The sequence below is a fragment of the Lissotriton helveticus genome, chromosome 4_1, assembly GCF_964261635.1.
Source record: "Lissotriton helveticus chromosome 4_1, aLisHel1.1, whole genome shotgun sequence".
NCBI classification, from domain to species: Eukaryota; Metazoa; Chordata; class Amphibia; order Caudata; family Salamandridae; genus Lissotriton; species Lissotriton helveticus.
In genome coordinates this window covers 1685108506-1685179255 of record NC_136063.1, presented here as the reverse complement: position 1 = coordinate 1685179255, position 70750 = coordinate 1685108506, and positions in this window count along the sequence as shown.

Genomic DNA, 70750 nt, shown 5'->3' with positions numbered 1-70750 from the left:
AGAGACTCAGAGAGAGGACCAGAAGAGACTCCGAGAGAGGACCAGAAGAGACTCAGAGAGAGGTCCAGAAGAGAGTCATAGAGAGGACTAGAAGAGACCCAGAGAGAGGACCAGAAGAGACTCCCAGAGAGGACCAGAAGAGACTCCCAGAGAGGACCAGAAGAGACTCCTAGAGAGGACCAGAAGAGACTCCGAGAGAGGGCCAGAAGAGACTCCGAGAGAGGACCAGAAGAGACTCAGAGAGAGGACCAGAAGAGACGCAGAGAGAGGACCAAAAGAGACGCAGTCAGAGGACCAGAAGAGACTCAGAGAGAGGGCCAGAAGAGACTCGAGGACCAGAAGAGACTCATAGAGAGGACCAGAAGAGACTCATAGAGAGGACCAGAAGAGACTGATAGAGAGGACCAGAAGAAACTCAGAGAGAGGACCAGAAGAGGCTCAGAGAGAGGACCAGAAGAGACTCAGAGAGAGGATCAGAAGAGACTCCGAGAGAGGACCAGAAGAGAGTCAAAGAGAGGACCAGAAGAGACTCCTAGAGAGGACCAGAAGAGAGTCAGAGAGAGGACCAGAAGAGACTCAGAGAGAGGACCAGAAGAGACTCAGAGAGAGGACCAGAAGAGACCCAGAGAGAGGACCAGAATAGACCCAGAGAGAGGACCAGAAGAGACTCATAGAGAGGACCAGAAGAGACTCAGAGAGAGGACCTGAAGAGACTCAGAGAGGGGACCTGAAGAGACTGATAGAGAGAGGACCAGAAGAGACCCAGAGAGAGGACCAGAAGAGACCCAGAGAGAGGACCAGAAGAGACTCAGAGAGAGGACCAGAAGAGACCCAGAGAGAGGACCAGAAGAGACTCAGAGAGAGGACCAGAAGAGACTCAGAGAGAGGACCAGAAGAGACTCAGAGAGAGGACCAGAAGAGACTCAAAGAGAGGACCAGAAGAGACTCAGAGAGAGGACCAGAAGAGACTCAGAGAGAGGACCAGAAGAGACTCAGAGAGAGGACCAGAAGAGACTCAAAGAGAGGACCAGAAGAGACTGAGAGAGAGGACCAGAAGAGACCCAGAGAGAGGACCAGAAGAGACTCACAGAGAGGACCAGAAGAGACTCACAGAGAGGACCAGAAGAGAGTCAGAGAGAGGGCCAGAAGAGACTTACAGAGAGAGGACCAGAAGAGACTGACAGAGAGGACCAGAAGGGACTCACAGAGAGGACCAGAAGAGACTCAGAGAGAGGACCAGAAGAGACGCAGAGAGAGGACCAAAAGAGACGCAGTCAGAGGACCAGAAGAGACTCAGAGAGAGGGCCAGAAGAGACTCGAGGACCAGAAGAGACTCATAGAGAGGACCAGAAGAGACTCATAGAGAGGACCAGAAGAGACTGATAGAGAGGACCAAAAGAAACTCAGAGAGAGGACCAGAAGAGGCTCAGAGAGAGGACCAGAAGAGACTCAGAGAGAGGATCAGAAGAGACTCCGAGAGAGGACCAGAAGAGAGTCAAAGAGAGGACCAGAAGAGACTCCTAGAGAGGACCAGAAGAGAGTCAGAGAGAGGACCAGAAGAGACTCAGAGAGAGGACCAGAAGAGACTCAGAGAGAGGACCAGAAGAGACCCAGAGAGAGGACCAGAAGAGACTCAGAGAGGACCAGAAGAGACTCATAGAGAGGACCAGAAGAGACTCAGAGAGAGGACCTGAAGAGACTCAGAGAGGGGACCTGAAGAGACTGATAGAGAGAGGACCAGAAGAGACCCAGAGAGAGGACCAGAAGAGACCCAGAGAGAGGACCAGAAGAGACTCAGAGAGAGGACCAGAAGAGACCCAGAGAGAGGACCAGAAGAGACTCAGAGAGAGGACCAGAAGAGACTCAGAGAGAGGACCAGAAGAGACTCAGAGAGAGGACCAGAAGAGACTCAAAGAGAGGACCAGAAGAGACTCAGAGAGAGGACCAGAAGAGACTCAGAGAGAGGACCAGAAGAGACTCAGAGAGAGGACCAGAAGAGACTCAAAGAGAGGACCAGAAGAGACTGAGAGAGAGGACCAGAAGAGACCCAGAGAGAGGACCAGAAGAGACTCCGAGAGAGGACCAGAAGAGACTCCGAGAGAGGACCAGAAGAGACTCCGAGAGAGGAACAGAAGAGACTCAGAGAGAGGGCCAGAAGAGACTCAGAGAGAGGACCAGAAGAGACGCAGAGAGAGGGCCAGAAGAGACTCCGAGAGAGGACCAGAAGAGACTCCGAGAGAGGACCAGAAGAGACTCTGAGAGAGGACCAGAAGAGACTCCGAGAGAGGACCAGAAGAGACTCAGAGAGAGGGCCAGAAGAGACTCGAGGACCAGAAGAGACTCAGAGAGTGGACCAGAAGAGACTCAGAGAGAGGACCAGAAGAGACTCAGAGAGAGGGCCAGAAGAGACTCAGAGAGAGGACCAGAAGAGACGCAGAGAGAGGGCCAGAAGAGACTCGAGGACCAGAAGAGACTCCGAGAGAGGACCAGAAGAGACTGACAGAGAGGACCAGACGAGACTCAGAGAGAGGACCAGAAGAGACTCAGAGAGAGGACCAGAAGAGACTCAGAGAGAGGACCAGAAGAGACGCAGAGAGAGGACCAGAAGAGACTCAGAGAGAGGGCCGGAAGAGACTCGAGGACCAGAAGAGACTCAGAGAGAGGGCCAGAAGAGACTCCGAGAGAGGACCAGAAGAGACTCAGAGAGAGGACCAGAAGAGACCCAGAGAGAGGACCAGAAGAGAGTTAGAGAGAGGACCAGAAGAGACTCGAGGACCAGAAGAGACTGAGAGAGAAGACCAGAAGGGACTCAGAGAGAGGACCAGAAGGGACTCAGAGAGAGGACCAGAAGAGACTCAGAGAGAGGACCAGAAGAGACCCAGAGAGAGGACCAGAAGAGACCCAGAGAGAGGACCAGAAGAGACCCAGAGAGAGGACCAGAAGAGAGTCAGAGAGAGGACCAGAAGAGACCCAGAGAGAGGACCAGAAGAGACTCAGAGAGAGGACCAGAAGAGACTCCGAGAGAGGACCAGAAGAGACTCCGAGAGAGGACCAGAAGAGACTCAGAGAGAGGACCAGAAGAGACTCGGAGAGAGGACCAGAAGAGACTCAGAGAGAGGACCAGAAGAGACTCAGAGAGAGGGCCAGAAGAGACTCGAGGACCAGAAGAGAGTCAAAGAGAGGACCAGAAGAGACTCCTAGAGAGGACCAGAAGAGAGTCAGAGAGAGGACCAGAAGAGACTCAGAGAGAGGACCAGAAGAGACTCAGAGAGAGGACCAGAAGAGACCCAGAGAGAGGACCAGAAGAGACCCAGAGAGAGGACCAGAAGAGACTCATAGAGAGGACCAGAAGAGACTCAGAGAGAGGACCTGAAGAGACTCAGAGAGGGGACCTGAAGAGACTGATAGAGAGAGGACCAGAAGAGACCCAGAGAGAGGACCAGAAGAGACCCAGAGAGAGGACCAGAAGAGACTCAGAGAGAGGACCAGAAGAGACCCAGAGAGAGGACCAGAAGAGACTCAGAGAGAGGACCAGAAGAGACTCAGAGAAAGGACCAGAAGAGACTCAGAGAGAGGACCAGAAGAGACTCAAAGAGAGGACCAGAAGAGACTCAGAGAGAGGACCAGAAGAGACTCAGAGAGAGGACCAGAAGAGACTCAGAGAGAGGACCAGAAGAGACTCAAAGAGAGGACCAGAAGAGACTGAGAGAGAGGACCAGAAGAGACCCAGAGAGAGGACCAGAAGAGACTCACAGAGAGGACCAGAAGAGACTCACAGAGAGGACCTTAAGAGAGTCCGAGAGAGGGCCAGAAGAGACTTACAGAGAGAGGACCAGAAGAGACTGACAGAGAGGACCAGAAGGGACTCACAGAGAGGACCAGAAGAGACTCAGAGAGAGGACCAGAAGAGACGCAGAGAGAGGACCAAAAGAGACGCAGTCAGAGGACCAGAAGAGACTCACAGAGAGGACCAGAAGAGACTCACAGAGAGGACCAGAAGAGAGTCAGAGAGAGGGCCAGAAGAGACTTACAGAGAGAGGACCAGAAGAGACTCATAGAGAGAACCAGATGAGACTCCGAGAGAGGACCAGAAGAGACTCATAGAGAGGACCAGAAGAGACTGACAGAGAGGACCAGACGAGACTCAGAGAGAGGACCAGAAGAGACTCAGAGAGAGGACCAGAAGAGACTCCGAGAGAGGACCAGAAGAGACTCAGAGAGAGGTCCAGAAGAGAGTCAGAGAGAGGACTAGAAGAGACCCAGAGAGAGGACCAGAAGAGACTCCCAGAGAGGACCAGAAGAGACTCCCAGAGAGGACCAGAAGAGACTCCTAGAGAGGACCAGAAGAGACTCCGAGAGAGGGCCAGAAGAGACTCCGAGAGAGGACCAGAAGAGACTCAGAGAGAGGACCAGAAGAGACGCAGAGAGAGGACCAAAAGAGACGCAGTCAGAGGACCAGAAGAGACTCAGAGAGAGGGCCAGAAGAGACTCGAGGACCAGAAGAGACTCATAGAGAGGACCAGAAGAGACTCATAGAGAGGACCAGAAGAGACTGATAGAGAGGACCAGAAGAAACTCAGAGAGAGGACCAGAAGAGGCTCAGAGAGAGGACCAGAAGAGACTCAGAGAGAGGATCAGAAGAGACTCCGAGAGAGGACCAGAAGAGAGTCAAAGAGAGGACCAGAAGAGACTCCTAGAGAGGACCAGAAGAGAGTCAGAGAGAGGACCAGAAGAGACTCAGAGAGAGGACCAGAAGAGACTCAGAGAGAGGACCAGAAGAGACCCAGAGAGAGGACCAGAATAGACCCAGAGAGAGGACCAGAAGAGACTCATAGAGAGGACCAGAAGAGACTCAGAGAGAGGACCTGAAGAGACTCAGAGAGGGGACCTGAAGAGACTGATAGAGAGAGGACCAGAAGAGACCCAGAGAGAGGACCAGAAGAGACCCAGAGAGAGGACCAGAAGAGACTCAGAGAGAGGACCAGAAGAGACCCAGAGAGAGGACCAGAAGAGACTCAGAGAGAGGACCAGAAGAGACTCAGAGAGAGGACCAGAAGAGACTCAGAGAGAGGACCAGAAGAGACTCAAAGAGAGGACCAGAAGAGACTCAGAGAGAGGACCAGAAGAGACTCAGAGAGAGGACCAGAAGAGACTCAGAGAGAGGACCAGAAGAGAGTCAGAGAGAGGGCCAGAAGAGACTTACAGAGAGAGGACCAGAAGAGACTGACAGAGAGGACCAGAAGGGACTCAGAGAGAGGACCAGAAGAGACTCAGAGAGAGGACCAGAAGAGACGCAGAGAGAGGACCAAAAGAGACGCAGTCAGAGGACCAGAAGAGACTCAGAGAGAGGGCCAGAAGAGACTCGAGGACCAGAAGAGACTCATAGAGAGGACCAGAAGAGACTCATAGAGAGGACCAGAAGAGACTGATAGAGAGGACCAGAAGAAACTCAGAGAGAGGACCAGAAGAGGCTCAGAGAGAGGACCAGAAGAGACTCAGAGAGAGGATCAGAAGAGACTCCGAGAGAGGACCAGAAGAGAGTCAAAGAGAGGACCAGAAGAGACTCCTAGAGAGGACCAGAAGAGAGTCAGAGAGAGGACCAGAAGAGACTCAGAGAGAGGACCAGAAGAGACTCAGAGAGAGGACCAGAAGAGACCCAGAGAGAGGACCAGAAGAGACTCAGAGAGGACCAGAAGAGACTCATAGAGAGGACCAGAAGAGACTCAGAGAGAGGACCTGAAGAGACTCAGAGAGGGGACCTGAAGAGACTGATAGAGAGAGGACCAGAAGAGACCCAGAGAGAGGACCAGAAGAGACCCAGAGAGAGGACCAGAAGAGACTCAGAGAGAGGACCAGAAGAGACCCAGGGAGAGGACCAGAAGAGACTCAGAGAGAGGACCAGAAGAGACTCAGAGAGAGGACCAGAAGAGACTCAGAGAGAGGACCAGAAGAGACTCAAAGAGAGGACCAGAAGAGACTCAGAGAGAGGACCAGAAGAGACTCAGAGAGAGGACCAGAAGAGACTCAGAGAGAGGACCAGAAGAGACTCAAAGAGAGGACCAGAAGAGACTGAGAGAGAGGACCAGAAGAGACCCAGAGAGAGGACCAGAAGAGACTCACAGAGAGGACCAGAAGAGACTCACAGAGAGGACCAGAAGAGAGTCAGAGAGAGGGCCAGAAGAGACTTACAGAGAGAGGACCAGAAGAGACTGACAGAGAGGACCAGAAGGGACTCACAGAGAGGACCAGAAGAGAGTCAGAGAGAGGACTAGAAGAGACTCACAGATAGGACCAGAAGAGAGTCAGAGAGAGGACCAGAAGAGAGTCAGAGAGAGGACCAGAAGAGACTCCTAGAGAGGACCAGAAGAGACTCACAGAGAGGACCAGAAGAGACTGACAGAGAGGACCAGAAGGGACTCACAGAGAGGACCAGAAGAGACTCCTAGAGAGGACCAGAAGAGACTCCTAGAGAGGACCAGAAGAGACTCCTAGAGAGGACCAGAAGAGAGTCAGAGAGAGGACCAGAAGAGAGTCAGAGAGAGGACCAGAAGATACTCCTAGAGATGACCAGAAGAGACTCAGAGAGAGGACCAGAAGAGACTCACAGAGAGGACCAGAAGAGACTCATAGAGAGGACCAGAAGAGACAACGAGAGAGGACCAGAAGAGACTGATAGAGAGGACCAGAAGAGACTCATAGAGAGGACCAGAAGAGACTGATAGAGAGGACCAGAAGAAACTCACAGAGAGGACCAGAAGAGACTCAGAGAGAGGACCAGAAGAGACTCAGAGAGAGGACCAGAAGAGACTCATAGAGAGGATCAGAAGAGACTGATAGAGAGGACCAGAAGAGACTCAGAGAGAGGACCAGAAGAGACTCAGAGAGAGGACCAGAAGAGACTCAGAGAGAGGACCAGAAGAGACTCAGAGAGAGGACCAGAAGAGACTCCGAGAGAGGACCAGAAGAGAGTCAGAGAGAGGACCAGAAGAGACTCCTAGAGAGGACCAGAAGAGAGTCAGAGAGAGGACCAGAAGAGACTCTGAGAGAGGACCAGAAGAGACTCAGAGAGAGGACCAGAAGAGACTCAGAGAGAGGACCAGAAGAGACTCAGAGAGAGGACCAGAAGAGACTCAGAGAGGGGACCAGAAGAGACTGATAGAGGGAGGACCAGAAGAGACCCGGAGAGAGGACCAGAAGAGACTCAGAGAGAGGACCAGAAGAGACTCAGAGAGAGGACCAGAAGAGACCCAGAGAGAGGACCAGAAGAGACTCAGAGAGATGACCAGAAGAGACTCAGAGAGAGGACCAGAAGAGACCCAGAGAGAGGACCAGAAGAGACTCAGAGAGAGAACCAGAGGACCAGAAGAGCCTCACAGAGAGGACCAGAAGAGACTCACAGAGAGGACCAGAAGAGACTCCTAGAGAGGACCAGAAGAGACTCCTAGAGAGGACCAGAGGAGACTCCTAGAGAGGACCAGAAGAGACCCAGAGAGAGGACCAGAAGAGACCCAGAGAGAGGACCAGAAGAGACTCAGAGAGAGGACCAGAAGAGACTCCGAGAGAGGACCAGAAGAGACTGAGAGAGAGGACCAGAAGAGACTGAGAGAGAGGACCAGAAGAGACTCAGAGAGAGGACCAGAAGAGACTCAGAGAGAGGACCAGAAGAGACTCAGAGAGAGGACCAGAAGAGACTCAAAGAGAGGACCAGAAGAGACTGAGAGAGAGGACCAGAAGAGACCCAGAGAGAGGACCAGAAGAGACTCACAGAGAGGACCAGAAGAGACTGAGAGAGAAAACCAGAAGGGACTCAGAGAGAGGACCAGAAGGGACTCAGAGAGAGGACCAGAAGGGACTCAGAGAGAGGACCAGAAGAGACTCAGAGAGAGGACCAGAAGAGACCCAGAGAGAGGACCAGAAGAGACTCACAGAGAGGACCAGAAGAGACTGAGAGAGAAAACCAGAAGGGACTCAGAGAGAGGACCAGAAGGGACTCAGAGAGAGGACCAGAAGGGACTCAGAGAGAGGACCAGAAGAGACTCAGAGAGAGGACCAGAAGAGACCCAGAGAGAGGACCAGAAGAGACTCACAGAGAGGACCAGAAGGGACTCCGAGAGAGGACCAGAAGAGACTCAGAGAGAGGGCCAGAAGAGAGTCAGAGAGAGGACCAGAAGAGACCCAGAGAGAGGACCAGAAGAGACTCACAGAGAGGACCAGAAGGGACTCACAGAGAGGACCACAAGAGAGTCAGAGAGAGGACCAGAAGAGACTCCGAGAGAGGACCAGAAGAGACCCAGAGAGAGGACCAGAAGAGACTCACAGAGAGGACCAGAAGAGACTGAGAGAGAAAACCAGAAGGGACTCAGAGAGAGGACCAGAAGGGACTCAGAGAGAGGACCAGAAGAGACTCAGAGAGAGGACCAGAAGAGACCCAGAGAGAGGACCAGAAGAGACTCACAGAGAGGACCAGAAGGGACTCACAGAGAGGACCAGAAGAGAGTCAGAGAGAGGACCAGAAGAGACTCACAGAGAGGACCAGAAGAGAGTCAGAGAGAGGACCAGAAGAGGCTCCTAGAGAGGACCAGAAGAGAGTCAGAGAGAGGACCAGAAGAGACTCACAGAGAGGACCAGAAGAGACTGACAGAGAGGACCAGAAGAGACTCCTAGAGAGGACCAGAAGAGACTCAGAGAGAGGGCCAGAAGAGACTCAGAGAGAGGACCAGAAGAGACTCCGAGAGAGGACCAGAAGAGACTCCGAGAGAGGACCAGAAGAGATTTTGAGAGAGGACCAGAAGAGATTTTGAGAGAGGACCAGAAGAGACTCAGAGAGAGGACCAGAAGAGACTCAGAGAGAGGACCAGAAGAGACTCCGAGAGAGGACCAGAAGAGACTCAGAGAGAGGACCAGAAGAGACTCAGAGAGAGGGCCAGAAGAGACTCAGAGAGAGGACCAGAAGAGACTCCGAGAGAGGACCAGAAGAGACTCCGAGAGAGGACCAGAAGAGACTCCGAGAGAGGACCAGAAGAGACTCTGAGAGAGGACCAGAAGAGACTCCGAGAGAGGACCTGAAGAGACTCAGAGAGAGGACCAGAAGAGACTCAGAGAGAGGGCCAGAAGAGACTCGAGGACCAGAAGAGACTCAGAGAGAGGACCAGAAGAGACTCAGAGAGAGGACCAGAAGAGACTCACAGAGAGGACCAGAAGAGACTGAGAGAGAAAACCAGAAGGGACTCAGAGAGAGGACCAGAAGGGACTCAGAGAGAGGACCAGAAGAGACCCAGAGAGAGGACCAGAAGAGACCCAGAGAGAGGACCAGAAGAGACTCACAGAGAGGACCAGAAGGGACTCACAGAGAGGACCAGAAGAGAGTCAGAGAGAGGACCAGAAGAGACTCACAGAGAGGACCAGAAGAGAGTCAGAGAGAGGACCAGAAGAGGCTCCTAGAGAGGACCAGAAGAGAGTCAGAGAGAGGACCAGAAGGGACTCAGAGAGAGGACCAGAAGAGACTCAGAGAGAGGACCAGAAGAGACCCAGAGAGAGGACCAGAAGAGACTCACAGAGAGGACCAGAAGGGACTCCGAGAGAGGACCAGAAGAGACTCAGAGAGAGGGCCAGAAGAGAGTCAGAGAGAGGACCAGAAGAGACCCAGAGAGAGGACCAGAAGAGACTCACAGAGAGGACCAGAAGGGACTCACAGAGAGGACCAGAAGAGAGTCAGAGAGAGGACCAGAAGAGACTCCGAGAGAGGACCAGAAGAGACCCAGAGAGAGGACCAGAAGAGACTCACAGAGAGGACCAGAAGAGACTGAGAGAGAAAACCAGAAGGGACTCAGAGAGAGGACCAGAAGGGACTCAGAGAGAGGACCAGAAGAGACTCAGAGAGAGGACCAGAAGAGAGTCAGAGAGAGGACCAGAAGAGACTCACAGAGAGGACCAGAAGAGAGTCAGAGAGAGGACCAGAAGAGGCTCCTAGAGAGGACCAGAAGAGAGTCAGAGAGAGGACCAGAAGAGACTCACAGAGAGGACCAGAAGAGACTGACAGAGAGGACCAGAAGAGACTCCTAGAGAGGACCAGAAGAGACTCAGAGAGAGGGCCAGAAGAGACTCAGAGAGAGGACCAGAAGAGACTCCGAGAGAGGACCAGAAGAGACTCCGAGAGAGGACCAGAAGAGATTTTGAGAGAGGACCAGAAGAGATTTTGAGAGAGGACCAGAAGAGACTCAGAGAGAGGACCAGAAGAGACTCAGAGAGAGGACCAGAAGAGACTCCGAGAGAGGACCAGAAGAGACTCAGAGAGAGGACCAGAAGAGACTCAGAGAGAGGGCCAGAAGAGACTCAGAGAGAGGACCAGAAGAGACTCCGAGAGAGGACCAGAAGAGACTCCGAGAGAGGACCAGAAGAGACTCCGAGAGAGGACCAGAAGAGACTCCGAGAGAGGACCAGAAGAGACTCCGAGAGAGGACCTGAAGAGACTCCGAGAGAGGACCAGAAGAGACTCAGAGAGAGGACCAGAAGAGACTCCGAGAGAGGACCAGAAGAGACTCAGAGAGAGGGCCAGAAGAGACTCAAGGACCAGAAGAGACTCAGAGAGAGGACCAGAAGAGACTCAGAGAGAGGACCAGAAGAGACTGACAGAGAGGACCAGACGAGACTCAGAGAGAGGACCAGACGAGACTCAGAGAGAGGTCCAGAAGAGAGTCAGAGAGAGGACCAGAAGAGACCCAGAGAGAGGACCAGAAGGGACTCCCAGAGAGGACCAGAAGAGACTCCCAGAGAGGACCAGAAGAGACTCCTAGAGAGGACCAGAAGAGACTCCTAGAGAGGACCAGAAGAGACTCAGAGAGAGGGCCAGGAGAGACTCCGAGAGAGGACCAGAAGAGACTCAGAGAGAGGACCAGAAGAGACTCCGAGAGAGGACCAGAAGAGACTCAGAGAGAGGGCCAGAAGAGACTCAGAGAGAGGGCCAGAAGAGACTCAGAGAGAGGGCCAGAAGAGACTCAGAGAGAGGGCCAGAAGAGACTCAGAGAGAGGACCAGAAGAGACGCAGAGAGAGGGCCAGAAGAGACTCGAGGACCAGAAGAGACTCCGAGAGAGGACCAGAAGAGACTGACAGAGAGGACCAGACGAGACTCAGAGAGAGGACCAGAAGAGACTCAGAGAGAGGACCAGAAGAGACTCAGAGAGAGGACCAGAAGAGACGCAGAGAGAGGACCAGAAGAGACGCAGAGAGAGGACCAGAAGAGACTCAGAGAGAGGGCCAGAAGAGACTCGAGGACCAGAAGAGACTCAGAGAGAGGGCCAGAAGAGACTCCGAGAGAGGACCAGAAGAGACTCCGAGAGAGGACCAGAAGAGACTCTGAGAGAGGACCAGAAGAGACTCAGAGAGAGGACCAGAAGAGACCCACAGAGAGAGGACCAGAAGAGACTCCGAGAGAGGACCAGAAGAGACTCAGAGAGAGGACCAGAAGAGACTCGAGGACCAGAAGAGACTCAGAGAGAGGGCCAGAAGAGACTCCGAGAGAGGACCAGAAGAGACTCCGAGAGAGGACCAGAAGAGACTCCGAGAGAGGACCAGAAGAGACTCCGAGAAAGGACCAGAAGAGACTCAGAGAGAGGACCAGAAGAGACTCAGAGAAAGGGCCAGAAGAGACTCGAGGACCAGAAGAGACTCAGAGAGAGGGCCAGAAGAGACTCCGAGAGAGGACCAGAAGAGACTCCGAGAGAGGACCAGAAGAGACTCCGAGAGAGGACCAGAAGAGACTCCGAGAGAGGACCAGAAGAGACTCCGAGAGAGGACCAGAAGAGACTCCGAGAGAGGACCTGAAGAGACTCCGAGAGAGGACCAGAAGAGACTCAGAGAGAGGACCAGAAGAGACTCCGAGAGAGGACCAGAAGAGACTCAGAGAGAGGGCCAGAAGAGACTCGAGGACCAGAAGAGACTCAGAGAGAGGACCAGAAGAGACTCAGAGAGAGGACCAGAAGAGACTCAGAGAGAGGACCAGAAGAGACTGACAGAGAGGACCAGACGAGACTCAGAGAGAGGACCAGACGAGACTCAGAGAGAGGTCCAGAAGAGAGTCAGAGAGAGGACCAGAAGAGACCCAGAGAGAGGACCAGAAGGGACTCCCAGAGAGGACCAGAAGAGACTCCCAGAGAGGACCAGAAGAGACTCCTAGAGAGGACCAGAAGAGACTCCTAGAGAGGACCAGAAGAGACTCAGAGAGAGGGCCAGGAGAGACTCCGAGAGAGGACCAGAAGAGACTCCGAGAGAGGACCAGAAGAGACTCCGAGAGAGGACCAGAAGAGACTCAGAGAGAGGGCCAGAAGAGACTCAGAGAGAGGGCCAGAAGAGACTCAGAGAGAGGGCCAGAAGAGACTCAGAGAGAGGACCAGAAGAGACGCAGAGAGAGGGCCAGAAGAGACTCGAGGACCAGAAGAGACTCCGAGAGAGGACCAGAAGAGACTGACAGAGAGGACCAGACGAGACTCAGAGAGAGGACCAGAAGAGACTCAGAGAGAGGACCAGAAGAGACTCAGAGAGAGGACCAGAAGAGACGCAGAGAGAGGACCAGAAGAGACGCAGAGAGAGGACCAGAAGAGACTCAGAGAGAGGGCCAGAAGAGACTCGAGGACCAGAAGAGACTCAGAGAGAGGGCCAGAAGAGACTCCGAGAGAGGACCAGAAGAGACTCCGAGAGAGGACCAGAAGAGACTCAGAGAGAGGACCAGAAGAGACTCAGAGAGAGGACCAGAAGAGACCCACAGAGAGAGGACCAGAAGAGACTCCGAGAGAGGACCAGAAGAGACTCAGAGAGAGGACCAGAAGAGACTCGAGGACCAGAAGAGACTCAGAGAGAGGGCCAGAAGAGACTCCGAGAGAGGACCAGAAGAGACTCCGAGAGAGGACCAGAAGAGACTCCGAGAGAGGACCAGAAGAGACTCCGAGAGAGGACCAGAAGAGACTCCGAGAGAGGACCAGAAGAGACTCAGAGAAAGGGCCAGAAGAGACTCGAGGACCAGAAGAGACTCAGAGAGAGGGCCAGAAGAGACTCCGAGAGAAAACCAGAAGGGACTCAGAGAGAGGACCAGAAGGGACTCAGAGAGAGGACCAGAAGGGACTCAGAGAGAGGACCAGAAGAGACTCAGAGAGAGGACCAGAAGAGACCCAGAGAGAGGACCAGAAGAGACTCACAGAGAGGACCAGAAGGGACTCCGAGAGAGGACCAGAAGAGACTCAGAGAGAGGGCCAGAAGAGAGTCAGAGAGAGGACCAGAAGAGACCCAGAGAGAGGACCAGAAGAGACTCACAGAGAGGACCAGAAGGGACTCACAGAGAGGACCAGAAGAGAGTCAGAGAGAGGACCAGAAGAGACTCCGAGAGAGGACCAGAAGAGACCCAGAGAGAGGACCAGAAGAGACTCACAGAGAGGACCAGAAGAGACTGAGAGAGAAAACCAGAAGGGACTCAGAGAGAGGACCAGAAGGGACTCAGAGAGAGGACCAGAAGAGACTCAGAGAGAGGACCAGAAGAGACCCAGAGAGAGGACCAGAAGAGACTCACAGAGAGGACCAGAAGGGACTCACAGAGAGGACCAGAAGAGAGTCAGAGAGAGGACCAGAAGAGACTCACAGAGAGGACCAGAAGAGAGTCAGAGAGAGGACCAGAAGAGGCTCCTAGAGAGGACCAGAAGAGAGTCAGAGAGAGGACCAGAAGAGACTCACAGAGAGGACCAGAAGAGACTGACAGAGAGGACCAGAAGAGACTCCTAGAGAGGACCAGAAGAGACTCAGAGAGAGGGCCAGAAGAGACTCAGAGAGAGGACCAGAAGAGACTCCGAGAGAGGACCAGAAGAGACTCCGAGAGAGGACCAGAAGAGATTTTGAGAGAGGACCAGAAGAGATTTTGAGAGAGGACCAGAAGAGACTCAGAGAGAGGACCAGAAGAGACTCAGAGAGAGGACCAGAAGAGACTCCGAGAGAGGACCAGAAGAGACTCAGAGAGAGGACCAGAAGAGACTCAGAGAGAGGGCCAGAAGAGACTCAGAGAGAGGACCAGAAGAGACTCCGAGAGAGGACCAGAAGAGACTCCGAGAGAGGACCAGAAGAGACTCCGAGAGAGGACCAGAAGAGACTCCGAGAGAGGACCAGAAGAGACTCCGAGAGAGGACCTGAAGAGACTCCGAGAGAGGACCAGAAGAGACTCAGAGAGAGGACCAGAAGAGACTCCGAGAGAGGACCAGAAGAGACTCAGAGAGAGGGCCAGAAGAGACTCGAGGACCAGAAGAGACTCAGAGAGAGGACCAGAAGAGACTCAGAGAGAGGACCAGAAGAGACTGACAGAGAGGACCAGACGAGACTCAGAGAGAGGACCAGACGAGACTCAGAGAGAGGTCCAGAAGAGAGTCAGAGAGAGGACCAGAAGAGACCCAGAGAGAGGACCAGAAGGGACTCCCAGAGAGGACCAGAAGAGACTCCCAGAGAGGACCAGAAGAGACTCCTAGAGAGGACCAGAAGAGACTCCTAGAGAGGACCAGAAGAGACTCAGAGAGAGGGCCAGGAGAGACTCCGAGAGAGGACCAGAAGAGACTCAGAGAGAGGACCAGAAGAGACTCCGAGAGAGGACCAGAAGAGACTCAGAGAGAGGGCCAGAAGAGACTCAGAGAGAGGGCCAGAAGAGACTCAGAGAGAGGGCCAGAAGAGACTCAGAGAGAGGGCCAGAAGAGACTCAGACAGAGGACCAGAAGAGACGCAGAGAGAGGGCCAGAAGAGACTCGAGGACCAGAAGAGACTCCGAGAGAGGACCAGAGGAGACTGACAGAGAGGACCAGACGAGACTCAGAGAGAGGACCAGAAGAGACTCAGAGAGAGGACCAGAAGAGACTCAGAGAGAGGACCAGAAGAGACGCAGAGAGAGGACCAGAAGAGACGCAGAGAGAGGACCAGAAGAGACTCAGAGAGAGGGCCAGAAGAGACTCGAGGACCAGAAGAGACTCAGAGAGAGGGCCAGAAGAGACTCCGAGAGAGGACCAGAAGAGACTCCGAGAGAGGACCAGAAGAGACTCTGAGAGAGGACCAGAAGAGACTCAGAGAGAGGACCAGAAGAGACCCACAGAGAGAGGACCAGAAGAGACTCCGAGAGAGGACCAGAAGAGACTCAGAGAGAGGACCAGAAGAGACTCGAGGACCAGAAGAGACTCAGAGAGAGGGCCAGAAGAGACTCCGAGAGAGGACCAGAAGAGACTCCGAGAGAGGACCAGAAGAGACTCCGAGAGAGGACCAGAAGAGACTCCGAGAGAGGACCAGAAGAGACTCAGAGAGAGGACCAGAAGAGACTCAGAGAAAGGGCCAGAAGAGACTCGAGGACCAGAAGAGACTCAGAGAGAGGGCCAGAAGAGACTCCGAGAGAGGACCAGAAGAGACTCCGAGAGAGGACCAGAAGAGACTCCGAGAGAGGACCAGAAGAGACTCCGAGAGAGGACCAGAAGAGACTCCGAGAGAGGACCAGAAGAGACTCCGAGAGAGGACCTGAAGAGACTCCGAGAGAGGACCAGAAGAGACTCAGAGAGAGGACCAGAAGAGACTCCGAGAGAGGACCAGAAGAGACTCAGAGAGAGGGCCAGAAGAGACTCGAGGACCAGAAGAGACTCAGAGAGAGGACCAGAAGAGACTCCGAGAGAGGACCAGAAGAGACCCAGAGAGAGGACCAGAAGAGACTCACAGAGAGGACCAGAAGAGACTCCGAGAGAGGACCAGAAGAGACTCCGAGAGAGGACCAGAAGAGACTCCGAGAGAGGACCAGAAGAGACTCCGAGAGAGGACCAGAAGAGACTCAGAGAAAGGGCCAGAAGAGACTCGAGGACCAGAAGAGACTCAGAGAGAGGGCCAGAAGAGACTCCGAGAGAGGACCGGAAGAGACTCAGAGAGAGGACCAAAAGAGAGTCAGAGGGAGGACCAGAAGATACCCAGAGAGAGGACCAGAAGAGACTCCCAGAGAGGACCAGAAGAGACTCCTAGAGAGGACCAGAAGAGACTCCTAGAGAGGACCAGAAGAGACTCAGAGAGAGGGCCAGAAGAGACTCCGAGAGAGGACCAGAAGAGACTCAGAGAGAGGACAAGAAGAGACCCAGAGAGAGGACCAGAAGAGACTCAGAGAGAGGGCCAGAAGAGACTCAGAGAGAGGACCAGAAGAGACTCCGAGAGAGGACCAGAAGAGACTCCGAGAGAGGACCAGAAGAGATTTCGAGAGAGGACCAGAAGAGACTCAGAGAGAGGACCAGAAGAGACTCAGAGAGAGGACCAGAAGAGACTCCGAGAGAGGACCAGAAGAGACTCAGAGAGAGGACCAGAAGAGACTCCGAGAGAGGACCAGAAGAGATTTTGAGAGAGGACCAGAAGAGATTTTGAGAGAGGACCAGAAGAGACTCAGAGAGAGGACCAGAAGAGACTCAGAGAGAGGACCAGAAGAGACTCCGAGAGAGGACCAGAAGAGACTCAGAGAGAGGACCAGAAGAGACTCAGAGAGAGGGCCAGAAGAGACTCAGAGAGAGGACCAGAAGAGACTCCGAGAGAGGACCAGAAGAGACTCCGAGAGAGGACCAGAAGAGACTCCGAGAGAGGACCAGAAGAGACTCCGAGAGAGGACCAGAAGAGACTCCGAGAGAGGACCTGAAGAGACTCAGAGAGAGGACCAGAAGAGACTCAGAGAGAGGGCCAGAAGAGACTCGAGGACCAGAAGAGACTCAGAGAGAGGACCAGAAGAGACTCAGAGAGAGGACCAGAAGAGACTCACAGAGAGGACCAGAAGAGACTGAGAGAGAAAACCAGAAGGGACTCAGAGAGAGGACCAGAAGGGACTCAGAGAGAGGACCAGAAGAGACCCAGAGAGAGGACCAGAAGAGACCCAGAGAGAGGACCAGAAGAGACTCACAGAGAGGACCAGAAGGGACTCACAGAGAGGACCAGAAGAGAGTCAGAGAGAGGACCAGAAGAGACTCACAGAGAGGACCAGAAGAGAGTCAGAGAGAGGACCAGAAGAGGCTCCTAGAGAGGACCAGAAGAGAGTCAGAGAGAGGACCAGAAGGGACTCAGAGAGAGGACCAGAAGAGACTCAGAGAGAGGACCAGAAGAGACCCAGAGAGAGGACCAGAAGAGACTCACAGAGAGGACCAGAAGGGACTCCGAGAGAGGACCAGAAGAGACTCAGAGAGAGGGCCAGAAGAGAGTCAGAGAGAGGACCAGAAGAGACCCAGAGAGAGGACCAGAAGAGACTCACAGAGAGGACCAGAAGGGACTCACAGAGAGGACCAGAAGAGAGTCAGAGAGAGGACCAGAAGAGACTCCGAGAGAGGACCAGAAGAGACCCAGAGAGAGGACCAGAAGAGACTCACAGAGAGGACCAGAAGAGACTGAGAGAGAAAACCAGAAGGGACTCAGAGAGAGGACCAGAAGGGACTCAGAGAGAGGACCAGAAGAGACTCAGAGAGAGGACCAGAAGAGACCCAGAGAGAGGACCAGAAGAGACTCACAGAGAGGACCAGAAGGGACTCACAGAGAGGACCAGAAGAGAGTCAGAGAGAGGACCAGAAGAGACTCACAGAGAGGACCAGAAGAGAGTCAGAGAGAGGACCAGAAGAGGCTCCTAGAGAGGACCAGAAGAGAGTCAGAGAGAGGACCAGAAGAGACTCACAGAGAGGACCAGAAGAGACTGACAGAGAGGACCAGAAGAGACTCCTAGAGAGGACCAGAAGAGACTCAGAGAGAGGGCCAGAAGAGACTCAGAGAGAGGACCAGAAGAGACTCCGAGAGAGGACCAGAAGAGACTCCGAGAGAGGACCAGAAGAGATTTTGAGAGAGGACCAGAAGAGATTTTGAGAGAGGACCAGAAGAGACTCAGAGAGAGGACCAGAAGAGACTCAGAGAGAGGACCAGAAGAGACTCCGAGAGAGGACCAGAAGAGACTCAGAGAGAGGACCAGAAGAGACTCAGAGAGAGGGCCAGAAGAGACTCAGAGAGAGGACCAGAAGAGACTCCGAGAGAGGACCAGAAGAGACTCCGAGAGAGGACCAGAAGAGACTCCGAGAGAGGACCAGAAGAGACTCCGAGAGAGGACCAGAAGAGACTCCGAGAGAGGACCTGAAGAGACTCCGAGAGAGGACCAGAAGAGACTCAGAGAGAGGACCAGAAGAGACTCCGAGAGAGGACCAGAAGAGACTCAGAGAGAGGGCCAGAAGAGACTCGAGGACCAGAAGAGACTCAGAGAGAGGACCAGAAGAGACTCAGAGAGAGGACCAGAAGAGACTGACAGAGAGGACCAGACGAGACTCAGAGAGAGGACCAGACGAGACTCAGAGAGAGGTCCAGAAGAGAGTCAGAGAGAGGACCAGAAGAGACCCAGAGAGAGGACCAGAAGGGACTCCCAGAGAGGACCAGAAGAGACTCCCAGAGAGGACCAGAAGAGACTCCTAGAGAGGACCAGAAGAGACTCCTAGAGAGGACCAGAAGAGACTCAGAGAGAGGGCCAGGAGAGACTCCGAGAGAGGACCAGAAGAGACTCAGAGAGAGGACCAGAAGAGACTCCGAGAGAGGACCAGAAGAGACTCAGAGAGAGGGCCAGAAGAGACTCAGAGAGAGGGCCAGAAGAGACTCAGAGAGAGGGCCAGAAGAGACTCAGAGAGAGGGCCAGAAGAGACTCAGAGAGAGGACCAGAAGAGACGCAGAGAGAGGGCCAGAAGAGACTCGAGGACCAGAAGAGACTCCGAGAGAGGACCAGAAGAGACTGACAGAGAGGACCAGACGAGACTCAGAGAGAGGACCAGAAGAGACTCAGAGAGAGGACCAGAAGAGACTCAGAGAGAGGACCAGAAGAGACGCAGAGAGAGGACCAGAAGAGACGCAGAGAGAGGACCAGAAGAGACTCAGAGAGAGGGCCAGAAGAGACTCGAGGACCAGAAGAGACTCAGAGAGAGGGCCAGAAGAGACTCCGAGAGAGGACCAGAAGAGACTCCGAGAGAGGACCAGAAGAGACTCTGAGAGAGGACCAGAAGAGACTCAGAGAGAGGACCAGAAGAGACCCACAGAGAGAGGACCAGAAGAGACTCCGAGAGAGGACCAGAAGAGACTCAGAGAGAGGACCAGAAGAGACTCGAGGACCAGAAGAGACTCAGAGAGAGGGCCAGAAGAGACTCCGAGAGAGGACCAGAAGAGACTCCGAGAGAGGACCAGAAGAGACTCCGAGAGAGGACCAGAAGAGACTCCGAGAAAGGACCAGAAGAGACTCAGAGAGAGGACCAGAAGAGACTCAGAGAAAGGGCCAGAAGAGACTCGAGGACCAGAAGAGACTCAGAGAGAGGGCCAGAAGAGACTCCGAGAGAGGACCAGAAGAGACTCCGAGAGAGGACCAGAAGAGACTCCGAGAGAGGACCAGAAGAGACTCCGAGAGAGGACCAGAAGAGACTCCGAGAGAGGACCAGAAGAGACTCCGAGAGAGGACCTGAAGAGACTCCGAGAGAGGACCAGAAGAGACTCAGAGAGAGGACCAGAAGAGACTCCGAGAGAGGACCAGAAGAGACTCAGAGAGAGGGCCAGAAGAGACTCGAGGACCAGAAGAGACTCAGAGAGAGGACCAGAAGAGACTCAGAGAGAGGACCAGAAGAGACTCAGAGAGAGGACCAGAAGAGACTGACAGAGAGGACCAGACGAGACTCAGAGAGAGGACCAGACGAGACTCAGAGAGAGGTCCAGAAGAGAGTCAGAGAGAGGACCAGAAGAGACCCAGAGAGAGGACCAGAAGGGACTCCCAGAGAGGACCAGAAGAGACTCCCAGAGAGGACCAGAAGAGACTCCTAGAGAGGACCAGAAGAGACTCCTAGAGAGGACCAGAAGAGACTCAGAGAGAGGGCCAGGAGAGACTCCGAGAGAGGACCAGAAGAGACTCCGAGAGAGGACCAGAAGAGACTCCGAGAGAGGACCAGAAGAGACTCAGAGAGAGGGCCAGAAGAGACTCAGAGAGAGGGCCAGAAGAGACTCAGAGAGAGGGCCAGAAGAGACTCAGAGAGAGGACCAGAAGAGACGCAGAGAGAGGGCCAGAAGAGACTCGAGGACCAGAAGAGACTCCGAGAGAGGACCAGAAGAGACTGACAGAGAGGACCAGACGAGACTCAGAGAGAGGACCAGAAGAGACTCAGAGAGAGGACCAGAAGAGACTCAGAGAGAGGACCAGAAGAGACGCAGAGAGAGGACCAGAAGAGACGCAGAGAGAGGACCAGAAGAGACTCAGAGAGAGGGCCAGAAGAGACTCGAGGACCAGAAGAGACTCAGAGAGAGGGCCAGAAGAGACTCCGAGAGAGGACCAGAAGAGACTCCGAGAGAGGACCAGAAGAGACTCAGAGAGAGGACCAGAAGAGACTCAGAGAGAGGACCAGAAGAGACCCACAGAGAGAGGACCAGAAGAGACTCCGAGAGAGGACCAGAAGAGACTCAGAGAGAGGACCAGAAGAGACTCGAGGACCAGAAGAGACTCAGAGAGAGGGCCAGAAGAGACTCCGAGAGAGGACCAGAAGAGACTCCGAGAGAGGACCAGAAGAGACTCCGAGAGAGGACCAGAAGAGACTCCGAGAGAGGACCAGAAGAGACTCCGAGAGAGGACCAGAAGAGACTCAGAGAAAGGGCCAGAAGAGACTCGAGGACCAGAAGAGACTCAGAGAGAGGGCCAGAAGAGACTCCGAGAGAAAACCAGAAGGGACTCAGAGAGAGGACCAGAAGGGACTCAGAGAGAGGACCAGAAGAGACTCAGAGAGAGGACCAGAAGAGACCCAGAGAGAGGACCAGAAGAGACTCACAGAGAGGACCAGAAGGGACTCCGAGAGAGGACCAGAAGAGACTCAGAGAGAGGGCCAGAAGAGAGTCAGAGAGAGGACCAGAAGAGACCCAGAGAGAGGACCAGAAGAGACTCACAGAGAGGACCAGAAGGGACTCACAGAGAGGACCAGAAGAGAGTCAGAGAGAGGACCAGAAGAGACTCCGAGAGAGGACCAGAAGAGACCCAGAGAGAGGACCAGAAGAGACTCACAGAGAGGACCAGAAGAGACTGAGAGAGAAAACCAGAAGGGACTCAGAGAGAGGACCAGAAGGGACTCAGAGAGAGGACCAGAAGAGACTCAGAGAGAGGACCAGAAGAGACCCAGAGAGAGGACCAGAAGAGACTCACAGAGAGGACCAGAAGGGACTCACAGAGAGGACCAGAAGAGAGTCAGAGAGAGGACCAGAAGAGACTCACAGAGAGGACCAGAAGAGAGTCAGAGAGAGGACCAGAAGAGGCTCCTAGAGAGGACCAGAAGAGAGTCAGAGAGAGGACCAGAAGAGACTCACAGAGAGGACCAGAAGAGACTGACAGAGAGGACCAGAAGAGACTCCTAGAGAGGACCAGAAGAGACTCAGAGAGAGGGCCAGAAGAGACTCAGAGAGAGGACCAGAAGAGACTCCGAGAGAGGACCAGAAGAGACTCCGAGAGAGGACCAGAAGAGATTTTGAGAGAGGACCAGAAGAGATTTTGAGAGAGGACCAGAAGAGACTCAGAGAGAGGACCAGAAGAGACTCAGAGAGAGGACCAGAAGAGACTCCGAGAGAGGACCAGAAGAGACTCAGAGAGAGGACCAGAAGAGACTCAGAGAGAGGGCCAGAAGAGACTCAGAGAGAGGACCAGAAGAGACTCCGAGAGAGGACCAGAAGAGACTCCGAGAGAGGACCAGAAGAGACTCCGAGAGAGGACCAGAAGAGACTCCGAGAGAGGACCAGAAGAGACTCCGAGAGAGGACCTGAAGAGACTCCGAGAGAGGACCAGAAGAGACTCAGAGAGAGGACCAGAAGAGACTCAGAGAGAGGACCAGAAGAGACTCAGAGAGAGGGCCAGAAGAGACTCAAGGACCAGAAGAGACTCAGAGAGAGGACCAGAAGAGACTCAGAGAGAGGACCAGAAGAGACTGACAGAGAGGACCAGACGAGACTCAGAGAGAGGACCAGACGAGACTCAGAGAGAGGTCCAGAAGAGAGTCAGAGAGAGGACCAGAAGAGACCCAGAGAGAGGACCAGAAGGGACTCCCAGAGAGGACCAGAAGAGACTCCCAGAGAGGACCAGAAGAGACTCCTAGAGAGGACCAGAAGAGACTCCTAGAGAGGACCAGAAGAGACTCAGAGAGAGGGCCAGGAGAGACTCCGAGAGAGGACCAGAAGAGACTCAGAGAGAGGACCAGAAGAGACTCCGAGAGAGGACCAGAAGAGACTCAGAGAGAGGGCCAGAAGAGACTCAGAGAGAGGGCCAGAAGAGACTCAGAGAGAGGGCCAGAAGAGACTCAGAGAGAGGGCCAGAAGAGACTCAGACAGAGGACCAGAAGAGACGCAGAGAGAGGGCCAGAAGAGACTCGAGGACCAGAAGAGACTCCGAGAGAGGACCAGAAGAGACTGACAGAGAGGACCAGACGAGACTCAGAGAGAGGACCAGAAGAGACTCAGAGAGAGGACCAGAAGAGACTCAGAGAGAGGACCAGAAGAGACGCAGAGAGAGGACCAGAAGAGACGCAGAGAGAGGACCAGAAGAGACTCAGAGAGAGGGCCAGAAGAGACTCGAGGACCAGAAGAGACTCAGAGAGAGGGCCAGAAGAGACTCCGAGAGAGGACCAGAAGAGACTCCGAGAGAGGACCAGAAGAGACTCTGAGAGAGGACCAGAAGAGACTCAGAGAGAGGACCAGAAGAGACCCACAGAGAGAGGACCAGAAGAGACTCCGAGAGAGGACCAGAAGAGACTCAGAGAGAGGACCAGAAGAGACTCGAGGACCAGAAGAGACTCAGAGAGAGGGCCAGAAGAGACTCCGAGAGAGGACCAGAAGAGACTCCGAGAGAGGACCAGAAGAGACTCCGAGAGAGGACCAGAAGAGACTCCGAGAGAGGACCAGAAGAGACTCAGAGAGAGGACCAGAAGAGACTCAGAGAAAGGGCCAGAAGAGACTCGAGGACCAGAAGAGACTCAGAGAGAGGGCCAGAAGAGACTCCGAGAGAGGACCAGAAGAGACTCCGAGAGAGGACCAGAAGAGACTCCGAGAGAGGACCAGAAGAGACTCCGAGAGAGGACCAGAAGAGACTCCGAGAGAGGACCAGAAGAGACTCCGAGAGAGGACCTGAAGAGACTCCGAGAGAGGACCAGAAGAGACTCAGAGAGAGGACCAGAAGAGACTCCGAGAGAGGACCAGAAGAGACTCAGAGAGAGGGCCAGAAGAGACTCGAGGACCAGAAGAGACTCAGAGAGAGGACCAGAAGAGACTCAGAGAGAGGACTAGAAGAGACTCAGAGAGAGGACCAGAAGAGACTGACAGAGAGGACCAGACGAGACTCAGAGAGAGGACCAGACGAGACTCAGAGAGAGGTCCAGAAGAGAGTCAGAGAGAGGACCAGAAGAGACCCAGAGAGAGGACCAGAAGGGACTCCCAGAGAGGACCAGAAGAGACTCCCAGAGAGGACCAGAAGAGACTCCTAGAGAGGACCAGAAGAGACTCCTAGAGAGGACCAGAAGAGACTCAGAGAGAGGGCCAGGAGAGACTCCGAGAGAGGACCAGAAGAGACTCCGAGAGAGGACCAGAAGAGACTCCGAGAGAGGACCAGAAGAGACTCAGAGAGAGGGCCAGAAGAGACTCAGAGAGAGGGCCAGAAGAGACTCAGAGAGAGGGCCAGAAGAGACTCAGAGAGAGGGCCAGAAGAGACTCAGAGAGAGGGCCAGAAGAGACTCAGAGAGAGGACCAGAAGAGACGCAGAGAGAGGGCCAGAAGAGACTCGAGGACCAGAAGAGACTCCGAGAGAGGACCAGAAGAGACTGACAGAGAGGACCAGACGAGACTCAGAGAGAGGACCAGAAGAGACTCAGAGAGAGGACCAGAAGAGACTCAGAGAGAGGACCAGAAGAGACGCAGAGAGAGGACCAGAAGAGACGCAGAGAGAGGACCAGAAGAGACTCAGAGAGAGGGCCAGAAGAGACTCGAGGACCAGAAGAGACTCAGAGAGAGGGCCAGAAGAGACTCCGAGAGAGGACCAGAAGAGACTCCGAGAGAGGACCAGAAGAGACTCAGAGAGAGGACCAGAAGAGACTCAGAGAGAGGACCAGAAGAGACCCACAGAGAGAGGACCAGAAGAGACTCCGAGAGAGGACCAGAAGAGACTCAGAGAGAGGACCAGAAGAGACTCGAGGACCAGAAGAGACTCAGAGAGAGGGCCAGAAGAGACTCCGAGAGAGGACCAGAAGAGACTCCGAGAGAGGACCAGAAGAGACTCCGAGAGAGGACCAGAAGAGACTCCGAGAGAGGACCAGAAGAGACTCCGAGAGAGGACCAGAAGAGACTCAGAGAAAGGGCCAGAAGAGACTCGAGGACCAGAAGAGACTCAGAGAGAGGGCCAGAAGAGACTCCGAGAGAGGACCGGAAGAGACTCAGAGAGAGGACCAAAAGAGAGTCAGAGGGAGGACCAGAAGATACCCAGAGAGAGGACCAGAAAAGACTCCCAGAGAGGACCAGAAGAGACTCCTAGAGAGGACCAGAAGAGACTCCTAGAGAGGACCAGAAGAGACTCAGAGAGAGGGCCAGAAGAGACTCCGAGAGAGGACCAGAAGAGACTCAGAGAGAGGACAAGAAGAGACCCAGAGAGAGGACCAGAAGAGACTCAGAGAGAGGGCCAGAAGAGACTCAGAGAGAGGACCAGAAGAGACTCCGAGAGAGGACCAGAAGAGACTCCGAGAGAGGACCAGAAGAGATTTCGAGAGAGGACCAGAAGAGACTCAGAGAGAGGACCAGAAGAGACTCCGAGAGAGGACCAGAAGAGACTCAGAGAGAGGACCAGAAGAGACTCAGAGAGAGGACCAGAAGAGACTCAGAGAGAGGGCCAGAAGAGACTCAGAGAGAGGACCAGAAGAGACTCCGAGAGAGGACCAGAAGAGACTCCGAGAGAGGACCAGAAGAGACTCCGAGAGAGGACCAGAAGAGACTCCGAGAGAGGACCAGAAGAGACTCCGAGAGAGGACCAGAAGAGACTCAGAGAGAGGACCAGAAGAGACTCCGAGGGAGGACCAGAAGAGACTCAGAGAGAGGGCCAGAAGAGACTCGAGGACCAGAAGAGACTCAAAGAGAGGACCAGAAGAGACTCAGAGAGAGGACCAGAAGAGACTGACAGCGAGGACCAGACGAGACTCAGAGAGAGGACCAGACGAGACTCAGAGAGAGGTCCAGAAGAGAGTCAGAGGGAGGACCAGAAGAGACCCAGAGAGAGGACCAGAAGGGACTCCCAGAGAGGACCAGAAGAGACTCCCAGAGAGGACCAGAAGAGACTCCTAGAGAGGACCAGAAGAGACTCCTAGAGAGGACCAGAAGAGACTCAGAGAGAGGGCCAGGAGAGACTCCGAGAGAGGACCAGAAGAGACTCAGAGAGAGGACCAGAAGAGACTCAGAGAGAGGACCAGAAGAGACTCCGAGAGAGGACCAGAAGAGACTCAGAGAGAGGGCCAGAAGAGACTCAGAGAGAGGGCCAGAAGAGACTCAGAGAGAGGGCCAGAAGAGACTCAGAGAGAGGACCAGAAGAGACGCAGAGAGAGGGCCAGAAGAGACTCGAGGACCAGAAGAGACTCCGAGAGAGGACCAGAAGAGACTGACAGAGAGGACCAGACGAGACTCAGAGAGAGGACCAGAAGAGACTCAGAGAGAGGACCAGAAGAGACTCAGAGAGAGGACCAGAAGAGACGCAGAGAGAGGACCAGAAGAGACGCAGAGAGAGGACCAGAAGAGACGCAGAGAGAGGACCAGAAGAGACTCAGAGAGAGGGCCAGAAGAGACTCCGAGAGAGGACCAGAAGAGACTCAGAGAGAGGACCAGAAGAGACCCAGAGAGAGGACCAGAAGAGAGTTAGAGAGAGGACCAGAAGAGACTCGAGGACCAGAAGAGACTGAGAGAGAAGACCAGAAGGGACTCAGAGAGAGGACCAGAAGGGACTCAGAGAGAGGACCAGAAGAGACTCAGAGAGAGGACCAGAAGAGACCCAGAGAGAGGACCAGAAGAGACCCAGAGAGAGGACCAGAAGAGAGTCAGAGAGAGGACCAGAAGAGACCCAGAGAGAGGACCAGAAGAGACTCAGAGAGAGGACCAGAAGAGACTCCGAGAGAGGACCAGAAGAGACTCCGAGAGAGGACCAGAAGAGACTCAGAGAGAGGACCAGAAGAGACTCGGAGAGAGGACCAGAAGAGACTCCGAGAGAGGACCAGAAGAGACTCAGAGAGAGGGCCAGAAGAGACTCGAGGACCAGAAGAGACTCAGAGAGAGGGCCAGAAGAGACTCCGAGAGAGGACCAGAAGAGACTCATAGAGAGGACCAGAAGAGACTGACAGAGAGGACCAGACGAGACTCAGAGAGAGGACCAGACGAGACTCAGAGAGAGGACCAGAAGAGACTCAGAGAGAGGAGCAGAAGAGACTCAGAGAGAGGACCAGAAGAGACTCCGAGAGAGGACCAGAAGAGACTCCGAGAGAGGACCAGAAGAGACTCCGAGAGAGGACCAGAAGAGACTCAGAGAGAGGACCAGAAGAGACTCCGAGAGAGGACCAGAAGAGACTCAGAGAGAGGGCCAGAAGAGACTCGAGGACCAGAAGAGACTCAGAGAGAGGACCAGAAGAGACTCAGAGAGAGGACCAGAAGAGACTGACAGAGAGGACCAGACGAGACTCAGAGAGAGGACCAGACGAGACTCAGAGAGAGGTCCAGAAGAGAGTCAGAGAGAGGACCAGAAGAGACCCAGAGAGAGGACCAGAAGGGACTCCCAGAGAGGACCAGAAGAGACTCCCAGAGAGGACCAGAAGAGACTCCTAGAGAGGACCAGAAGAGACTCCTAGAGAGGACCAGAAGAGACTCCTAGAGAGGGCCAGGAGAGACTCCGAGAGAGGACCAGAAGAGACTCAGAGAGAGGACCAGAAGAGACTCCGAGAGAGGACCAGAAGAGACTCAGAGAGAGGGCCAGAAGAGACTCAGAGAGAGGGCCAGAAGAGACTCAGAGAGAGGGCCAGAAGAGACTCAGAGAGAGGGCCAGAAGAGACTCAGAGAGAGGACCAGAAGAGACGCAGAGAGAGGGCCAGAAGAGACTCGAGGACCAGAAGAGACTCCGAGAGAGGACCAGAAGAGACTGACAGAGAGGACCAGACGAGACTCAGAGAGAGGACCAGAAGAGACTCAGAGAGAGGACCAGAAGAGACTCAGAGAGAGGACCAGAAGAGACGCAGAGAGAGGACCAGAAGAGACGCAGAGAGAGGACCAGAAGAGACTCAGAGAGAGGGCCAGAAGAGACTCCGAGAGAGGACCAGAAGAGACTCAGAGAGAGGACCAGAAGAGACCCAGAGAGAGGACCAGAAGAGAGTTAGAGAGAGGACCAGAAGAGACTCGAGGACCAGAAGAGACTGAGAGAGAAGACCAGAAGGGACTCAGAGAGAGGACCAGAAGGGACTCCGAGAGAGGACCAGAAGAGACTCCGAGAGAGGAACAGAAGAGACTCAGAGAGAGGACCAGAAGAGACTCGGAGAGAGGACCAGAAGAGACTCCGAGAGAGGACCAGAAGAGACCCAGAGAGAGGACCAGAAGAGACCCAGAGAGAGGACCAGAAGAGAGTCAGAGAGAGGACCAGAAGAGACCCAGAGAGAGGACCAGAAGAGACCCAGAGAGAGGACCAGAAGAGACTCAGAGAGAGGACCAGAAGAGACTCCGAGAGAGGACCAGAAGAGACTCCGAGAGAGGAACAGAAGAGACTCAGAGAGAGGACCAGAAGAGACTCGGAGAGAGGACCAGAAGAGACTCCGAGAGAGGACCAGAAGAGACTCAGAGAGAGGGCCAGAAGAGACTCGAGGACCAGAAGAGACTCAGAGAGAGGGCCAGAAGAGACTCCGAGAGAGGACCAGAAGAGACTCATAGAGAGGACCAGAAGAGACTGACAGAGTGGACCAGACGAGACTCAGAGAGAGGACCAGAAGAGACTCAGAGAGAGGACCAGAAGAGACTCAGAGAGAGGACCAGAAGAGACTCAGAGAGAGGACCAGAAGAGACTCCGAGAGAGGACCAGAAGAGACTCCGAGAGAGGACCAGAAGAGACCCACAGGGAGAGGACCAGAAGAGACCCACAGGGAGAGGACCAGAAGAGACTCAGAGAGAGGACCAGAAGAGACTCCGAGAGAGGACCAGAAGAGACTCCGAGAGAGGACCAGAAGAGACTCAGAGAGAGGACCAGAAGAGACTCGAGGATCAGAAGAGACTCAGAGAGAGGGCCAGAAGAGACTCCGAGAGAGGACCAGAAGAGACTCATAGAGAGGACCAGAAGAGACTGACAGAGAGGACCAGAAGAGACTGACAGAGAGGACCAGAAGAGACTGACAGAGAGGACCAGACGAGACTCAGAGAGAGGACCAGACGAGACTCAGAGAGAGGACCAGAAGAGACCCAGAGAGAGGACCAGAAGAGACTCCGAGAGAGGACCAGAAGAGACTCCGAGAGGACCAGAAGAGACTCCGAGAGAGGACCAGAAGAGACTCCGAGAGAGGACCAGAAGAGACTCCGAGAGAGGACCAGAAGAGACTCAGAGAGAGGACCAGAAGAGACCCACAGAGAGAGGACCAGAAGAGACTCCGAGAGAGGACCAGAAGAGACTCCGAGAGAGGACCAGAAGAGACTCCGAGAGAGGACCAGAAGAGACTCCGAGAGAGGACCAGAAGAGACTCCGAGAGAGGACCAGAAGAGACTCCGAGAGAGGACCAGAAGAGACTCTGAGAGAGGACCAGAAGAGACTCCGAGAGAGGACCAGAAGAGACTCAGAGAGAGGGCCAGAAGAGACTCGAGGACCAGAAGAGACTCAGAGAGTGGACCAGAAGAGACTCAGAGAGAGGACCAGAAGAGACTCAGAGAGAGGGCCAGAAGAGACTCAGAGAGAGGACCAGAAGAGACGCAGAGAGAGGGCCAGAAGAGACTCGAGGACCAGAAGAGACTCCGAGAGAGGACCAGAAGAGACTGACAGAGAGGACCAGACGAGACTCAGAGAGAGGACCAGAAGAGACTCAGAGAGAGGACCAGAAGAGACTCAGAGAGAGGACCAGAAGAGACGCAGAGAGAGGACCAGAAGAGACTCAGAGAGAGGGCCGGAAGAGACTCGAGGACCAGAAGAGACTCAGAGAGAGGGCCAGAAGAGACTCCGAGAGAGGACCAGAAGAGACTCAGAGAGAGGACCAGAAGAGACCCAGAGAGAGGACCAGAAGAGAGTTAGAGAGAGGACCAGAAGAGACTCGAGGACCAGAAGAGACTGAGAGAGAAGACCAGAAGGGACTCAGAGAGAGGACCAGAAGGGACTCAGAGAGAGGACCAGAAGAGACTCAGAGAGAGGACCAGAAGAGACCCAGAGAGAGGACCAGAAGAGACCCAGAGAGAGGACCAGAAGAGACCCAGAGAGAGGACCAGAAGAGAGTCAGAGAGAGGACCAGAAGAGACCCAGAGAGAGGACCAGAAGAGACTCAGAGAGAGGACCAGAAGAGACTCCGAGAGAGGACCAGAAGAGACTCCGAGAGAGGACCAGAAGAGACTCAGAGAGAGGACCAGAAGAGACTCGGAGAGAGGACCAGAAGAGACTCAGAGAGAGGACCAGAAGAGACTCAGAGAGAGGGCCAGAAGAGACTCGAGGACCAGAAGAGACTCAGAGAGAGGGCCAGAAGAGACTCCGAGAGAGGACCAGAAGAGACTCATAGAGAGGACCAGAAGAGACTCAGAGAGAGGACCAGAAGAGACTCCGAGAGAGGACCAGAAGAGACTCAGAGAGAGGACCAGAAGAGACTGACAGAGAGGACCAGACGAGACTCAGAGAGAGGACCAGAAGAGACTCAGAGAGAGGTCCAGAAGAGAGTCAGAGAGAGGACCAGAAGAGACCCAGAGAGAGGACCAGAAGAGACTCCCAGAGAGGACCAGAAGAGACTCCCAGAGAGGACCAGAAGAGACTCCCAGAGAGGACCAGAAGAGACTCCTAGAGAGGACCAGAAGAGACTCAGAGAGAGGGCCAGGAGAGACTCCGAGAGAGGACCAGAAGAGACTCAGAGAGAGGACCAGAAGAGACTCCGAGAGAGGACCAGAAGAGACTCAGAGAGAGGGCCAGAAGAGACTCAGAGAGAGGGCCAGAAGAGACTCAGAGAGAGGACCAGAAGAGACGCAGAGAGAGGGCCAGAAGAGACTCCGAGAGAGGACCAGAAGAGACTCCGAGAGAGGACCAGAAGAGTCTCCGAGAGAGGACCAGAAGAGACTCCGAGAGAGGACCAGAAGAGACTCCGAGAGAGGACCAGAAGAGACTCCGAGAGAGGACCAGAAGAGACTCAGAGAGAGGGCCAGAAGAGACTCAGAGAGAGGACCAGAAGAGACGCAGAGAGAGGGCCAGAAGAGACTCCGAGAGAGGGCCAGAAGAGACTCCGAGAGAGGACCAGAAGAGACTCCGAGAGAGGACCAGAAGAGTCTCAGAGAGAGGTCCAGAAGAGAGTCTGAGAGAGGACTAGAAGAACCCAGAGAGAGGACCAGAAGAGACTCCCAGAGAGGACCAGAAGAAACTCAGAGAGAGGACCAGAAGAGGCTCAGAGAGAGGACCAGAAGAGACTCAGAGAGAGGATCAGAAGAGAGTCAAAGAGAGGACCAGAAGAGACTCCTAGAGAGGACCAGAAGAGAGTCAGAGAGAGGACCAGAAGAGACTCAGAGAGAGGACCAGAAGAGACTCCGAGAGAGGGCCAGAAGAGACCCAGAGAGAGGACCAGAAGAGACCCAGAGAGAGGACCAGAAGAGACTCCGAGAGAGGACCAGAAGAGACTCCGAGAGAGGACCAGAAGAGACTCCGAGAGAGGACCAGAAGAGACTCCGAGAGAGGACCAGAAGAGACTCTGAGAGAGGACCAGAAGAGACTCCGAGAGAGGACCAGAAGAGACTCAGAGAGAGGGCCAGAAGAGACTCGAGGACCAGAAGAGACTCAGAGAGTGGACCAGAAGAGACTCAGAGAGAGGACCAGAAGAGACTCAGAGAGAGGGCCAGAAGAGACTCAGAGAGAGGACCAGAAGAGACGCAGAGAGAGGGCCAGAAGAGACTCGAGGACCAGAAGAGACTCGGAGAGAGGACCAGAAGAGACTCAGAGAGAGGACCAGAAGAGACTCAGAGAGAGGGCCAGAAGAGACTCGAGGACCAGAAGAGACTCAGAGAGAGGGCCAGAAGAGACTCCGAGAGAGGACCAGAAGAGACTCCGAGAGAGGACCAGAAGAGACTCAGAGAGAGGACCAGAAGAGACTGACAGAGAGGACCAGACGAGACTCAGAGAGAGGACCAGAAGAGACTCAGAGAGAGGTCCAGAAGAGAGTCAGAGAGAGGACCAGAAGAGACCCAGAGAGAGGACCAGAAGAGACTCCCAGAGAGGACCAGAAGAGACTCCCAGAGAGGACCAGAAGAGACTCCCAGAGAGGACCAGAAGAGACTCCTAGAGAGGACCAGAAGAGACTCAGAGAGAGGGCCAGGAGAGACTCCGAGAGAGGACCAGAAGAGACTCAGAGAGAGGACCAGAAGAGACTCCGAGAGAGGACCAGAAGAGACTCAGAGAGAGGGCCAGAAGAGACTCAGAGAGAGGGCCAGAAGAGACTCAGAGAGAGGACCAGAAGAGACGCAGAGAGAGGGCCAGAAGAGACTCCGAGAGAGGACCAGAAGAGACTCCGAGAGAGGACCAGAAGAGTCTCCGAGAGAGGACCAGAAGAGACTCCGAGAGAGGACCAGAAGAGACTCCGAGAGAGGACCAGAAGAGACTCCGAGAGAGGACCAGAAGAGACTCAGAGAGAGGGCCAGAAGAGACTCAGAGAGAGGACCAGAAGAGACGCAGAGAGAGGGCCAGAAGAGACTCCGAGAGAGGGCCAGAAGAGACTCCGAGAGAGGACCAGAAGAGACTCCGAGAGAGGACCAGAAGAGACTCCGAGAGAGGACCAGAAGAGACTCCGAGAGAGGACCAGAAGAGACTCCGAGAGAGGACCAGAAGAGACTCAGAGAGAGGACCAGAAGAGACCCACAGAGAGAGGACCAGAAGAGACTCCGAGAGAGGACCAGAAGAGACTCAGAGAGAGGGCCAGAAGAGACTCAGAGAGAGGACCAGAAGAGACTCCGAGAGAGGACCAGAAGAGACTCCGAGAGAGGACCAGAAGAGACTCACAGAGAGGACCAGAAGAGACTGACAGAGCGGACCAGACGAGACTCAGAGAGAGGACCAGACGAGAGTCAGAGAGAGGACCAGAAGAGACCCAGAGAGAGGACCAGAAGAGACTCCGAGAGAGGACCAGAAGAGACTCCGAGAGGACCAGAAGAGACTCCGAGAGAGGACCAGAAGAGACTCCGAGAGAGGACCAGAAGAGACTCCGAGAGAGGACCAGAAGAGACTCAGAGAGAGGACCAGAAGAGACCCACAGAGAGAGGACCAGAAGAGACTCCGAGAGAGGACCAGAAGAGACTCCGAGAGAGGGCCAGAAGAGACTCAGAGAGAGGACTAGAAGAGACTCCGAGAGAGGACCAGAAGAGACTCCGAGAGAGGACCAGAAGAGACTCCGAGAGAGGACCAGAAGAGACTCCGAGAGAGGACCAGAAGAGACTCCGAGAGAGGACCAGAAGAGACTCTGAGAGAGGACCAGAAGAGACTCCGAGAGAGGACCAGAAGAGACTCAGAGAGAGGGCCAGAAGAGACTCGAGGACCAGAAGAGACTCAGAGAGTGGACCAGAAGAGACTCAGAGAGAGGACCAGAAGAGACTCAGAGAGAGGGCCAGAAGAGACTCAGAGAGAGGACCAGAAGAGACGCAGAGAGAGGGCCAGAAGAGACTCGAGGACCAGAAGAGACTCCGAGAGAGGACCAGAAGAGACTGACAGAGAGGACCAGACGAGACTCAGAGAGAGGACCAGAAGAGACTCAGAGAGAGGACCAGAAGAGACTCAGAGAGAGGACCAGAAGAGACGCAGAGAGAGGACCAGAAGAGACGCAGAGAGAGGACCAGAAGAGACTCAGAGAGAGGGCCAGAAGAGACTCGAGGACCAGAAGAGACTCAGAGAGAGGGCCAGAAGAGACTCCGAGAGAGGACCAGAAGAGACTCAGAGAGAGGACCAGAAGAGACCCAGAGAGAGGACCAGAAGAGAGTTAGAGAGAGGACCAGAAGAGACTCGAGGACCAGAAGAGACTGAGAGAGAAGACCAGAAGGGACTCAGAGAGAGGACCAGAAGGGACTCAGAGAGAGGACCAGAAGAGACTCAGAGAGAGGACCAGAAGAGACCCAGAGAGAGGACCAGAAGAGACCCAGAGAGAGGACCAGAAGAGACCCAGAGAGAGGACCAGAAGAGAGTCAGAGAGAGGACCAGAAGAGACCCAGAGAGAGGACCAGAAGAGACTCAGAGAGAGGACCAGAAGAGACTCCGAGAGAGGACCAGAAGAGACTCTGAGAGAGGACCAGAAGAGACTCAGAGAGAGGACCAGAAGAGACTCGGAGAGAGGACCAGAAGAGACTCAGAGAGAGGACCTGAAGAGACTCAGAGAGAGGGCCAGAAGAGACTCGAGGACCAGAAGAGACTCAGAGAGAGGGCCAGAAGAGACTCCGAGAGAGGACCAGAAGAGACTCATAGAGAGGACCAGAAGAGACTCAGAGAGAGGACCAGAAGAGACTCCGAGAGAGGACCAGAAGAGACTCAGAGAGAGGACCAGAAGAGACTGACAGAGAGGACCAGACGAGACTCAGAGAGAGGACCAGAAGAGACTCAGAGAGAGGTCCAGAAGAGAGTCAGAGAGAGGACCAGAAGAGACCCAGAGAGAGGACCAGAAGAGACTCCCAGAGAGGACCAGAAGAGACTCCCAGAGAGGACCAGAAGAGACTCCCAGAGAGGACCAGAAGAGACTCCTAGAGAGGACCAGAAGAGACTCAGAGAGAGGGCCAGGAGAGACTCCGAGAGAGGACCAGAAGAGACTCAGAGAGAGGACCAGAAGAGACTCCGAGAGAGGACCAGAAGAGACTCAGAGAGAGGGCCCGAAGAGACTCAGAGAGAGGGCCAGAAGAGACTCAGAGAGAGGACCAGAAGAGACTCCGAGAGAGGGCCAGAAGAGACTCCGAGAGAGGACCAGAAGAGACTCCGAGAGAGGACCAGAAGAGACTCCGAGAGAGGACCAGAAGAGACTCCGAGAGAGGACCAGAAGAGACTCCGAGAGAGGACCAGAAGAGACTCCGAGAGAGGAACAGAAGAGACTCAGAGAGAGGGCCAGAAGAGACTCAGAGAGAGGACCAGAAGAGACGCAGAGAGAGGGCCAGAAGAGACTCCGAGAGAGGACCAGAAGAGACTCCGAGAGAGGACCAGAAGAGACTCCGAGAGAGGACCAGAAGAGACTCCGAGAGAGGACCAGAAGAGACTCAGAGAGAGGACCAGAAGAGACCCACAGAGAGAGGACCAGAAGAGACTCCGAGAGAGGACCAGAAGAGACTCAGAGAGAGGGCCAGAAGAGACTCAGAGAGAGGACCAGAAGAGACTCCGAGAGAGGACCAGAAGAGACTCCGAGAGAGGACCAGAAGAGACTCCGAGAGAGGACCAGAAGAGACTCCGAGAGAGGACCAGAAGAGACTCAGAGAGAGGGCCAGAAGAGACTCGAGGACCAGAAGAGACTCAGAGAGAGGACCAGAAGAGACTCGGAGAGAGGACCAGAAGAGACTCGGAGAGAGGACCAGAAGAGACTCAGAGAGAGGACCAGAAGAGACTGACAGAGAGGACCAGATGAGACTCAGAGAGAGGACCAGAAGAGACTCAGAGAGAGGACCAGAAGAGACGCAGAGAGAGGGCCAGAAGAGACTCCGAGAGAGGACCAGAAGAGACTCCGAGAGAGGACCAGAAGAGACTCCGAGAGAGGACCAGAAGAGACTCCGAGAGAGGACCAGAAGAGACTCCGAGAGAGGACCAGAAGAGACTCCGAGAGAGGAACAGAAGAGACTCAGAGAGAGGGCCAGAAGAGACTCAGAGAGAGGACCAGAAGAGACGCAGAGAGAGGGCCAGAAGAGACTCCGAGAGAGGGCCAGAAGAGACTCCGAGAGAGGACCAGAAGAGACTCCGAGAGAGGACCAGAAGAGACTCCGAGAGAGGACCAGAAGAGACTCCGAGAGAGGACCAGAAGAGACTCCGAGAGAGGACCAGAAGAGACTCCGAGAGAGGACCAGAAGAGACTCAGAGAGAGGACCAGAAGAGACCCACAGAGAGAGGACCAGAAGAGACTCCGAGAGAGGACCAGAAGAGACTCAGAGAGAGGGCCAGAAGAGACTCAGAGAGAGGACCAGAAGAGACTCCGAGAGAGGACCAGAAGAGACTCCGAGAGAGGACCAGAAGAGACTCCGAGAGAGGACCAGAAGAGACTCCGAGAGAGGACCAGAAGAGACTCAGAGAGAGGGCCAGAAGAGACTCGAGGACCAGAAGAGACTCCGAGAGAGGACCAGAAGAGACTCCGAGAGAGGACCAGAAGAGACTCCGAGAGAGGACCAGAAGAGACTCAGAGAGAGGACCAGAAGAGACCCACAGAGAGAGGACCAGAAGAGACTCCGAGAGAGGACCAGAAGAGACTCAGAGAGAGGGCCAGAAGAGACTCAGAGAGAGGACCAGAAGAGACTCCGAGAGAGGACCAGAAGAGACTCCGAGAGAGGACCAGAAGAGACTCCGAGAGAGGACCAGAAGAGACTCCGAGAGAGGACCAGAAGAGACTCCGAGAGAGGACCAGAAGAGACTCAGAGAGAGGGCCAGAAGAGACTCGAGGACCAGAAGAGACTCAGAGAGAGGACCAGAAGAGACTCGGAGAGAGGACCAGAAGAGACTCGGAGAGAGGACCAGAAGAGACTCAGAGAGAGGACCAGAAGAGACTGACAGAGAGGACCAGATGAGACTCAGATAGAGGACCAGAAGAGACTCATAGAGAGGACCAGAAGAGACTGACAGGGAGGACCAGAAGAGACTGACAGAGAGGACCAGAAGAGACGCAGAGAGAGGACCAGAAGAGACGCAGAGAGAGGACCAGAAGAGACGCAGAGAGAGGACCAGAAGAGACTCAGAGAGAGGGCCAGAAGAGACTCGAGGACCAGAAGAGACTCAGAGAGAGGACCAGAAGGGACTCAGAGAGAGGACCAGAAGAGACTCACAGAGAGGACCAGAAGAGACTCACAGAGAGGACCAGAAGAGAGTCAGAGAGAGGGCCAGAAGAGACTTACAGAGAGAGGAACAGAAGAGACTCATAGAGAGGACCAGATGAGACTCCGAGAGAGGACCAGAAGAGACTCATAGAGAGGACCAGAAGAGACTGACAGAGAGGACCAGACGAGACTCAGAGAGAGGACCAGAAGAGACTCAGAGAGAGGACCAGAAGAGACTCCGAGAGAGGACCAGAAGAGACTCAGAGAGAGGTCCAGAAGAGAGTCTGAGAGAGGACTAGAAGAGACCCAGAGAGAGGACCAGAAGAGACTCCCAGAGAGGACCAGAAGAGACTCCCAGAGAGGACCAGAAGAGACTCCTAGAGAGGACCAGAAGAGACTCAGAGAGAGGGCCAGAAGAGACTCCGAGAGAGGACCAGAAGAGACTCAGAGAGAGGACCAGAAGAGACGCAGAGAGAGGACCAAAAGAGACGCAGTCAGAGGACCAGAAGAGACTCAGAGAGAGGGCCAGAAGAGACTCGAGGACCAGAAGAGACTCATAGAGAGGACCAGAAGAGACTCATAGAGAGGACCAGAAGAGACTGATAGAGAGGACCAGAAGAAACTCAGAGAGAGGACCAGAAGAGGCTCAGAGAGAGGACCAGAAGAGACTCAGAGAGAGGATCAGAAGAGAGTCAAAGAGAGGACCAGAAGAGACTCCTAGAGAGGACCAGAAGAGAGTCAGAGAGAGGACCAGAAGAGACTCAGAGAGAGGACCAGAAGAGACTCCGAGAGAGGGCCAGAAGAGACCCAGAGAGAGGACCAGAAGAGACCCAGAGAGAGGACCAGAAGAGACTCCGAGAGAGGACCAGAAGAGACTCCGAGAGAGGACCAGAAGAGACTCCGAGAGAGGACCAGAAGAGACTCCGAGAGAGGACCAGAAGAGACTCTGAGAGAGGACCAGAAGAGACTCCGAGAGAGGACCAGAAGAGACTCAGAGAGAGGGCCAGAAGAGACTCGAGGACCAGAAGAGACTCAGAGAGTGGACCAGAAGAGACTCAGAGAGAGGACCAGAAGAGACTCAGAGAGAGGGCCAGAAGAGACTCAGAGAGAGGACCAGAAGAGACGCAGAGAGAGGGCCAGAAGAGACTCGAGGACCAGAAGAGACTCCGAGAGAGGACCAGAAGAGACTGACAGAGAGGACCAGACGAGACTCAGAGAGAGGACCAGAAGAGACTCAGAGAGAGGACCAGAAGAGACTCAGAGAGAGGACCAGAAGAGACGCAGAGAGAGGACCAGAAGAGACGCAGAGAGAGGACCAGAAGAGACTCAGAGAGAGGGCCAGAAGAGACTCGAGGACCAGAAGAGACTCAGAGAGAGGGCCAGAAGAGACTCCGAGAGAGGACCAGAAGAGACTCAGAGAGAGGACCAGAAGAGACCCAGAGAGAGGACCAGAAGAGAGTTAGAGAGAGGACCAGAAGAGACTCGAGGACCAGAAGAGACTGAGAGAGAAGACCAGAAGGGACTCAGAGAGAGGACCAGAAGGGACTCAGAGAGAGGACCAGAAGAGACTCAGAGAGAGGACCAGAAGAGACCCAGAGAGAGGACCAGAAGAGACCCAGAGAGAGGACCAGAAGAGACTCAGAGAGAGGACCAGAAGAGACTCCGAGAGAGGACCAGAAGAGACTCCGAGAGAGGACCAGAAGAGACTCAGAGAGAGGACCAGAAGAGACTCGGAGAGAGGACCAGAAGAGACTCAGAGAGAGGACCAGAAGAGACTCAGAGAGAGGGCCAGAAGAGACTCGAGGACCAGAAGAGACTCAGAGAGAGGGCCAGAAGAGACTCCGAGAGAGGACCAGAAGAGACTCATAGAGAGGACCAGAAGAGACTCAGAGAGAGGACCAGAAGAGACTCCGAGAGAGGACCAGAAGAGACTCAGAGAGAGGACCAGAAGAGACTGACAGAGAGGACCAGACGAGACTCAGAGAGAGGACCAGAAGAGACTCAGAGAGAGGTCCAGAAGAGAGTCAGAGAGAGGACCAGAAGAGACCCAGAGAGAGGACCAGAAGAGACTCCCAGAGAGGACCAGAAGAGACTCCCAGAGAGGACCAGAAGAGACTCCCAGAGAGGACCAGAAGAGACTCCTAGAGAGGACCAGAAGAGACTCAGAGAGAGGGCCAGGAGAGACTCCGAGAGAGGACCAGAAGAGACTAAGAGAGAGGACCAGAAGAGACTCCGAGAGAGGACCAGAAGAGACTCAGAGAGAGGGCCAGAAGAGACTCAGAGAGAGGGCCAGAAGAGACTCAGAGAGAGGACCAGAAGAGACGCAGAGAGAGGGCCAGAAGAGACTCCGAGAGAGGACCAGAAGAGACTCCGAGAGAGGACCAGAAGAGACTCCGAGAGAGGACCAGAAGAGACTCCGAGAGAGGACCAGAAGAGACTCCGAGAGAGGACCAGAAGAGACTCAGAGAGAGGGCCAGAAGAGACTCAGAGAGAGGACCAGAAGAGACTCCGAGAGAGGGCCAGAAGAGACTCCGAGAGAGGGCCAGAAGAGACTCTGAGAGAGGACCAGAAGAGACTCCGAGAGAGGACCAGAAGAGACTCCGAGAGAGGACCAGAAGAGACTCCCAGAGAGGACCAGAAGAGACTCCCAGAGAGGACCAGAAGAGACTCCCAGAGAGGACCAGAAGAGACTCCTAGAGAGGACCAGAAGAGACTCAGAGAGAGGGCCAGGAGAGACTCCGAGAGAGGACCAGAAGAGACTAAGAGAGAGGACCAGAAGAGACTCCGAGAGAGGACCAGAAGAGACTCAGAGAGAGGGCCAGAAGAGACTCAGAGAGAGGGCCAGAAGAGACTCAGAGAGAGGACCAGAAGAGACGCAGAGAGAGGGCCAGAAGAGACTCCGAGAGAGGACCAGAAGAGACTCCGAGAGAGGACCAGAAGAGACTCCGAGAGAGGACCAGAAGAGACTCCGAGAGAGGACCAGAAGAGACTCCGAGAGAGGACCAGAAGAGACTCAGAGAGAGGGCCAGAAGAGACTCAGAGAGAGGACCAGAAGAGACTCCGAGAGAGGGCCAGAAGAGACTCCGAGAGAGGGCCAGAAGAGACTCCGAGAGAGGACCAGAAGAGACTCCGAGAGAGGACCAGAAGAGACTCCGAGAGAGGACCAGAAGAGACTCCGAGAGAGGACCAGAAGAGACTCCGAGAGAGGACCAGAAGAGACTCCGAGAGAGGACCAGAAGAGACTCAGAGAGAGGACCAGAAGAGACCCACAGAGAGAGGACCAGAAGAGACTCCGAGAGAGGACCAGAAGAGACTCAGAGAGAGGGCCAGAAGAGACTCAGAGAGAGGACCAGAAGAGACTCCGAGAGAGGACCAGAAGAGACTCCGAGAGAGGACCAGAAGAGACTCCGAGAGAGGACCAGAAGAGACTCCGAGAGAGGACCAGAAGAGACTCCGAGAGAGGACCAGAAGAGACTCCGAGAGAGGACCAGAAGAGACTCAGAGAGAGGGCCAGAAGAGACTCGAGGACCAGAAGAGACTCAGAGAGAGGACCAGAAGAGACTCGGAGAGAGGACCAGAAGAGACTCCGAGAGAGGACCAGAAGAGACTCAGAGAGAGGACCAGAAGAGACTGACAGAGAGGACCAGATGAGACTCAGAGAGAGGACCAGAAGAGACTCATAGAGAGGACCAGAAGAGACTGACAGAGAGGACCAGAAGAGACTGACAGAGAGGACCAGAAGAGACGCAGAGAGAGGACCAGAAGAGACGCAGAGAGAGGACCAGAAGAGACTCAGAGAGAGGGCCAGAAGAGACTCGAGGACCAGAAGAGACTCAGAGAGAGGACCAGAAGGGACTCAGAGAGAGGACCAGAAGAGACTCACAGAGAGGACCAGAAGAGACTCACAGAGAGGACCAGAAGAGAGTCAGAGAGAGGGCCAGAAGAGACTTACAGAGAGAGGACCAGAAGAGACTCATAGAGAGGACCAGATGAGACTCCGAGAGAGGACCAGAAGAGACTCATAGAGAGGACCAGAAGAGACTGACAGAGAGGACCAGACGAGACTCAGAGAGAGGACCAGAAGAGACTCAGAGAGAGGACCAGAAGAGACTCCGAGAGAGGACCAGAAGAGTCTCAGAGAGAGGTCCAGAAGAGAGTCTGAGAGAGGACTAGAAGAACCCAGAGAGAGGACCAGAAGAGACTCCCAGAGAGGACCAGAAGAGACTCCCAGAGAGGACCAGAAGAGACTCCTAGAGAGGACCAGAAGAGACTCAGAGAGAGGGCCAGAAGAGACTCCGAGAGAGGACCAGAAGAGACTCAGAGAGAGGACCAGAAGAGACGCAGAGAGAGGACCAAAAGAGACGCAGTCAGAGGACCAGAAGAGACTCAGAGAGAGGGCCAGAAGAGACTCGAGGACCAGAAGAGACTCATAGAGAGGACCAGAAGAGACTGATAGAGAGGACCAGAAGAGACTGATAGAGAGGACCAGAAGAAACTCAGAGAGAGGACCAGAAGAGGCTCAGAGAGAGGACCAGAATAGACTCAGAGAGAGGATCAGAAGAGACTCCGAGAGAGGACCAGAAGAGAGTCAAAGAGAGGACCAGAAGAGACTCCTAGAGAGGACCAGAAGAGAGTCAGAGAGAGGACCAGAAGAGACTCAGAGAGAGGACCAGAAGAGACTCAGAGAGAGGACCAGAAGAGACCCAGAGAGAGGACCAGAAGAGACCCAGAGAGAGGACCAGAAGAGACTCATAGAGAGGACCAGAAGAGACTCAGAGAGAGGACCTGAAGAGACTCAGAGAGGGGACCTGAAGAGACTGATAGAGAGAGGACCAGAAGAGACCCAGAGAGAGGACCAGAAGAGACCCAGAGAGAGGACCAGAAGAGACTCAGAGAGAGGACCAGAAGAGACCCAGAGAGAGGACCAGAAGAGACTCAGAGAGAGGACCAGAAGAGACTCAGAGAAAGGACCAGAAGAGACTCAGAGAGAGGACCAGAAGAGACTCAAAGAGAGGACCAGAAGAGACTCAGAGAGAGGACCAGAAGAGACTCAGAGAGAGGACCAGAAGAGACTCAGAGAGAGGACCAGAAGAGACTCAAAGAGAGGACCAGAAGAGACTGAGAGAGAGGACCAGAAGAGACCCAGAGAGAGGACCAGAAGAGACTCACAGAGAGGACCAGAAGAGACTCACAGAGAGGACCAGAAGAGAGTCAGAGAGAGGGCCAGAAGAGACTTACAGAGAGAGGACCAGAAGAGACTGACAGAGAGGACCAGAAGGGACTCACAGAGAGGACCAGAAGAGACTCAGAGAGAGGACCAGAAGAGACGCAGAGAGAGGACCAAAAGAGACGCAGTCAGAGGACCAGAAGAGACTCACAGAGAGGACCAGAAGAGACTCACAGAGAGGACCAGAAGAGAGTCAGAGAGAGGGCCAGAAGAGACTTACAGAGAGAGGACCAGAAGAGACTCATAGAGAGGACCAGATGAGACTCCGAGAGAGGACCAGAAGAGACTCATAGAGAGGACCAGAAGAGACTGACAGAGAGGACCAGACGAGACTCAGAGAGAGGACCAGAAGAGACTCAGAGAGAGGACCAGAAGAGACTCCGAGAGAGGACCAGAAGAGACTCAGAGAGAGGTCCAGAAGAGAGTCAGAGAGAGGACTAGAAGAGACCCAGAGAGAGGACCAGAAGAGACTCCCAGAGAGGACCAGAAGAGACTCCCAGAGAGGACCAGAAGAGACTCCTAGAGAGGACCAGAAGAGACTCAGAGAGAGGGCCAGAAGAGACTCCGAGAGAGGACCAGAAGAGACTCAGAGAGAGGACCAGAAGAGACGCAGAGAGAGGACCAAAAGAGACGCAGTCAGAGGACCAGAAGAGACTCAGAGAGAGGGCCAGAAGAGACTCGAGGACCAGAAGAGACTCATAGAGAGGACCAGAAGAGACTCATAGAGAGGACCAGAAGAGACTGATAGAGAGGACCAGAAGAAACTCAGAGAGAGGACCAGAAGAGGCTCAGAGAGAGGACCAGAAGAGACTCAGAGAGAGGATCAGAAGAGACTCCGAGAGAGGACCAGAAGAGAGTCAAAGAGAGGACCAGAAGAGACTCCTAGAGAGGACCAGAAGAGAGTCAGAGAGAGGACCAGAAGAGACTCAGAGAGAGGACCAGAAGAGACTCAGAGAGAGGACCAGAAGAGACCCAGAGAGAGGACCAGAATAGACCCAGAGAGAGGACCAGAAGAGACTCATAGAGAGGACCAGAAGAGACTCAGAGAGAGGACCTGAAGAGACTCAGAGAGGGGACCTGAAGAGACTGATAGAGAGAGGACCAGAAGAGACCCAGAGAGAGGACCAGAAGAGACCCAGAGAGAGGACCAGAAGAGACTCAGAGAGAGGACCAGAAGAGACCCAGAGAGAGGACCAGAAGAGACTCAGAGAGAGGACCAGAAGAGACTCAGAGAGAGGACCAGAAGAGACTCAGAGAGAGGACCAGAAGAGACTCAAAGAGAGGACCAGAAGAGACTCAGAGAGAGGACCAGAAGAGACTCAGAGAGAGGACCAGAAGAGACTCAAAGAGAGGACCAGAAGAGACTGAGAGAGAGGACCAGAAGAGACCCAGAGAGAGGACCAGAAGAGACTCACAGAGAGGACCAGAAGAGACTCACAGAGAGGACCAGAAGAGAGTCAGAGAGAGGGCCAGAAGAGACTTACAGAGAGAGGACCAGAAGAGACTGACAGAGAGGACCAGAAGGGACTCACAGAGAGGACCAGAAGAGACTCAGAGAGAGGACCAGAAGAGACGCAGAGAGAGGACCAAAAGAGACGCAGTCAGAGGACCAGAAGAGACTCAGAGAGAGGGCCAGAAGAGACTCGAGGACCAGAAGAGACTCATAGAGAGGACCAGAAGAGACTCATAGAGAGGACCAGAAGAGACTGATAGAGAGGACCAGAAGAAACAACTCAGAGAGAGGACCAGAAGAGGCTCAGAGAGAGGACCAGAAGAGACTCAGAGAGAGGATCAGAAGAGACTCCGAGAGAGGACCAGAAGAGAGTCAAAGAGAGGACCAGAAGAGACTCCTAGAGAGGACCAGAAGAGAGTCAGAGAGAGGACCAGAAGAGACTCAGAGAGAGGACCAGAAGAGACTCAGAGAGAGGACCAGAAGAGACCCAGAGAGAGGACCAGAAGAGACTCAGAGAGGACCAGAAGAGACTCATAGAGAGGACCAGAAGAGACTCAGAGAGAGGACCTGAAGAGACTCAGAGAGGGGACCTGAAGAGACTGATAGAGAGAGGACCAGAAGAGACCCAGAGAGAGGACCAGAAGAGACCCAGAGAGAGGACCAGAAGAGACTCAGAGAGAGGACCAGAAGAGACCCAGAGAGAGGACCAGAAGAGACTCAGAGAGAGGACCAGAAGAGACTCAGAGAGAGGACCAGAAGAGACTCAGAGAGAGGACCAGAAGAGACTCAAAGAGAGGACCAGAAGAGACTCAGAGAGAGGACCAGAAGAGACTCAGAGAGAGGACCAGAAGAGACTCAGAGAGAGGACCAGAAGAGACTCAAAGAGAGGACCAGAAGAGACTGAGAGAGAGGACCAGAAGAGACCCAGAGAGAGGACCAGAAGAGACTCACAGAGAGGACCAGAAGAGACTCACAGAGAGGACCAGAAGAGAGTCAGAGAGAGGGCCAGAAGAGACTTACAGAGAGAGGACCAGAAGAGACTGACAGAGAGGACCAGAAGGGACTCACAGAGAGGACCAGAAGAGAGTCAGAGAGAGGACCAGAAGAGACTCACAGATAGGACCAGAAGAGAGTCAGAGAGAGGACCAGAAGAGAGTCAGAGAGAGGACCAGAAGAGACTCCTAGAGAGGACCAGAAGAGACTCCTAGAGAGGACCAGAAGAGACTCACAGAGAGGACCAGAAGAGACTGACAGAGAGGACCAGAAGGGACTCACAGAGAGGACCAGAAGAGACTCCTAGAGAGGACCAGAAGAGACTCCTAGAGAGGACCAGAAGAGACTCCTAGAGAGGACCAGAAGAGAGTCAGAGAGAGGACCAGAAGAGAGTCAGAGAGAGGACCAGAAGAGACTCCTAGAGATGACCAGAAGAGACTCAGAGAGAGGACCAGAAGAGACTCACAGAGAGGACCAGAAGAGACTCATAGAGAGGACCAGAAGAGACAACGAGAGAGGACCAGAAGAGACTGATAGAGAGGACCAGAAGAGACTTATAGAGAGGACCAGAAGAGACTGATAGAGAGGACCAGAAGAAACTCACAGAGAGGACCAGAAGAGACTCAGAGAGAGGACCAGAAGAGACTCAGAGAGAGGACCAGAAGAGACTCATAGAGAGGATCAGAAGAGACTGATAGAGAGGACCAGAAGAGACTCAGAGAGAGGACCAGAAGAGACTCAGAGAGAGGACCAGAAGAGACTCAGAGAGAGGACCAGAAGAGACTCCGAGAGAGGACCAGAAGAGACTCCGAGAGAGGACCAGAAGAGAGTCAGAGAGAGGACCAGAAGAGACTCCTAGAGAGGACCAGAAGAGAGTCAGAGAGAGGACCAGAAGAGACTCTGAGAGAGGACCAGAAGAGACTCAGAGAGAGGACCAGAAGAGACTCAGAGAGAGGACCAGAAGAGACTCAGAGAGAGGACCAGAAGAGACTCAGAGAGGGGACCAGAAGAGACTGATAGAGGGAGGACCAGAAGAGACCCAGAGAGAGGACCAGAAGAGACTCAGAGAGAGGACCAGAAGAGACTCAGAGAGAGGACCAGAAGAGACCCAGAGAGAGGACCAGAAGAGACTCAGAGAGAGGACCAGAAGAGACTCAGAGAGAGGACCAGAAGAGACCCAGAGAGAGGACCAGAAGAGACTCAGAGAGAGAACCAGAGGACCAGAAGAGACTCACAGAGAGGACCAGAAGAGACTCACAGAGAGGACCAGAAGAGACTCCTAGAGAGGACCAGAAGAGACTCCTAGAGAGGACCAGAGGAGACTCCTAGAGAGGACCAGAAGAGACCCAGAGAGAGGACCAGAAGAGACCCAGAGAGAGGACCAGAAGAGACTCAGAGAGAGGACCAGAAGAGACTCAGAGAGAGGACCAGAAGAGACTCAGAGAGAGGACCAGAAGAGACTCAAAGAGAGGACCAGAAGAGACTGAGAGAGAGGACCAGAAGAGACCCAGAGAGAGGCCCAGAAGAGACTCAAAGAGAGGACCAGAAGAGACTCACAGAGAGGACCAGAAGAGAGTCAGAGAGAGGGCCAGAAGAGACTTACAGAGAGAGGACCAGAAGAGACTGACAGAGAGGACCAGAAGGGACTCACAGAGAGGACCAGAAGAGACTCAGAGAGAGGACCAGAAGAGACGCAGAGAGAGGACCAAAAGAGACGCAGTCAGAGGACCAGAAGAGACTCACAGAGAGGACCAGAAGAGACTCACAGAGAGGACCAGAAGAGAGTCAGAGAAAGGACCAGAAGAGACTCAGAGAGAGGACCAGAAGAGACTCAAAGAGAGGACCAGAAGAGACTCAGAGAGAGGACCAGAAGAGACTCAGAGAGAGGACCAGAAGAGACTCAGAGAGAGGACCAGAAGAGACTCAAAGAGAGGACCAGAAGAGACTCAAAGAGAGGACCAGAAGAGACTGAGAGAGAGGACCAGAAGAGACCCAGAGAGAGGACCAGAAGAGACTCACAGAGAGGACCAGAAGAGACTCACAGAGAGGACCAGAAGAGAGTCAGAGAGAGGGCCAGAAGAGACTTACAGAGAGAGGACCAGAAGAGACTGACAGAGAGGACCAGAAGGGACTCACAGAGAGGACCAGAAGAGACTCAGAGAGAGGACCAGAAGAGACGCAGAGAGAGGACCAAAAGAGACGCAGTCAGAGGACCAGAAGAGACTCACAGAGAGGACCAGAAGAGACTCACAGAGAGGACCAGAAGAGAGTCAGAGAGAGGACCAGAAGAGACTTACAGAGAGAGGACCAGAAGAGACTCATAGAGAGGACCAGATGAGACTCCGAGAGAGGACCAGAAGAGACTCATAGAGAGGACCAGAAGAGACTGACAGAGAGGACCAGACGAGACTCAGAGAGAGGACCAGAAGAGACTCAGAGAGAGGACCAGAAGAGACTCCGAGAGAGGACCAGAAGAGACTCAGAGAGAGGTCCAGAAGAGAGTCAGAGAGAGGACTAGAAGAGACCCAGAGAGAGGACCAGAAGAGACTCCCAGAGAGGACCAGAAGAGACTCCCAGAGAGGACCAGAAGAGACTCCTAGAGAGGACCAGAAGAGACTCAGAGAGAGGGCCAGAAGAGACTCCGAGAGAGGACCAGAAGAGACTCAGAGAGAGGACCAGAAGAGACGCAGAGAGAGGACCAAAAGAGACGCAGTCAGAGGACCAGAAGAGACTCAGAGAGAGGGCCAGAAGAGACTCGAGGACCAGAAGAGACTCATAGAGAGGACCAGAAGAGACTCATAGAGAGGACCAGAAGAGACTGATAGAGAGGACCAGAAGAAACTCAGAGAGAGGACCAGAAGAGGCTCAGAGAGAGGACCAGAAGAGACTCAGAGAGAGGATCAGAAGAGACTCCGAGAGAGGACCAGAAGAGAGTCAAAGAGAGGACCAGAAGAGACTCCTAGAGAGGACCAGAAGAGAGTCAGAGAGAGGACCAGAGGAGACTCAGAGAGAGGACCAGAAGAGACTCAGAGAGAGGACCAGAAGAGACCCAGAGAGAGGACCAGAATAGACCCAGAGAGAGGACCAGAAGAGACTCATAGAGAGGACCAGAAGAGACTCAGAGAGAGGACCTGAAGAGACTCAGAGAGGGGACCTGAATAGACTGATAGAGAGAGGACCAGAAGAGACCCAGAGAGAGGACCAGAAGAGACCCAGAGAGAGGACCAGAAGAGACTCAGAGAGAGGACCAGAAGAGACCCAGAGAGAGGACCAGAAGAGACTCAGAGAGAGGACCAGAAGAGACTCAGAGAGAGGACCAGAAGAGACTCAGAGAGAGGACCAGAAGAGACTCAAAGAGAGGACCAGAAGAGACTCAGAGAGAGGACCAGAAGAGACTCAGAGAGAGGACCAGAAGAGACTCAGAGAGAGGACCAGAAGAGACTCAAAGAGAGGACCAGAAGAGACTGAGAGAGAGGACCAGAAGAGACCCAGAGAGAGGACCAGAAGAGACTCACAGAGAGGACCAGAAGAGACTCACAGAGAGGACCAGAAGAGAGTCAGAGAGAGGGCCAGAAGAGACTTACAGAGAGAGGACCAGAAGAGACTGACAGAGAGGACCAGAAGGGACTCACAGAGAGGACCAGAAGAGACTCAGAGAGAGGACCAGAAGAGACGCAGAGAGAGGACCAAAAGAGACGCAGTCAGAAGACCAGAAGAGACTCAGAGAGAGGGCCAGAAGAGACTCGAGGACCAGAAGAGACTCATAGAGAGGACCAGAAGAGACTCATAGAGAGGACCAGAAGAGACTGATAGAGAGGACCAGAAGAAACTCAGAGAGAGGACCAGAAGAGGCTCAGAGAGAGGACCAGAAGAGACTCAGAGAGAGGATCAGAAGAGACTCCGAGAGAGGACCAGAAGAGAGTCAAAGAGAGGACCAGAAGAGACTCCTAGAGAGGACCAGAAGAGAGTCAGAGAGAGGACCAGAAGAGACTCAGAGAGAGGACCAGAAGAGACTCAGAGAGAGGACCAGAAGAGACCCAGAGAGAGGTCCAGAAGAGACTCAGAGAGGACCAGAAGAGACTCATAGAGAGGACCAGAAGAGACTCAGAGAGAGGACCTGAAGAGACTCAGAGAGGGGACCTGAAGAGACTGATAGAGAGAGGACCAGAAGAGACCCAGAGAGAGGACCAGAAGAGACCCAGAGAGAGGACCAGAAGAGACTCAGAGAGAGGACCAGAAGAGACCCAGAGAGAGGACCAGAAGAGACTCAGAGAGAGGACCAGAAGAGACTCAGAGAGAGGACCAGAAGAGACTCAGAGAGAGGACCAGAAGAGACTCAAAGAGAGGACCAGAAGAGACTCAGAGAGAGGACCAGAAGAGACTCAGAGAGAGGACCAGAAGAGACTCAGAGAGAGGACCAGAAGAGACTCAAAGAGAGGACCAGAAGAGACTGGGAGAGAGGACCAGAAGAGACCCAGAGAGAGGACCAGAAGAGACTCACAGAGAGGACCAGAAGAGACTCACAGAGAGGACCAGAAGAGAGTCAGAGAGAGGGCCAGAAGAGACTTACAGAGAGAGGACCAGAAGAGACTGACAGAGAGGACCAGAAGGGACTCACAGAGAGGACCAGAAGAGAGTCAGAGAGAGGACCAGAAGAGACTCACAGATAGGACCAGAAGAGAGTCAGAGAGAGGACCAGAAGAGAGTCAGAGAGAGGACCAGAAGAGACTCCTAGAGAGGACCAGAAGAGACTCCTAGAGAGGACCAGAAGAGACTCACAGAGAGGACCAGAAGAGACTGACAGAGAGGACCAGAAGGGACTCACAGAGAGGACCAGAAGAGACTCCTAGAGAGGACCAGAAGAGACTCCTAGAGAGGACCAGAAGAGACTCCTAGAGAGGACCAGAAGAGAGTCAGAGAGAGGACCAGAAGAGAGTCAGAGAGAGGACCAGAAGAGACTCCTAGAGATGACCAGAAGAGACTCAGAGAGAGGACCAGAAGAGACTCACAGAGAGGACCAGAAGAGACTCATAGAGAGGACCAGAAGAGACAACGAGAGAGGACCAGAAGAGACTGATAGAGAGGACCAGAAGAGACTCATAGAGAGGACCAGAAGAGACTGATAGAGAGGACCAGAAGAAACTCACAGAGAGGACCAGAAGAGACTCAGAGAGAGGACCAGAAGAGACTCAGAGAGAGGACCAGAAGAGACTCATAGAGAGGATCAGAAGAGACTGATAGAGAGGACCAGAAGAGACTCAGAGAGAGGACCAGAAGAGACTCAGAGAGAGGACCAGAAGAGACTCAGAGAGAGGACCAGAAGAGACTCAGAGAGAGGACCAGAAGAGACTCAGAGAGAGGACCAGAAGAGACTCAGAGAGAGGACCAGAAGAGACTCACAGAGAGGACCAGAAGAGACTCATAGAGAGGACCAGAAGAGACAACGAGAGAGGACCAGAAGAGACTGATAGAGAGGACCAGAAGAGACTCATAGAGAGGACCAGAAGAGACTGATAGAGAGGACCAGAAGAAACTCACAGAGAGGACCAGAAGAGACTCAGAGAGAGGACCAGAAGAGACTCAGAGAGAGGACCAGAAGAGACTCAGAGAGAGGACCAGAAGAGACTCCGAGAGAGGACCAGAAGAGAGTCAGAGAGAGGACCAGAAGAGACTCCTAGAGAGGACCAGAAGAGAGTCAGAGAGAGGACCAGAAGAGACTCTGAGAGAGGACCAGAAGAGACTCAGAGAGAGGACCAGAAGAGACTCAGAGAGAGGACCAGAAGAGACTCAGAGAGAGGACCAGAAGAGACTCAGAGAGGGGACCAGAAGAGACTGATAGAGGGAGGACCAGAAGAGACCCAGAGAGAGGACCAGAAGAGACTCAGAGAGAGGACCAGAAGAGACTCAGAGAGAGGACCAGAAGAGACCCAGAGAGAGGACCAGAAGAGACTCAGAGAGAGGACCAGAAGAGACTCAGAGAGAGGACCAGAAGAGACTCAGAGAGAGGACCAGAAGAGACTCAGAGAGAGGACCAGAAGAGACTCAGAGAGAGGACCAGAAGAGACTCAAAGAGAGGACCAGAAGAGACTCAGAGAGAGGACCAGAAGAGACTCAGAGAGAGGACCAGAAGAGACTCAGAGAGAGGACCAGAAGAGACTCAAAGAGAGGACCAGAAGAGACTGAGAGAGAGGACCAGAAGAGACCCAGAGAGAGGACCAGAAGAGACTCACAGAGAGGACCAGAAGAGACTCACAGAGAGGACCAGAAGAGAGTCAGAGAGAGGGCCAGAAGAGACTTACAGAGAGAGGACCAGAAGAGACTGACAGAGAGGACCAGAAGGGACTCACAGAGAGGACCAGAAGAGACTCAGAGAGAGGACCAGAAGAGACGCAGAGAGAGGACCAAAAGAGACGCAGTCAGAGGACCAGAAGAGACTCAGAGAGAGGGCCAGAAGAGACTCGAGGACCAGAAGAGACTCATAGAGAGGACCAGAAGAGACTCATAGAGAGGACCAGAAGAGACTGATAGAGAGGACCAGAAGAAACTCAGAGAGAGGACCAGAAGAGGCTCAGAGAGAGGACCAGAAGAGACTCAGAGAGAGGATCAGAAGAGACTCCGAGAGAGGACCAGAAGAGAGTCAAAGAGAGGACCAGAAGAGACTCCTAGAGAGGACCAGAAGAGAGTCAGAGAGAGGACCAGAAGAGACTCAGAGAGAGGACCAGAAGAGACTCAGAGAGAGGACCAGAAGAGACCCAGAGAGAGGACCAGAAGAGACTCAGAGAGGACCAGAAGAGACTCATAGAGAGGACCAGAAGAGACTCAGAGAGAGGACCTGAAGAGACTCAGAGAGGGGACCTGAAGAGACTGATAGAGAGAGGACCAGAAGAGACCCAGAGAGAGGACCAGAAGAGACCCAGAGAGAGGACCAGAAGAGACTCAGAGAGAGGACCAGAAGAGACCCAGAGAGAGGACCAGAAGAGACTCAGAGAGAGGACCAGAAGAGACTCAGAGAGAGGACCAGAAGAGACTCAGAGAGAGGACCAGAAGAGACTCAAAGAGAGGACCAGAAGAGACTCAGAGAGAGGACCAGAAGAGACTCAGAGAGAGGACCAGAAGAGACTCAGAGAGAGGACCAGAAGAGACTCAAAGAGAGGACCAGAAGAGACTGAGAGAGAGGACCAGAAGAGACCCAGAGAGAGGACCAGAAGAGACTCACAGAGAGGACCAGAAGAGACTCACAGAGAGGACCAGAAGAGAGTCAGAGAGAGGGCCAGAAGAGACTTACAGAGAGAGGACCAGAAGAGACTGACAGAGAGGACCAGAAGGGACTCACAGAGAGGACCAGAAGAGAGTCAGAGAGAGGACCAGAAGAGACTCACAGATAGGACCAGAAGAGAGTCAGAGAGAGGACCAGAAGAGAGTCAGAGAGAGGACCAGAAGAGACTCCTAGAGAGGACCAGAAGAGACTCCTAGAGAGGACCAGAAGAGACTCACAGAGAGGACCAGAAGAGACTGACAGAGAGGACCAGAAGGGACTCACAGAGAGGACCAGAAGAGACTCCTAGAGAGGACCAGAAGAGACTCCTAGAGAGGACCAGAAGAGACTCCTAGAGAGGACCAGAAGAGAGTCAGAGAGAGGACCAGAAGAGAGTCAGAGAGAGGACCAGAAGAGACTCCTAGAGATGACCAGAAGAGACTCAGAGAGAGGACCAGAAGAGACTCACAGAGAGGACCAGAAGAGACTCATAGAGAGGACCAGAAGAGACAACGAGAGAGGACCAGAAGAGACTGATAGAGAGGACCAGAAGAGACTCATAGAGAGGACCAGAAGAGACTGATAGAGAGGACCAGAAGAAACTCACAGAGAGGACCAGAAGAGACTCAGAGAGAGGACCAGAAGAGACTCAGAGAGAGGACCAGAAGAGACTCATAGAGAGGATCAGAAGAGACTGATAGAGAGGACCAGAAGAGACTCAGAGAGAGGACCAGAAGAGACTCAGAGAGAGGACCAGAAGAGACTCAGAGAGAGGACCAGAAGAGACTCAGAGAGAGGACCAGAAGAGACTCCGAGAGAGGACCAGAAGAGAGTCAGAGAGAGGACCAGAAGAGACTCCTAGAGAGGACCAGAAGAGAGTCAGAGAGAGGACCAGAAGAGACTCTGAGAGAGGACCAGAAGAGACTCAGAGAGAGGACCAGAAGAGACTCAGAGAGAGGACCAGAAGAGACTCAGAGAGAGGACCAGAAGAGACTCAGAGAGGGGACCAGAAGAGACTGATAGAGGGAGGACCAGAAGAGACCCAGAGAGAGGACCAGAAGAGACTCAGAGAGAGGACCAGAAGAGACTCAGAGAGAGGACCAGAAGAGACCCAGAGAGAGGACCAGAAGAGACTCAGAGAGAGGACCAGAAGAGACTCAGAGAGAGGACCAGAAGAGACCCAGAGAGAGGACCAGAAGAGACTCAGAGAGAGAACCAGAGGACCAGAAGAGACTCACAGAGAGGACCAGAAGAGACTCACAGAGAGGACCAGAAGAGACTCCTAGAGAGGACCAGAAGAGACTCCTAGAGAGGACCAGAGGAGACTCCTAGAGAGGACCAGAAGAGACCCAGAGAGAGGACCAGAAGAGACCCAGAGAGAGGACCAGAAGAGACTCAGAGAGAGGACCAGAAGAGACTCAGAGAGAGGACCAGAAGAGACTCAGAGAGAGGACCAGAAGAGACTCAAAGAGAGGACCAGAAGAGACTGAGAGAGAGGACCAGAAGAGACCCAGAGAGAGGCCCAGAAGAGACTCACAGAGAGGACCAGAAGAGACTCACAGAGAGGACCAGAAGAGAGTCAGAGAGAGGGCCAGAAGAGACTTACAGAGAGAGGACCAGAAGAGACTGACAGAGAGGACCAGAAGGGACTCACAGAGAGGACCAGAAGAGACTCAGAGAGAGGACCAGAAGAGACGCAGAGAGAGGACCAAAAGAGACGCAGTCAGAGGACCAGAAGAGACTCACAGAGAGGACCAGAAGAGACTCACAGAGAGGACCAGAAGAGAGTCAGAGAAAGGACCAGAAGAGACTCAGAGAGAGGACCAGAAGAGACTCAAAGAGAGGACCAGAAGAGACTCAGAGAGAGGACCAGAAGAGACTCAGAGAGAGGACCAGAAGAGACTCAGAGAGAGGACCAGAAGAGACTCAAAGAGAGGACCAGAAGAGACTCAAAGAGAGGACCAGAAGAGACTGAGAGAGAGGACCAGAAGAGACCCAGAGAGAGGACCAGAAGAGACTCACAGAGAGGACCAGAAGAGACTCACAGAGAGGACCAGAAGAGAGTCAGAGAGAGGGCCAGAAGAGACTTACAGAGAGAGGACCAGAAGAGACTGACAGAGAGGACCAGAAGGGACTCACAGAGAGGACCAGAAGAGACTCAGAGAGAGGACCAGAAGAGACGCAGAGAGAGGACCAAAAGAGACGCAGTCAGAGGACCAGAAGAGACTCACAGAGAGGACCAGAAGAGACTCACAGAGAGGACCAGAAGAGAGTCAGAGAGAGGACCAGAAGAGACTTACAGAGAGAGGACCAGAAGAGACTCATAGAGAGGACCAGATGAGACTCCGAGAGAGGACCAGAAGAGACTCATAGAGAGGACCAGAAGAGACTGACAGAGAGGACCAGACGAGACTCAGAGAGAGGACCAGAAGAGACTCAGAGAGAGGACCAGAAGAGACTCCGAGAGAGGACCAGAAGAGACTCAGAGAGAGGTCCAGAAGAGAGTCAGAGAGAGGACTAGAAGAGACCCAGAGAGAGGACCAGAAGAGACTCCCAGAGAGGACCAGAAGAGACTCCCAGAGAGGACCAGAAGAGACTCCTAGAGAGGACCAGAAGAGACTCAGAGAGAGGGCCAGAAGAGACTCCGAGAGAGGACCAGAAGAGACTCAGAGAGAGGACCAGAAGAGACGCAGAGAGAGGACCAAAAGAGACGCAGTCAGAGGACCAGAAGAGACTCAGAGAGAGGGCCAGAAGAGACTCGAGGACCAGAAGAGACTCATAGAGAGGACCAGAAGAGACTCATAGAGAGGACCAGAAGAGACTGATAGAGAGGACCAGAGGAAACTCAGAGAGAGGACCAGAAGAGGCTCAGAGAGAGGACCAGAAGAGACTCAGAGAGAGGATCAGAAGAGACTCCGAGAGAGGACCAGAAGAGAGTCAAAGAGAGGACCAGAAGAGACTCCTAGAGAGGACCAGAAGAGAGTCAGAGAGAGGACCAGAGGAGACTCAGAGAGAGGACCAGAAGAGACTCAGAGAGAGGACCAGAAGAGACCCAGAGAGAGGACCAGAATAGACCCAGAGAGAGGACCAGAAGAGACTCATAGAGAGGACCAGAAGAGACTCAGAGAGAGGACCTGAAGAGACTCAGAGAGGGGACCTGAATAGACTGATAGAGAGAGGACCAGAAGAGACCCAGAGAGAGGACCAGAAGAGACCCAGAGAGAGGACCAGAAGAGACTCAGAGAGAGGACCAGAAGAGACCCAGAGAGAGGACCAGAAGAGACTCAGAGAGAGGACCAGAAGAGACTCAGAGAGAGGACCAGAAGAGACTCAGAGAGAGGACCAGAAGAGACTCAAAGAGAGGACCAGAAGAGACTCAGAGAGAGGACCAGAAGAGACTCAGAGAGAGGACCAGAAGAGACTCAGAGAGAGGACCAGAAGAGACTCAAAGAGAGGACCAGAAGAGACTGAGAGAGAGGACCAGAAGAGACCCAGAGAGAGGACCAGAAGAGACTCACAGAGAGGACCAGAAGAGACTCACAGAGAGGACCAGAAGAGAGTCAGAGAGAGGGCCAGAAGAGACTTACAGAGAGAGGACCAGAAGAGACTGACAGAGAGGACCAGAAGGGACTCACAGAGAGGACCAGAAGAGACTCAGAGAGAGGACCAGAAGAGACGCAGAGAGAGGACCAAAAGAGACGCAGTCAGAAGACCAGAAGAGACTCAGAGAGAGGGCCAGAAGAGACTCGAGGACCAGAAGAGACTCATAGAGAGGACCAGAAGAGACTCATAGAGAGGACCAGAAGAGACTGATAGAGAGGACCAGAAGAAACTCAGAGAGAGGACCAGAAGAGGCTCAGAGAGAGGACCAGAAGAGACTCAGAGAGAGGATCAGAAGAGACTCCGAGAGAGGACCAGAAGAGAGTCAAAGAGAGGACCAGAAGAGACTCCTAGAGAGGACCAGAAGAGAGTCAGAGAGAGGACCAGAAGAGACTCAGAGAGAGGACCAGAAGAGACTCAGAGAGAGGACCAGAAGAGACCCAGAGAGAGGTCCAGAAGAGACTCAGAGAGGACCAGAAGAGACTCATAGAGAGGACCAGAAGAGACTCAGAGAGGGGACCTGAAGAGACTGATAGAGAGAGGACCAGAAGAGACCCAGAGAGAGGACCAGAAGAGACCCAGAGAGAGGACCAGAAGAGACTCAGAGAGAGGACCAGAAGAGACCCAGAGAGAGGACCAGAAGAGACTCAGAGAGAGGACCAGAAGAGACTCAGAGAGAGGACCAGAAGAGACTCAGAGAGAGGACCAGAAGAGACTCAAAGAGAGGACCAGAAGAGACTCAGAGAGAGGACCAGAAGAGACTCAGAGAGAGGACCAGAAGAGACTCAGAGAGAGGACCAGAAGAGACTCAAAGAGAGGACCAGAAGAGACTGGGAGAGAGGACCAGAAGAGACCCAGAGAGAGGACCAGAAGAGACTCACAGAGAGGACCAGAAGAGACTCACAGAGAGGACCAGAAGAGAGTCAGAGAGAGGGCCAGAAGAGACTTACAGAGAGAGGACCAGAAGAGACTGACAGAGAGGACCAGAAGGGACTCACAGAGAGGACCAGAAGAGAGTCAGAGAGAGGACCAGAAGAGACTCACAGATAGGACCAGAAGAGAGTCAGAGAGAGGACCAGAAGAGAGTCAGAGAGAGGACCAGAAGAGACTCCTAGAGAGGACCAGAAGAGACTCCTAGAGAGGACCAGAAGAGACTCACAGAGAGGACCAGAAGAGACTGACAGAGAGGACCAGAAGGGACTCACAGAGAGGACCAGAAGAGACTCCTAGAGAGGACCAGAAGAGACTCCTAGAGAGGACCAGAAGAGACTCCTAGAGAGGACCAGAAGAGAGTCAGAGAGAGGACCAGAAGAGAGTCAGAGAGAGGACCAGAAGAGACTCCTAGAGATGACCAGAAGAGACTCAGAGAGAGGACCAGAAGAGACTCACAGAGAGGACCAGAAGAGACTCATAGAGAGGACCAGAAGAGACAACGAGAGAGGACCAGAAGAGACTGATAGAGAGGACCAGAAGAGACTCATAGAGAGGACCAGAAGAGACTGATAGAGAGGACCAGAAGAAACTCACAGAGAGGACCAGAAGAGACTCAGAGAGAGGACCAGAAGAGACTCAGAGAGAGGACCAGAAGAGACTCATAGAGAGGATCAGAAGAGACTGATAGAGAGGACCAGAAGAGACTCAGAGAGAGGACCAGAAGAGACTCCGAGAGAGGACCAGAAGAGACTCAGAGAGAGGACCAGAAGAGACTCAGAGAGAGGACCAGAAGAGACTCAGAGAGAGGACCAGAAGAGACTCAGAGAGAGGACCAGAAGAGACTCAGAGAGAGGACCAGAAGAGACTCACAGAGAGGACCAGAAGAGACTCATAGAGAGGACCAGAAGAGACAACGAGAGAGGACCAGAAGAGACTGATAGAGAGGACCAGAAGAGACTCATAGAGAGGACCAGAAGAGACTGATAGAGAGGACCAGAAGAAACTCACAGAGAGGACCAGAAGAGACTCAGAGAGAGGACCAGAAGAGACTCAGAGAGAGGACCAGAAGAGACTCAGAGAGAGGACCAGAAGAGACTCCGAGAGAGGACCAGAAGAGAGTCAGAGAGAGGACCAGAAGAGACTCCTAGAGAGGACCAGAAGAGAGTCAGAGAGAGGACCAGAAGAGACTCTGAGAGAGGACCAGAAGAGACTCAGAGAGAGGACCAGAAGAGACTCAGAGAGAGGACCAGAAGAGACTCAGAGAGAGGACCAGAAGAGACTCAGAGAGGGGACCAGAAGAGACTGATAGAGGGAGGACCAGAAGAGACCCAGAGAGAGGACCAGAAGAGACTCAGAGAGAGGACCAGAAGAGACTCAGAGAGAGGACCAGAAGAGACCCAGAGAGAGGACCAGAAGAGACTCAGAGAGAGGACCAGAAGAGACTCAGAGAGAGGACCAGAAGAGACCCAGAGAGAGGACCAGAAGAGACTCAGAGAGAGAACCAGAGGACCAGAAGAGACTCACAGAGAGGACCAGAAGAGACTCACAGAGAGGACCAGAAGAGACTCACAGAGAGGACCAGAAGAGACTCCTAGAGAGGACCAGAGGAGACTCCTAGAGAGGACCAGAAGAGACCCAGAGAGAGGACCAGAAGAGACCCAGAGAGAGGACCAGAAGAGACTCAGAGAGAGGACCAGAAGAGACTCAGAGAGAGGACCAGAAGAGACTCAGAGAGAGGACCAGAAGAGACTCAAAGAGAGGACCAGAAGAGACTGAGAGAGAGGACCAGAAGAGACCCAGAGAGAGGCCCAGAAGAGACTCACAGAGAGGACCAGAAGAGACTCACAGAGAGGACCAGAAGAGAGTCAGAGAGAGGGCCAGAAGAGACTTACAGAGAGAGGACCAGAAGAGACTGACAGAGAGGACCAGAAGGGACTCACAGAGAGGACCAGAAGAGACTCAGAGAGAGGACCAGAAGAGACGCAGAGAGAGGACCAAAAGAGACGCAGTCAGAGGACCAGAAGAGACTCACAGAGAGGACCAGAAGAGACTCACAGAGAGGACCAGAAGAGAGTCAGAGAAAGGACCAGAAGAGACTCAGAGAGAGGACCAGAAGAGACTCAAAGAGAGGACCAGAAGAGACTCAGAGAGAGGACCAGAAGAGACTCAGAGAGAGGACCAGAAGAGACTCAGAGAGAGGACCAGAAGAGACTCAAAGAGAGGACCAGAAGAGACTGAGAGAGAGGACCAGAAGAGACCCAGAGAGAGGACCAGAAGAGACTCACAGAGAGGACCAGAAGAGACTCACAGAGAGGACCAGAAGAGAGTCAGAGAGAGGGCCAGAAGAGACTTACAGAGAGAGGACCAGAAGAGACTGACAGAGAGGACCAGAAGGGACTCACAGAGAGGACCAGAAGAGACTCAGAGAGAGGACCAGAAGAGACGCAGAGAGAGGACCAAAAGAGACGCAGTCAGAGGACCAGAAGAGACTCACAGAGAGGACCAGAAGAGACTCACAGAGAGGACCAGAAGAGAGTCAGAGAGAGGACCAGAAGAGACTTACAGAGAGAGGACCAGAAGAGACTCATAGAGAGGACCAGATGAGACTCCGAGAGAGGACCGGAAGAGACTCATAGAGAGGACCAGAAGAGACTGACAGAGAGGACCAGACGAGACTCAGAGAGAGGACCAGAAGAGACTCAGAGAGAGGACCAGAAGAGACTCCGAGAGAGGACCAGAAGAGACTCAGAGAGAGGTCCAGAAGAGAGTCAGAGAGAGGACTAGAAGAGAACCAGAGAGAGGACCAGAAGAGACTCCCAGAGAGGACCAGAAGAGACTCCCAGAGAGGACCAGAAGAGACTCCTAGAGAGGACCAGAAGAGACTCAGAGAGAGGGCCAGAAGAGACTCCGAGAGAGGACCAGAAGAGACTCAGAGAGAGGACCAGAAGAGACGCAGAGAGAGGACCAAAAGAGACGCAGTCAGAGGACCAGAAGAGACTCAGAGAGAGGGCCAGAAGAGACTCGAGGACCAGAAGAGACTCATAGAGAGGACCAGAAGAGACTCATAGAGAGGACCAGAAGAGACTGATAGAGAGGACCAGAAGAAACTCAGAGAGAGGACCAGAAGAGGCTCAGAGAGAGGACCAGAAGAGACTCAGAGAGAGGATCAGAAGAGACTCCGAGAGAGGACCAGAAGAGAGTCAAAGAGAGGACCAGAAGAGACTCCTAGAGAGGACCAGAAGAGAGTCAGAGAGAGGACCAGAGGAGACTCAGAGAGAGGACCAGAAGAGACTCAGAGAGAGGACCAGAAGAGACCCAGAGAGAGGACCAGAATAGACCCAGAGAGAGGACCAGAAGAGACTCATAGAGAGGACCAGAAGAGACTCAGAGAGAGGACCTGAAGAGACTCAGAGAGGGGACCTGAATAGACTGATAGAGAGAGGACCAGAAGAGACCCAGAGAGAGGACCAGAAGAGACCCAGAGAGAGGACCAGAAGAGACTCAGAGAGAGGACCAGAAGAGACCCAGAGAGAGGACCAGAAGAGACTCAGAGAGAGGACCAGAAGAGACTCAGAGAGAGGACCAGAAGAGACTCAGAGAGAGGACCAGAAGAGACTCAAAGAGAGGACCAGAAGAGACTCAGAGAGAGGACCAGAAGAGACTCAGAGAGAGGACCAGAAGAGACTCAGAGAGAGGACCAGAAGAGACTCAAAGAGAGGACCAGAAGAGACTGAGAGAGAGGACCAGAAGAGACCCAGAGAGAGGACCAGAAGAGACTCACAGAGAGGACCAGAAGAGACTCACAGAGAGGACCAGAAGAGAGTCAGAGAGAGGGCCAGAAGAGACTTACAGAGAGAGGACCAGAAGAGACTGACAGAGAGGACCAGAAGGGACTCACAGAGAGGACCAGAAGAGACTCAGAGAGAGGACCAGAAGAGACGCAGAGAGAGGACCAAAAGAGACGCAGTCAGAGGACCAGAAGAGACTCAGAGAGAGGGCCAGAAGAGACTCGAGGACCAGAAGAGACTCATAGAGAGGACCAGAAGAGACTCATAGAGAGGACCAGAAGAGACTGATAGAGAGGACCAGAAGAAACTCAGAGAGAGGACCAGAAGAGGCTCAGAGAGAGGACCAGAAGAGACTCAGAGAGAGGATCAGAAGAGACTCCGAGAGAGGACCAGAAGAGAGTCAAAGAGAGGACCAGAAGAGACTCCTAGAGAGGACCAGAAGAGAGTCAGAGAGAGGACCAGAAGAGACTCAGAGAGAGGACCAGAAGAGACTCAGAGAGAGGACCAGAAGAGACCCAGAGAGAGGTCCAGAAGAGACTCAGAGAGGACCAGAAGAGACTCATAGAGAGGACCAGAAGAGACTCAGAGAGAGGACCTGAAGAGACTCAGAGAGGGGACCTGAAGAGACTGATAGAGAGAGGACCAGAAGAGACCCAGAGAGAGGACCAGAAGAGACCCAGAGAGAGGACCAGAAGAGACTCAGAGAGAGGACCAGAAGAGACCCAGAGAGAGGACCAGAAGAGACTCAGAGAGAGGACCAGAAGAGACTCAGAGAGAGGACCAGAAGAGACTCAGAGAGAAGACCAGAAGAGACTCAAAGAGAGGACCAGAAGAGACTCAGAGAGAGGACCAGAAGAGACTCAGAGAGAGGACCAGAAGAGACTCAGAGAGAGGACCAGAAGAGACTCAAAGAGAGGACCAGAAGAGACTGAGAGAGAGGACCAGAAGAGACCCAGAGAGAGGACCAGAAGAGACTCACAGAGAGGACCAGAAGAGACTCACAGAGAGGACCAGAAGAGAGTCAGAGAGAGGGCCAGAAGAGACTTACAGAGAGAGGACCAGAAGAGACTGACAGAGAGGACCAGAAGGGACTCACAGAGAGGACCAGAAGAGAGTCAGAGAGAGGACTAGAAGAGACTCACAGATAGGACCAGAAGAGAGTCAGAGAGAGGACCAGAAGAGAGTCAGAGAGAGGACCAGAAGAGACTCCTAGAGAGGACCAGAAGAGACTCCTAGAGAGGACCAGAAGAGACTCACAGAGAGGACCAGAAGAGACTGACAGAGAGGACCAGAAGGGACTCACAGAGAGGACCAGAAGAGACTCCTAGAGAGGACCAGAAGAGACTCCTAGAGAGGACCAGAAGAGACTCCTAGAGAGGACCAGAAGAGAGTCAGAGAGAGGACCAGAAGAGAGTCAGAGAGAGGACCAGAAGAGACTCCTAGAGATGACCAGAAGAGACTCAGAGAGAGGACCAGAAGAGACTCACAGAGAGGACCAGAAGAGACTCATAGAGAGGACCAGAAGAGACTCAGAGAGAGGACCAGAAGAGACTCACAGAGAGGACCAGAAGAGACTCAGAGAGAGGACCAGAAGAGACTCACAGAGAGGACCAGAAGAGACTCATAGAGAGGACCAGAAGAGACAACGAGAGAGGACCAGAAGAGACTGATAGAGAGGACCAGAAGAGACTCATAGAGAGGACCAGAAGAGACTGATAGAGAGGACCAGAAGAAACTCACAGAGAGGACCAGAAGAGACTCAGAGAGAGGACCAGAAGAGACTCAGAGAGAGGACCAAAAGAGACTCATAGAGAGGATCAGAAGAGACTGATAGAGAGGACCAGAAGAGACTCAGAGAGAGGACCAGAAGAGACTCAGAGAGAGGACCAGAAGAGACTCAGAGAGAGGACCAGAAGAGACTCAGAGAGAGGACCAGAAGAGACTCCGAGAGAGGACCAGAAGAGAGTCAGAGAGAGGACCAGAAGAGACTCCTAGAGAGGACCAGAAGAGAGTCAGAGAGAGGACCAGAAGAGACTCTGAGAGAGGACCAGAAGAGACTCAGAGAGAGGACCAGAAGAGACTCACAGAGAGGACCAGAAGAGACTCACAGAGAGGACCAGAAGAGAGTCAGAGAGAGGGCCAGAAGAGACTTACAGAGAGAGGACCAGAAGAGACTGACAGAGAGGACCAGAAGGGACTCACAGAGAGGACCAGAAGAGACTCAGAGAGAGGACCAGAAGAGACGCAGAGAGAGGACCAAAAGAGACGCAGTCAGAGGACCAGAAGAGACTCACAGAGAGGACCAGAAGAGACTCACAGAGAGGACCAGAAGAGAGTCAGAGAGAGGGCCAGAAGAGACTTACAGAGAGAGGACCAGAAGAGACTCATAGAGAGGACCAGATGAGACTCCGAGAGAGGACCAGAAGAGACTCATAGAGAGGACCAGAAGAGACTGACAGAGAGGACCAGACGAGACTCAGAGAGAGGACCAGAAGAGACTCAGAGAGAGGACCAGAAGAGACTCCGAGAGAGGACCAGAAGAGACTCAGAGAGAGGTCCAGAAGATCGTCAGAGAGAGGACTAGAAGAGACCCAGAGAGAGGACCTGAAGAGACTCCCAGAGAGGACCAGAAGAGACTCCCAGAGAGGACCAGAAGAGACTCCTAGAGAGGACCAGAAGAGACTCAGAGAGAGGGCCAGAAGAGACTCCGAGAGAGGACCAGAAGAGACTCAGAGAGAGGACCAGAAGAGACGCAGAGAGAGGACCAAAAGAGACGCAGTCAGAGGACCAGAAGAGACTCAGAGAGAGGGCCAGAAGAGACTCGAGGACCAGAAGAGACTCATAGAGAGGACCAGAAGAGACTCATAGAGAGGACCAGAAGAGACTGATAGAGAGGACCAGAAGAAACTCAGAGAGAGGACCAGAAGAGGCTCAGAGAGAGGACCAGAAGAGACTCAGAGAGAGGATCAGAAGAGACTCCGAGAGAGGACCAGAAGAGAGTCAAAGAGAGGACCAGAAGAGACTCCTAGAGAGGACCAGAAGAGAGTCAGAGAGAGGACCAGAAGAGACTCAGAGAGAGGACCAGAAGAGACTCAGAGAGAGGACCAGAAGAGACCCAGAGAGAGGACCAGAATAGACCCAGAGAGAGGACCAGAAGAGACTCATAGAGAGGACCAGAAGAGACTCAGAGAGAGGACCTGAAGAGACTCAGAGAGGGGACCTGAAGAGACTGATAGAGAGAGGACCAGAAGAGACCCAGAGAGAGGACCAGAAGAGACCCTGAGAGAGAACCAGAAGAGACTCAGAGAGAGGACCAGAAGAGACCCAGAGAGAGGACCAGAAGAGACTCAGAGAGAGGACCAGAAGAGACTCAGAGAGAGGACCAGAAGAGACTCAGAGAGAGGACCAGAAGAGACTCAAAGAGAGGACCAGAAGAGACTCAGAGAGAGGACCAGAAGAGACTCAGAGAGAGGACCAGAAGAGACTCAGAGAGAGGACCAGAAGAGACTCTAAGAGAGGACCAGAAGAGACTGAGAGAGAGGACCAGAAGAGACCCAGAGAGAGGACCAGAAGAGACTCACAGAGAGGACCAGAAGAGACTCACAGAGAGGACCAGAAGAGAGTCAGAGAGAGGGCCAGAAGAGACTTACAGAGAGAGGACCAGAAGAGACTGACAGAGAGGACCAGAAGGGACTCACAGAGAGGACCAGAAGAGACTCAGAGAGAGGACCAGAAGAGACGCAGAGAGAGGACCAAAAGAGACGCAGTCAGAGGACCAGAAGAGACTCAGAGAGAGGGCCAGAAGAGACTCGAGGACCAGAAGAGACTCATAGAGAGGACCAGAAGAGACTCATAGAGAGGACCAGAAGAGACTGATAGAAAGGACCAGAAGAAACTCAGAGAGAGGACCAGAAGAGGCTCAGAGAGAGGACCAGAAGAGACTCAGAGAGAGGATCAGAAGAGACTCCGAGAGAGGACCAGAAGAGAGTCAAAGAGAGGACCAGAAGAGACTCCTAGAGAGGACCAGAAGAGAGTCAGAGAGAGGACCAGAAGAGACTCAGAGAGAGGACCAGAAGAGACTCAGAGAGAGGACCAGAAGAGACCCAGAGAGAGGACCAGAAGAGACTCAGAGAGGACCAGAAGAGACTCATAGAGAGGACCAGAAGAGACTCAGAGAGAGGACCTGAAGAGACTCAGAGAGGGGACCTGAAGAGACTGATAGAGAGAGGACCAGAAGAGACCCAGAGAGAGGACCAGAAGAGACCCAGAGAGAGGACCAGAAGAGACTCAGAGAGAGGACCAGAAGAGACCCAGAGAGAGGACCAGAAGAGACTCAGAGAGAGGACCAGAAGAGACTCAGAGAGAGGACCAGAAGAGACTCAGAGAGAGGACCAGAAGAGACTCAAAGAGAGGACCAGAAGAGACTCAGAGAGAGGACCAGAAGAGACTCAGAGAGAGGACCAGAAGAGACCCAGAGAGAGGACCAGAAGAGACTCACAGAGAGGACCAGAAGAGACTCACAGAGAGGACCAGAAGAGAGTCAGAGAGAGGGCCAGAAGAGACTTACAGAGAGAGGACCAGAAGAGACTGACAGAGAGGACCAGAAGGGACTCACAGAGAGGACCAGAAGAGACTCAGAGAGAGGACCAGAAGAGACGCAGAGAGAGGACCAAAAGAGACGCAGTCAGAGGACCAGAAGAGACTCAGAGAGAGGGCCAGAAGAGACTCGAGGACCAGAAGAGACTCATAGAGAGGACCAGAAGAGACTCATAGAGAGGACCAGAAGAGACTGATAGAGAGGACCAGAAGAAACTCAGAGAGAGGACCAGAAGAGGCTCAGAGAGAGGACCAGAAGAGACTCAGAGAGAGGATCAGAAGAGACTCCGAGAGAGGACCAGAAGAGAGTCAAAGAGAGGACCAGAAGAGACTCCTAGAGAGGACCAGAAGAGAGTCAGAGAGAGGACCAGAAGAGACTCAGAGAGAGGACCAGAAGAGACTCAGAGAGAGGACCAGAAGAGACCCAGAGAGAGGTCCAGAAGAGACTCAGAGAGGACCAGAAGAGACTCATAGAGAGGACCAGAAGAGACTCAGAGAGAGGACCTGAAGAGACTCAGAGAGGGGACCTGAAGAGACTGATAGAGAGAGGACCAGAAGAGACCCAGAGAGAGGACCAGAAGAGACCCAGAGAGAGGACCAGAAGAGACTCAGAGAGAGGACCAGAAGAGACCCAGAGAGAGGACCAGAAGAGACTCAGAGAGAGGACCAGAAGAGACTCAGAGAGAGGACCAGAAGAGACTCAGAGAGAAGACCAGAAGAGACTCAAAGAGAGGACCAGAAGAGACTCAGAGAGAGGACCAGAAGAGACTCAGAGAGAGGACCAGAAGAGACTCAGAGAGAGGACCAGAAGAGACTCAAAGAGAGGACCAGAAGAGACTGAGAGAGAGGACCAGAAGAGACCCAGAGAGAGGACCAGAAGAGACTCACAGAGAGGACCAGAAGAGACTCACAGAGAGGACCAGAAGAGAGTCAGAGAGAGGGCCAGAAGAGACTTACAGAGAGAGGACCAGAAGAGACTGACAGAGAGGACCAGAAGGGACTCACAGAGAGGACCAGAAGAGAGTCAGAGAGAGGACTAGAAGAGACTCACAGATAGGACCAGAAGAGAGTCAGAGAGAGGACCAGAAGAGAGTCAGAGAGAGGACCAGAAGAGACTCCTAGAGAGGACCAGAAGAGACTCCTAGAGAGGACCAGAAGAGACTCACAGAGAGGACCAGAAGAGACTGACAGAGAGGACCAGAAGGGACTCACAGAGAGGACCAGAAGAGACTCCTAGAGAGGACCAGAAGAGACTCCTAGAGAGGACCAGAAGAGACTCCTAGAGAGGACCAGAAGAGAGTCAGAGAGAGGACCAGAAGAGAGTCAGAGAGAGGACCAGAAGAGACTCCTAGAGATGACCAGAAGAGACTCAGAGAGAGGACCAGAAGAGACTCACAGAGAGGACCAGAAGAGACTCATAGAGAGGACCAGAAGAGACTCAGAGAGAGGACCAGAAGAGACTCACAGAGAGGACCAGAAGAGACTCAGAGAGAGGACCAGAAGAGACTCACAGAGAGGACCAGAAGAGACTCATAGAGAGGACCAGAAGAGACAACGAGAGAGGACCAGAAGAGACTGATAGAGAGGACCAGAAGAGACTCATAGAGAGGACCAGAAGAGACTGATAGAGAGGACCAGAAGAAACTCACAGAGAGGACCAGAAGAGACTCAGAGAGAGGACCAGAAGAGACTCAGAGAGAGGACCAAAAGAGACTCATAGAGAGGATCAGAAGAGACTGATAGAGAGGACCAGAAGAGACTCAGAGAGAGGACCAGAAGAGACTCAGAGAGAGGACCAGAAGAGACTCAGAGAGAGGACCAGAAGAGACTCAGAGAGAGGACCAGAAGAGACTCCGAGAGAGGACCAGAAGAGAGTCAGAGAGAGGACCAGAAGAGACTCCTAGAGAGGACCAGAAGAGAGTCAGAGAGAGGACCAGAAGAGACTCTGAGAGAGGACCAGAAGAGACTCAGAGAGAGGACCAGAAGAGACTCACAGAGAGGACCAGAAGAGACTCACAGAGAGGACCAGAAGAGAGTCAGAGAGAGGGCCAGAAGAGACTTACAGAGAGAGGACCAGAAGAGACTGACAGAGAGGACCAGAAGGGACTCACAGAGAGGACCAGAAGAGACTCAGAGAGAGGACCAGAAGAGACGCAGAGAGAGGACCAAAAGAGACGCAGTCAGAGGACCAGAAGAGACTCACAGAGAGGACCAGAAGAGACTCACAGAGAGGACCAGAAGAGAGTCAGAGAGAGGGCCAGAAGAGACTTACAGAGAGAGGACCAGAAGAGACTCATAGAGAGGACCAGATGAGACTCCGAGAGAGGACCAGAAGAGACTCATAGAGAGGACCAGAAGAGACTGACAGAGAGGACCAGACGAGACTCAGAGAGAGGACCAGAAGAGACTCAGAGAGAGGACCAGAAGAGACTCCGAGAGAGGACCAGAAGAGACTCAGAGAGAGGTCCAGAAGATCGTCAGAGAGAGGACTAGAAGAGACCCAGAGAGAGGACCTGAAGAGACTCCCAGAGAGGACCAGAAGAGACTCCCAGAGAGGACCAGAAGAGACTCCTAGAGAGGACCAGAAGAGACTCAGAGAGAGGGCCAGAAGAGACTCCGAGAGAGGACCAGAAGAGACTCAGAGAGAGGACCAGAAGAGACGCAGAGAGAGGACCAAAAGAGACGCAGTCAGAGGACCAGAAGAGACTCAGAGAGAGGGCCAGAAGAGACTCGAGGACCAGAAGAGACTCATAGAGAGGACCAGAAGAGACTCATAGAGAGGACCAGAAGAGACTGATAGAGAGGACCAGAAGAAACTCAGAGAGAGGACCAGAAGAGGCTCAGAGAGAGGACCAGAAGAGACTCAGAGAGAGGATCAGAAGAGACTCCGAGAGAGGACCAGAAGAGAGTCAAAGAGAGGACCAGAAGAGACTCCTAGAGAGGACCAGAAGAGAGTCAGAGAGAGGACCAGAAGAGACTCAGAGAGAGGACCAGAAGAGACTCAGAGAGAGGACCAGAAGAGACCCAGAGAGAGGACCAGAATAGACCCAGAGAGAGGACCAGAAGAGACTCATAGAGAGGACCAGAAGAGACTCAGAGAGAGGACCTGAAGAGACTCAGAGAGGGGACCTGAAGAGACTGATAGAGAGAGGACCAGAAGAGACCCAGAGAGAGGACCAGAAGAGACCCAGAGAGAGGACCAGAAGAGACTCAGAGAGAGGACCAGAAGAGACCCAGAGAGAGGACCAGAAGAGACTCAGAGAGAGGACCAGAAGAGACTCAGAGAGAGGACCAGAAGAGACTCAGAGAGAGGACCAGAAGAGACTCAAAGAGAGGACCAGAAGAGACTCAGAGAGAGGACCAGAAGAGACTCAGAGAGAGGACCAGAAGAGACTCAGAGAGAGGACCAGAAGAGACTCAAAGAGAGGACCAGAAGAGACTGAGAGAGAGGACCAGAAGAGACCCAGAGAGAGGACCAGAAGAGACTCACAGAGAGGACCAGAAGAGACTCACAGAGAGGACCAGAAGAGAGTCAGAGAGAGGGCCAGAAGAGACTTACAGAGAGAGGACCAGAAGAGACTGACAGAGAGGACCAGAAGGGACTCACAGAGAGGACCAGAAGAGACTCAGAGAGAGGACCAGAAGAGACGCAGAGAGAGGACCAAAAGAGACGCAGTCAGAGGACCAGAAGAGACTCAGAGAGAGGGCCAGAAGAGACTCGAGGACCAGAAGAGACTCATAGAGAGGACCAGAAGAGACTCATAGAGAGGACCAGAAGAGACTGATAGAGAGGACCAGAAGAAACTCAGAGAGAGGACCAGAAGAGGCTCAGAGAGAGGACCAGAAGAGACTCAGAGAGAGGATCAGAAGAGACTCCGAGAGAGGACCAGAAGAGAGTCAAAGAGAGGACCAGAAGAGACTCCTAGAGAGGACCAGAAGAGAGTCAGAGAGAGGACCAGAAGAGACTCAGAGAGAGGACCAGAAGAGACTCAGAGAGAGGACCAGAAGAGACCCAGAGAGAGGACCAGAAGAGACTCAGAGAGGACCAGAAGAGACTCATAGAGAGGACCAGAAGAGACTCAGAGAGAGGACCTGAAGAGACTCAGAGAGGGGACCTGAAGAGACTGATAGAGAGAGGACCAGAAGAGACCCAGAGAGAGGACCAGAAGAGACCCAGAGAGAGGACCAGAAGAGACTCAGAGAGAGGACCAGAAGAGACCCAGAGAGAGGACCAGAAGAGACTCAGAGAGAGGACCAGAAGAGACTCAGAGAGAGGACCAGAAGAGACTCAGAGAGAGGACCAGAAGAGACTCAAAGAGAGGACCAGAAGAGACTCAGAGAGAGGACCAGAAGAGACTCAGAGAGAGGACCAGAAGAGACTCAGAGAGAGGACCAGAAGAGACTCAAAGAGAGGACCAGAAGAGACTGAGAGAGAGGACCAGAAGAGACCCAGAGAGAGGACCAGAAGAGACTCACAGAGAGGACCAGAAGAGACTCAAAGAGAGGACCAGAAGAGAGTCAGAGAGAGGGCCAGAAGAGACTTACAGAGAGAGGACCAGAAGAGACTGACAGAGAGGACCAGAAGGGACTCACAGAGAGGACCAGAAGAGAGTCAGAGAGAGGACCAGAAGAGACTCACAGATAGGACCAGAAGAGAGTCAGAGAGAGGACCAGAAGAGAGTCAGAGAGAGGACCAGAAGAGACTCCTAGAGAGGACCAGAAGAGACTCCTAGAGAGGACCAGAAGAGACTCACAGAGAGGACCAGAAGAGACTGACAGAGAGGACCAGAAGGAACTCACAGAGAGGACCAGAAGAGACTCCTAGAGAGGACCAGAAGAGACTCCTAGAGAGGACCAGAAGAGACTCCTAGAGAGGACCAGAAGAGAGTCAGAGAGAGGACCAGAAGAGAGTCAGAGAGAGGACCAGAAGAGACTCCTAGAGATGACCAGAAGAGACTCAGAGAGAGGACCAGAAGAGACTCACAGAGAGGACCAGAAGAGACTCATAGAGAGGACCAGAAGAGACAACGAGAGAGGACCAGAAGAGACTGATAGAGAGGACCAGAAGAGACTCATAGAGAGGACCAGAAGAGACTGATAGAGAGGACCAGAAGAAACTCACAGAGAGGACCAGAAGAGACTCAGAGAGAGGACCAGAAGAGACTCAGAGAGAGGACCAGAAGAGACTCATAGAGAGGATCAGAAGAGACTGATAGAGAGGACCAGAAGAGACTCAGAGAGAGGACCAGAAGAGACTCAGAGAGAGGACCAGAAGAGACTCAGAGAGAGGACCAGAAGAGACTCAGAGAGAGGACCAGAAGAGACTCCGAGAGAGGACCAGAAGAGAGTCAGAGAGAGGACCAGAAGAGACTCCTAGAGAGGACCAGAAGAGACTCCTAGAGAGGACCAGAAGAGAGTCAGAGAGAGGACCAGAAGAGACTCTGAGAGAGGACCAGAAGAGACTCAGAGAGAGGACCAGAAGAGACTCAGAGAGAGGACCAGAAGAGACTCAGAGAGAGGACCAGAAGAGACTCAGAGAGGGGACCAGAAGAGACTGATAGAGGGAGGACCAGAAGAGACCCAGAGAGAGGACCAGAAGAGACTCAGAGAGAGGACCAGAAGAGACTCAGAGAGAGGACCAGAAGAGACCCAGAGAGAGGACCAGAAGAGACTCAGAGAGAGGACCAGAAGAGACTCAGAGAGAGGACCAGAAGAGACCCAGAGAGAGGACCAGAAGAGACTCAGAGAGAGAACCAGAGGACCAGAAGAGACTCACAGAGAGGACCAGAAGAGACTCACAGAGAGGACCAGAAGAGACTCCTAGAGAGGACCAGAAGAGACTCCTAGAGAGGACCAGAGGAGACTCCTAGAGAGGACCAGAAGAGACCCAGAGAGAGGACCAGAAGAGACCCAGAGAGAGGACCAGAAGAGACTCAGAGAGAGGACCAGAAGAGACTCCGAGAGAGGACCAGAAGAGACTGAGAGAGAGGACCAGAAGAGACTGAGAGAGAGGACCAGAAGAGACTCAGAGAGAGGACCAGAAGAGACTCAGAGAGAGGACCAGAAGAGACTCAGAGAGAGGACCAGAAGAGACTCAAAGAGAGGACCAGAAGAGACTGAGAGAGAGGACCAGAAGAGACCCAGAGAGAGGACCAGAAGAGACTCACAGAGAGGACCAGAAGAGACTGAGAGAGAAAACCAGAAGGGACTCAGAGAGAGGACCAGAAGGGACTCAGAGAGAGGACCAGAAGGGACTCAGAGAGAGGACCAGAAGAGACTCAGAGAGAGGACCAGAAGAGACCCAGAGAGAGGACCAGAAGAGACTCACAGAGAGGACCAGAAGAGACTGAGAGAGAAAACCAGAAGGGACTCAGAGAGAGGACCAGAAGGGACTCAGAGAGAGGACCAGAAGGGACTCAGAGAGAGGGCCAGAAGAGACTCAGAGAGAGGACCAGAAGAGACCCAGAGAGAGGACCAGAAGAGACTCAGAGAGAGGGCCAGAAGAGAGTCAGAGAGAGGACCAGAAGAGACCCAGAGAGAGGACCAGAAGAGACTCACAGAGAGGACCAGAAGAGAGTCAGAGAGAGGACCAGAAGAGACTCCGAGAGAGGACCAGAAGAGACTCGGAGAGAGGACCAGAAGAGACCCAGAGAGAGGACCAGAAGAGACTCACAGA